This window comes from Dermacentor silvarum, chromosome 1 (genome assembly GCF_013339745.2).
Source record: "Dermacentor silvarum isolate Dsil-2018 chromosome 1, BIME_Dsil_1.4, whole genome shotgun sequence".
NCBI classification, from domain to species: Eukaryota; Metazoa; Arthropoda; class Arachnida; order Ixodida; family Ixodidae; genus Dermacentor; species Dermacentor silvarum.
In genome coordinates, this window is record NC_051154.1 from 53,506,651 (window position 1) to 53,577,369 (window position 70,719).

The following is a 70,719-nucleotide window of genomic DNA, read 5'->3' on the forward strand; positions in this document are numbered from 1 at the left end:
TGGCCGAAACATGTGCTGAGGAGAGGGTGATGGCTTTGGGGTGAGTGTGTTCTCACCGAGTAGACAACAGAATGGTCGCGAGGCCGACGTAGCAGGGGCTGAATTCGCAAAGCTTCTCTCGTAAATGTTCTTTAAACGCCATTGCCCGGCGACCTTGTATTGTAGTTAGTTGTAGTATAGTTCTTGGATTGTAGAGCTGAACCTAAACCAAAAAGGTTAAAAAAAAAAAAAAAAACTTGTGGAGTGAAGATGATGTCCTAAGGGGAAGTCGGCCGCCGCCATCTTACCAGGGGAATCGATTAACGCAGGCATTTGGCGCAGAGAAGGAAACGTTTTCTTCTCACTTCCAATGACTTAAAAAGGCCAATTTTGCCGTAGACATGTTTCTCGATGTCCCTGTCTGTGTGGATGGTTTTAGGATGAAGCTTGGACGTCTTTGCAACTTGTATTGGAGATAAGGGTGTCACTACTCAGCCTATGGCAATATTTTAGCCCGAAACAACACTGTAAAAAAAATTGCTTTGGTTTTACGGCAAATCTGCTGGTAATTTGTGACCGAACACTTTTCAAAGTAAGTAAAGAACGGTCATTTCCGTAGAACGGACAACCGTAAAAATAGAGACCGTATTACAAAATACGAGTGCTTACATATTCAGAAAACGGAAGACTCTGTATGCTGAATCGTATGGCTCGACCGTTAATGTACAGGTGCTTTCCGTATTCAGAAAACGGAAGGCGCTGTATGTTGAATCTGTAGTATACGGTCCAACCGTTAAAATACAGGTGTTTTCGTATCCAGAAAACGAAAGGCTCCGTATGCTGAATCTGTACTATACGGTCCAACCGTTAAAATACAGGCGTTTCCATATCCAGAAAACGAAAGACTCTGTATGCAAAATCTGTACTATACGGTCCAATCGTTAAAATACAGGTGTTTCCTGTATTACGTTTTACAGAGCATATTGATTGTTTAGAGAATGTACTATCGGGGACAGAAGTGCCCAAAATGTGCGAATGTCGACCGAATTTTATTGGTGCACTTTCTGCTGGGATCAGCCACGCTAACATTTGCATTCGGAAAGTGGTCTGCAACGCAGATGATAGCGGCCGATAGTGCAGAGATCAATTTGGTCGACACTCGCACGTCCTGGGCACTTTTGTCCCCGATAGTACATATCCTTTAATGCAAATGTCATGAATACAGCTCATCGCAGAAGCAGCAGGTCGCTATGGAGAAAACTGTCTGGCCAACACATTGAAATAGGTCAAAAGATCAAACACTTTGCCTTTTGTGATATGAATGAATTGCACAACATATATACAAATAAGTGCAAAATTTTATTCGTTTAGTACTTTAGATCACAGAAGCAATTTAATTTTCTTCGACCACTCGTCTTGCACTGTTTCCTGGTGAAAGCTGTTCCCACATGCCTTGCAAGGACAAACTTGCTGCTGTTAGGAGAAACAAATAATATTGGTGAATTTCCATCCTAAACGAAGTGGCAACAAAAGACAATCACAGAACACAACAAAGCGGTAACTGAAGTATGAAAAAACCATGAACTTGGTTCAACATTGTCAGAACAAGGGATGTTGCTGTAGCCAACATTTCGACAGATACGTGTCATCAGGGCAGCAACTGTTTTCCTTGGCAGCGGTTTTGGATGTGCATAGCTCACTCACCCCTACCCTCATCTGGTGCATATAGTAGGACAAGAGAAACCAAAGTGTTAAAATAAAGGTAGGAAGGGTGTGTTTCGCAGTGATTGTGATGGAGTGTGTAGGGTCACTGCTGTAAGTTGTTATGTTAGTAACAACTTACAGTAGTAGTTAGTTGTTACTTACATAAGTTATAAGTAGGGATGACCTAAACAGAAAACGATCTGTAGACCTAGTAGACCTATTCTTCCCAGAAATCAACAGAGGAATTAAAATAAACTGTTTGGACATTTGGCAAAAAAAAGCAATGATGAATTAGGCAAAATAAACTTTGTAACATGATGTGTCTGGTTAAGATCAGTGGAAATGGCAAATGAAGGTACGTTATCAATAAACATTTCATCAAGATCCCATAAAGAAAAAAAGATATTGGTCAAATATTAAATAAGCCAGGACACCAAATTAAACTGGGTATGACCATAAATAGTAAAGAACAGCCTGCGAAAAAAATGGGACGGGAAATGATAACAAGGTGCAAGATAGAGAAAAGTTTAGCGCTGTTTACTGTATGTTCATGCCACTACTGACGACTTGGAAGTTTCAGTCTTCCTGCTGAAGCTGTACTACTTGGATAAGGAAATGGGTCACTTTGCAGACAAGTCTACGTTCAGATTCTGTTCAAATCTTCAATGTAACTTTATGGAAGAAAATGGTATGGGACAGTCCTACTGGATGGGCATTCATTCTGCAGCACCATCCACAGGTATTAGCTTAAAATTTATTGGTCTCACTGGACCTTAGCTCTTGGGAAATCATTAGCTGTTTTTTTTTTTTATCACAGATGCCTTCAAGTTATATCGGTTGGCAGGAGTGCTAGCAAACATTATACTTGTAGCCGAAGTCAAAAGTGATATTTGGTAACAATGAGTAAAAGAAGCAAACAGCATTCTAAATACTGATTCAAGTCAACCGAAAAAGCTGCTAAAATGAATGTACCCTGGCCCCCAAAACACAATAATTACACATCACATTGATGCTCATCGTGTCGATCATGCTATTAGAACACTAGGCATCAAGTGAGGAGAATAAGGAGATCAAAAAAATTACATTATGTGGTTTTACGTGCCAAAACCACGATCTGATTATGAGGCACGCCATAGTGGGGGATTCCGGAAATTTGGAACACCTGGGATTCTTTAACGTGCACCTAAATCTAAGTACACGGGTGTTTTCGCATTTTGCCCCCATCGAAAATAAGAGAATGGGCACATCCTTTTTTTTTCGAACATTAAGTGTGCTTGCATTAATGTTGCCTTCCAACTCCGAAAGGAGCAGTTTGCGAGATGGTGACCGACACATAAGAAAACGCATGACATTCTGTGCAGCAGAACCTCACGTGCAAACACACTTTTTCCTGCAAAATGACATCCTGTAGTCAAACCTTGTGCACATGTGCCAACCTTAGAATTTGAAAAACACCACAGTGGAAGACACAAAGTGTTAACCTTGCTGACGAATACTAAAATTATTTGATTATTCATTCAAGATTCACAGACTTTGCTCTCTACGGGTGCTGTAAACAGGCACCCTGCTTTTGCAGTTGTACCAACAATGATCTGTAGAGCAGATGAGGAGAAATGGTTATGAAGTTTACGCAGGAGTATACGCCGCAAATGACAATCCACTTCACATTTTAATCTGGTGGAGGATGCGTACTCCAAAATAGAAGAAACTAGTGTACCCTAAAGATTGCTGTGGCCGATGCCTGTGCACTAGCAGGTACACATAACATGGCAGTTGCAATTATATTTCTACAAGCTATAATTACTGCAAGCTACTGCCAGTGTAATGGTCCACAGCTGTAATACATTTAGGGCAATTTAAAACACTCTAATGAATTTACCTCATATGACAGAATTGGAATGCAAATGAGTGATGCTCTATGTGTCGTCCCATACAATGAAACACCTTTGAAAAACCTGAATAGCCACCTGGGCCGTGACGAGAGGTGAAGTGTATTCCGTGTAAACTAGTACAGCTGCATAGTGTAAAGCTCTGGAGAGTGCATTTAGTAACAGCTGCGAGGCTTTTTTCTTTTTTTTAAACGGCACACAGTAAAAACCTCTAGCAGTTTTGAAAAACTCTTTTTATTAAAAAAAATTTCTGCGTGCAAACGAACAAGGACGAAGAACCATTTGCTTAATAACCCACAGATCTGCTCAATCCAATCAACAGGACACATCAATAGCACATATAACAACACGTGTGATAAAAATGCCACGGATCAGCGCGACCCCGTCAACATAAAAACAGCAATGCACATAAAACGAGCACTTAAGATGAAACTATGTTAAAGATAAGATGACAGGAGTGAATTCGCTTTATCTAGCAATGAAACATAAGGATGACTGATGCATTTTTACTTTAGTTTTGCAATTCAGTGCACTTCCACAATTTCTCTCGTGGTTTGATTTCGTTGCCTAAACAATGTGCCGGTGCTTCTAAGACAAGGTGAGCACGCATGTTCTTGACAATGCATGGCCAAATGCTTACTAGGGCCACCTTTCAGACTGGACAAGTGTTCCCTTAGTATCGTGTTAACGCATCTTGCAGTCCGCCCTACGTACACATGACCACATGTCATAGGAACCTGATATTCAACATTCTTCGCACAATCAAGAAATTGGTTCTTATGCGGATGTTTAATACAACATTCTTTCTTTGCATCACCCTTACTTTCGAACTTACTTTTTACCCTAGAACACACATTACCTCTTTTGTTTTTAGCCGAAAACACCACTTTTACTTCGTAACTCCCAGCCACCTTTTCAAGCCTGTGTGCAAGGCCATGCATATATGGAATCACTGAAACCTTGGAAGCTAATTCTTTCTGCCTTTGATTTTTTGTGCATAGTTCTTTATCCTGTAAGTTTTTTCATTAGTCTAGCGCATGACGCCAGCATCACAGCGAGCACGTACCCGGCCTCTCTTACCTGATCAACTTGCTCAAGAAAGGCAATGTTTACAGTGCGGCAACACGACTTCAACAATGCTGACCTGAAATGACTGTGCCATTCTTCACAAGCCTGGAATTGCTTGAGGCATAGTTCATGTAGCTTGTTAACAAGAAACTGTAGCTTCTTATCTACCAGTACTTGCAAAGTAAAATTTAAGCCTTTGCCTAGAGAGGCAAAGGCTTCTACTACTATTGAAGGCTTGACTTTTACTTCAGAAGTACCGGTACATAACAAGCTACCAGTTCCTTTATGTCAAGTTACAAATTCTACCAGAACATGTGTGTTGGTCATTCACGCCCCGAGCTGGAATACCACTAATGAACTATGCCTCAAACCATTCCAGGCTTGTGAAGAATGGCATAGTCATTTCATGTTGCTGGTCAGCATTGTTGAAGTCATGTTACCGCACAGTAAACATTGCCTTTCTTGAGCAAGTTGATCGGTTGAGAGAGGCCGGGTGCCTGCTCGCTGTGATGCTGGCGTCACGTGCTAGACTAATGAAAAACTTACACAGGATAAAGAACTATGCACAAAAAATCAAAGGAAGAAAGAATTAGCTTCCAAGGTTTCAGTGATTCCGTATGTGCATGGCCTTTCACACAGACTTAAAAAGGTGGCTGGGAGTTACGAAGTAAAAGTGGTGTTTTCGGCTAAAAACAAGAAATAATGTGTGTTCTAGGATAAAAAGTAAGTTCGAAAGTAAGGATGATGCATAGAAAGAATGCAGTATTAAAAATCCGCGTGAAAACCAATTTCTTCATTGCGCGAAGGAAGTTGTGTATCAGGTTCCTATGACATGTGGTCATGTGTACGTAGGGCAGACTGCAAGATGCATTAACACGAGACTAAGGGAACACTTGTCCAGTCTGAAAGGTGGCCCTAGTAAGCATTTGGCTATGCTTTGTCAAGAACATGCGTGCTCACCTTGACTTAGAAGCACCGGCATATTGTTTAGGCATCGAAATCAAACCGCGAGAGAAATTGTTGAAGCGCACTGGATTGCAAAACTAAAGGAAAAATGCATCAGTCATCCTTCTGTTTCACTGCTAGATTCGCTCCTTTCTTTTCATCTTAAGTGCTTGTTTTATGCGCATTGCTGTTTTTATGTTGACCGAGTCGCGCTTATCCGTGGCATTTTTATCACAAGTGTTGTTATATACGCTATTGATGTGTTCTGTTGACTGGATAGCACAGATCTGTGGGTTCTTAAGTAAATGGTTCTTCGAAAATAAAACCAGTTGTTAGAACACGATCGTGCTTGTGTTGCTCTTTTTCTGCATCCTTGTTTGTTTATGCACAAAATATTTTTTAAAAATGAATCTGTTCCACTTAGGCCGACTCGCAGTTTTGCTTCCTTTTTTTTAAAAGTAATGACACGTATGGCTATCCCATACATGTACAGTATGACCTTCATTCCCAAACAAAGTGCACAGCACTACCCTATGCGTCAGGTGCCTTGTTTCACACATTCTCCCAAACATTACTAGCGTGGGATGCTGAGGTTGGCAGGGAAACTGATTTATGGAGCAATATAAAGTATGAAGTACTCAGCTCTTAATGTTTTCTCTGCTGTTTAAGCATCGTTGGGTCTTATAGTAAGAAAATACGGAATACAACATGCATAATTCACGACGCAACCCCTTTTGAAGTATTTAGTAGTATGAATTATTATGGATTGCATATTTAGATTAGAAGAAGGATTTCATTCCACTGCAAGAATGGCATCATCCGAATAATTCTTGCGTTTGGTGCTATATTTACTTTTATTTCAGTTGGAATGTAGATGCATCGACAGCGATATCGCTTGACATGTCTTCAACTGACTGTTTCTCCAACTTAAGCAAACTCATATTCTGAAATGACCTTGTAGATGATACCAAGAACTTGCTCAGCAGGAGTATGTCTAACATTCACGAGATCCGAGGCTCTTGAACGCATATCTAAGAAAGCCTGGGGTGCATGCTGACCTCTCATTTAATCAGCAAGTTTCTGGAAATCTATAAGTTTTCTTGTGATGAATGTAAATTTGCTTGTACGGGAGAAACATGGAACTTGAACAGGTGAATTATGCAGCATAAGAATGACCTCAGCAAGAAGCAGGCATCAAGAAACATTGGCACTCAACACGCATAAACCGTCAAATAAAAGAATTATTGGGATGATTTAAAATTCTGGTAGTGGAATGAAATATGTTTTTTAATCTATATCTAAACTCCTTGATTATTCAGCGTACTACCACTACCTTTGCCAGAAACATTCATAGTCATTATCCTACCTATGCCAAATTATTCCGACCAATATTCAAGCCCCTTCATAAGCTTCTTTTTTTCACTGCCAATTCTCTGAGGGAGAAGAGGTGTCCTATTTCTCTCTACCTATTTCTCGTTCACTGTTCACTCTCAAACTGCATTAAGCTTGAGCAGGTTCTATGCTTAAAGCTGTGTTTCCCTTTCCATCTGCTATCTTTGACCCACCTGGTTAGCTAAGTAGGTAGAAAAACTGCAGAAGAGAGGTGGTGGCGCTGAGTTGGACTTGTGCCCCAAGGAACCTTTGCACGGTGGCTCGACGAGCAACTGCTTGTGGCATGGAGTGGCTCAAGCTGTGATGAGTTCACTTTGTAAAACCCAGCTGGTTACTGCTGGCCCGTCTTTGCCAGGACAGGAATGAACGTTGGCAGTCTGCAGTCTCGGTTTCTTCCTTGAGGGCCATGGCCATGTAAAGAAACCTTGTCTCGACAGGCTGCATATAAAAGGATAATTTTCTGAGCTAAGTCTTTTTTTCCTAAAAGAACACATTTAAGTTGTATTTGTAACTTTGCAACACTTTCCGGGTGATGCCAGCTGTACTTCATTGCACAATACCACAATCATGACTGAGCTGTGGCCATTCTGAATACAGCTTGCAACACCATATATACAAATGCAACCAAAATAGTAAACATTTGTTGTAGCTTCTGTATATGGCACTATTCAAATGAGACATTTGTAGCACTCTTCTCAGCTCAGTAAACTTATTTCTAGTTATTTTACTTTTCATGGGGAAATTGCCATGAGCTTGAAAAGTAAGTAAACATTCTTGCTTCAGTTTATTCTTCAAATTCTTGCATCACGAAATTCTTGCATCACGAATGGATATCAGGAACCCATTTACACCACAGGCAGAGCTCCATATGTTTAAAAACATTATAAATCAGAGTACAATATCACAATTCTCATAATAGTGTCATGCTAGTAATATTGGTGGCTATGGCTGCTTCAAGCAATTATTTTTCATAAAGGTGGAAACAGTTATCAAATTAAATTGTTTGCAGCAAGGATGTACAATCCACAAAATCAATCAAAAAGGCTACGTTGTGTTCACTATTCAAACGTTTAGGATAGGTTACATACAACAGCTAATAAAGAAAGCAAACTTGAAATTTCATCTCAACTGAAGAAGAAACCAGTTTTTGAATATGGAGCAAAATGCCACCAGCTCATGTGGAGTACACCCTTACTATGTACTCCAAGCGAAGAATGTTGTTACAGCAATGCTTGAACACTATATGAATGTAACAATCAACAACCTTAAGCAGAATCTTAACACCACTAAACAAATCATGCTTCGAAGATTCCTGATCCGAAATTCTCAACAAATTGTTCTGGTGTTGTATGTGTTAAGCTTGTTGTGCATTCTGAAATGCAAGCTCACATCTACAATTTCTCTAAAGGCAATATCAGCTTTCTCAAGATAGGTATGACGTGCAGATAAAGTGGATAATGCATGACATCATGAACACTCTGATGTGTTTACCAGTGGGCTCACTCTTGCAGCCATGAAATTATGAGATGCAGACACATTTTACATTGAAACCGGTTTTGTGGAGTACTGCATGCTTCCCAGGCTTCTCCAGTTGTGAGAGCCGCCTCCCCTACACAAATGAGTGATGAGGAATAAAAAAAGAATTTCAACATGCAACAATATGTTGGTAATTTGCTAGTATCCATCAGGCTTTTTGACTCCTAGCTTGCCTCATACAAATCTACCATGCACAGTATTTGCTTTGCCCAAGCATCAGCCACTTTACGATGCAATGTGTACAGAGCCCTTGCCCTTAGTTTTTCTGCTTTGGAAACAGTTACCGTGTGTTCAGCTGGCGTGGAGAAAGGGGACATAAAATACTATGTGCACCACTGATCTCTACTATGTTTTGCTGGATGCCGCTTTGCTGCCCACAGAGCCAGGCGTAGATGAAGCCAGCGGAAATGCAGTGTCGTGCAGCGGCTTGTCCCAAAAGTAGGGCATACGCTGCACTTACTAGTGTGTGCCGTCGCATAATATTGCTGCCGTAAAAATTTTTCTTCATGGTTTTACACATCTAGGCGATGTCTCCACATGTCTGGTGAGAGCTTTTACGACGTTCTGAACCCGTACGTGATAAGTTTTTCTTACAGAAAGCATTTTCTGATTCACAAGTGTTTTCAGAACGCGCCACTGATGTTAGCAATGCTGTCAGTGCTGTGATGGAAAATTCTGGACGTCTTCTCGAAATACTTCTCTGGACGGCTTTGGTAGCTTACGGCACAAAGGGCAAGCATTATAGCAGAAGAAATGCCGCACTCCCATGCAGGTGAAATGCCACAGCAAAGTCGTGAAGAACCAACTTCTGGGACAAGGTTGGCTTCAGTCGAAGGCGCTCAATGCGCTATCCAGCCCCCTAAGTAGAGCTCAGTGGTGTGCAACCTTTTATACTAGCTTTGCTTTCTAGTCGGAACATTGGAAACAGCTCCCACCTTACTTTTCTCAACCTGTGACATGCGAACCAAAAGTCGTATCACTGTATTGATTCTATGGCTTTAGTTTTCGAAGCGAACTGCCTGCATATTCTAGCATATTGTTAAAAAATATAGTTGGCGCATTTTTACTGCTACAAGACAGGTTAGTTGGCTGATAGAAATGTGAAACATGTTACCAGCGCTCTGATAGGATGCAAGAAGCAGAATTGAAATTTACTTGGCACAGGGGCTACAGCAGGCAAGTATGTTTACTGTATGCTCTAGTGCTGTTTCAAGTAAAAGTTAAGTTGTTATGCTGTATTTCTACTTATTCTGAACCATCAAACTGCACAATCAATGTTCCAAGTTTACACACTCTTGGCGTTTGATTGCCCATGTCATTTATTTCCTATGAACACAGGCAGTAATCCCTCTATAATAAGCAAAATGAGTTAGAAAAGGAAAAGCCGTGATATTAGTCCACAATTGCCGAGGGCAGAAGTAATGGCTGATAGCACTTAATTGAAGCTACATAAGTATTCAGTTTTCTCACAGCTTGTTCAGTAAGTAATAAAGAGGTATGCTGTACACCTTTACATGACCAATGCAATCTGGTGAGAGACTGTGCACTGAGTCTGCTTGGTTGTGTTCGGCAGTTTGACTTTGGTATTTTGCTATACATAATTCCTTGGGTACTCTTAGCTTACTTTGCGATAAAATGGAACTTGGAGCAGTGGTCATCTATACATAAATATTTGCACATAAATAACGCAACCACAATTATAGCATGGTGAGGGGGGGCAATATGAAACTCAGAAAATGAAAAAAAAAAAATATTACGATTATAATGTGACGTGATGCCACAAGAAAACAAAGCAATGCATAGAAGCAGATGGCGCTTCCGTGCCACCAAGATTATTTACTAAATAGGCAGTGCTTCAGAAGTACCCGCGACACAATTGAACAAGGCAAAGCTGCATTTGCTCGTGTGTGCTTGAACATGGCTCCACATGCAGCAGCGATCACAGCATTGTTGCCAAGTGGTTTAGATCGCCGCAGTTTAAAGTTCCAGAAAATGTACAGAAGAACAATCTGCTTTATAGCCTTACAGAATATAACGTGAAGTACACTACAAGGCCAGAAACATTCCTAGAAAAGTTGCCTTATATTTGCATAAACTGGCAAGCAGCATGGCTTGTTTTACATAGAATAAATTTTCATGATACCACAGTGTGCAGGGTTTCATAGACAAAGTGAAAAAAAATTGCCCGCCAATCTACCCTGTGAAGGTGGTTGGAAAGCGAAGCTTTTTGCGCCACCCTCACGGTGACTGCGGCGCACTTGATATTTCACACACTACAACGTAACTTTAACCATGGCCTTTATTATTATTTACTTCACAACAATGTTCACTACTGCTTTATGATCGGTGTGATATACATTACTAGACTACCCCATAGTGGGGTAGTCTAGAAAATGACCCGAAGCAGTTACTAGGCTGGAAGGGTTTCGAATGACGTCAACCCTCTTTCAACCAGCTGCATAAGCTTTGCAACAGCTGCAATCTAATCTTACGGACCGCGCCGAGCTTGTTTCCGTTGTTTGCCCGAGCTTGTTTCCGTTGTTTGCCCGCAGCCCTTATCATCCATCATGTTAGCTCATCACTTTGAAGCTTGTTTTTGTGGTTTTTCTTGCGAAAACGAGTGCTTAGTTGTACGCTGAATGCCTGAATTCAAGTAAGCTATACTGTTATACCTGCAATTGTTAGCGGTTCGTCAGGATCGTTTTTTGCTTACGACGGACACGACAGAACCATTGGCTGGTAGAGGTACAAAGCTTCGCTTTAAAACATTCAGCCCATATACCAGACTATGACGGTATGCAATAATTGTAATCTCATAACCTAAAAGGTGTAGTTGATTTTACAAAAGTTGACATTCTTCAATCTGAGCCCTGTAAATTTTAACACGCAAGGGCACCACTTGGCTAAGCAATAGGGATGTAATGTGTATGCATACAAGCATTACCCCATGCATTTGTACCACAACGCCCAAAAGAAATCAATTTTCCCGTCCAAGTCTGCCTCATGCAAGACTGGAATTACAGCAAAAGTTTATACAGTCATCCAAACAAGAACACCTCATTTTCACATATAAAATTCATATAAATATATCCCTCTTGATGCCAGCCTCCTGGAATGCTGAACCTTGCTGCATGCTTTAGAGAAATTATAGTAGTAGCACTTTAAAGTTATTTAGGGCTGCAGAACACACCTACAAATGCTGCATTTCATGTGTAACAACTTGGTTGATTTGCTTCAACAACCTACCAAGAGCAAATTAAAACTATTTCTTCCTGTTTAGCATTTTTGCCTGCTACACCACAATCGAATGTCATCGATATATTAACTAGGAGAAACAAATCATTAAGTGTAAACTATTTAATCAACTTCTCAAATTTTAATTACATGAAATACGTGCGACATGAAAGTTTTTCCGAGCGTGAAAGAAAGCCACGAATACACGCAAAGAGCCTCGAGCGGCCATTCATGCGGCAATTTTATGGGTATTCGCGAGCTTCTTTCCCGTTCGAAAGAACACTTATGTAGCACTTTTTGCACAACAGGATGCTGTATCGGGAGTTGTTCATGGTGTTCTACAATTTCCTCACTTACACTTTTCATCTAATTAGAGTAATTGAGAGGTTGATTAAGACTAATGATCTAATTAGGCAGAATGCAAAGAATATTCTCAGTATCTCCAAGCAATGGCAAACGTAATAACTTGGTTTTGTCCAGCTACGTGGCATCTGCATTTTTAAAAATATTTATGCATCATAGTTGGGACACCGTATATTAACACCTTCACATATTGCCACAGTTGCGTCTTGTAACATTCAAAGGGTGCTTGTCCACCAGCACTCCAATGTCACTAACAGTGATCACCTACACAGCTAAGTGGATCACCATGATGCAGGTTGGTAGTAAAATGCTGAGAGAAACAAATCCACTCACTTTGAAGGCAATAATATTGCGGTAACTTGAGAGACATGGCCTCATGGCAGGCAGCAGATTTCTTCTCAGCTCCAGCAGGACACCAGCAACTAGTCTTTCAGTAAAAGAAAATATTGAATCAGTAATGTTATGTTACCTTGTTCTTGCTAAGCATCAGCACAATCATCTGATTTTCATGCATATCTACTTTCTGCGTAAGCAGTTCAACTGATGTATTTATAAAATACAGTCTATGTTGATTGCATTTGCTTCTCTGGCATGTACAATTTTTTTGCAACTGATACATTTACAGCTAGCTACACGACACGAACGCTTGGACTGCCCAGACATCATTAGAAGCAAAACGTCTTATTGCACCACAAGCAGTTGCGCCAAGGAAAGACACAGCAGAGCAAAAAAAAATTTTTTTTTGTAACTTCAATGAAAATGCATGCAAGCAAGGAGGCAACTATCGCACGTATAGTGCCAGTACAAGCGTCAATACAAATTTTGTGCGCAACTGAATGCACTCTTATTCTAAGTTTTTAACGCGCATGAGCAATAGATTATACGCGCCACACAAAAAATTTCGATCGCGCTACCATGGAGATCGATGTGAAATTATATGTGATCCTTTTTCCTATTCACGCGCCATTTTCGCCCTATAACGCTGTTTACTGGCCTTTTGAAAAAATATATATATAGTTCTGTTCGCGACGCCAGCTTACCACACATCATCTAAACAGCTACGCTATGCAAACCGAACAAATAGAATTACAACGGGCTTACCTCATACGTACGCGTACGCGCAGCGTGCGTACACTGCTGAACATCCGTTGAGGGCAGGCTATCCCGTATCCAAGCGCATACGTGCACCCGTTCACAGGACTTCTTCGATGCCGCAGCGTGCAGAGTTTTGTAGACGAAGGGACACATTCCGTTCAAACATCCCCGCGCTAGGACGGCACTTGACGTGCACAGAAGCGTACACCACACCGCGACAAATTCGGAACTTTGCCAGTCCTAACATGCCGAGAGTCGTACAGCCGAGAGTCAAGCAGCCTAACCATCCATCGCGTCTGTTCTTCGCTCACGATGCGTCAATCTCTGTTCCCTAGGGCCTTGCTCCACTCTTGAGTACAAATCAAGACATATTTACGGTAAACTAACAAACTGTACAACGTAAAACGGTAAAAGCCGGCTGACTACACAATGCAGCTCCGTCAACCGCTCGTCTTGTTAAATCCTCCGAGATCGGAAGCGCCGCGCGTGGTTCCACCTGGTGCTGGGAGCGCGGAGAACAAAACAAAATCGGTTTCGTTTTCCCATTTATGCAGTAGTTGTTGGAAGAGTAAAATGTTTGCTTGACAAATAATTGAACTCTGGAAGAGGAGATCGCTTTCTCTGCCACAAGGTAGTACATTGTATACAAAGAGATAGAGAAAGCAAGGAGAGGAAAGGCAGAGAAGTCAACCAGACGAGAGTCCAGTGAGCGTTGCAATGCCGTGCTAGAGTGTAATGCGATGCGTCAATAAGCTCTAGTAGACTAGTATAGTGTTAATTTGTACTGGCTGGTGCAAGTAATGAACGGGAAAATAATGAGTTGTGCCATTACTTTTACCCATGGATAAAGCTCATGTAATAAATGGTGTTACATGTTGGGTTAAAAAAGAAATAAAGGTTGAATCATTATGCCAACTCGGGACAGGACGTTTTTTTTTCTTTTTCTTCCTCTCTTTCCTTTTGACAGTACACACAGTGCTTTATCACTCATCTTCGATCACCTTCCCGTAGTTTGCACACGTATTGGTGCCTTTTCGATGCCGCAGCGTGCAAAGTTTTGTAGCTGAGTGAAACACATTCCGCGCAAGTGTACCCGCGCTATGACGGCACATGACGAGCGCACAAACATACACCACACAGCGACAAATTCGGAACTTTGCCTATTCAAACATGCCGAGAGTCAAGCAGCCTAACCATCCATCGTTTCTGTTCTTCACTCACAATGCGTCCATCTGTTTTTGTACAGCAGAATTCCGTACAAGAAAGTGTACGTTCGCCGGTCTTGTTTCAAGATGAATCGCTAAATGATACATGATATATATTAATGACATAGCATTAAATATTAATTCAATAGTTCGCCTTTTTGCCGATGATTGTGTGATTTACAGAGAGATATATGGCTAGCCCTAACGACATTAAAACACTGCAATCTGCCTTAATAAGCTAACGGAATGGTGCTGCAAATGGCAGATGCAAATTAACACAGAAAAGACCAATCACCTGAACTTCACTTCCGTTCCAACGTCTCAAACTAATACTTATATATTAAACAATAGCATAGTACACTCGGTTACATCGGTTAAATACCTCGGTGTCTACATAAATTCTAGCTTTACATGGACTGGCCATATAAAATATATCACAACTAAAGCGCAAAAGAAACTTGGCTTTCTGAAGTGACGCTTGCATCTGGCTGACAGGGACACCAGGCTTCAAGCGTACACTTTCTTCGTGCGTCCCTCCCTGGAATATGCATCATTCATTTGGCATCCCTACCAGATCGCCCTTACCAATCTACTCGAAGCCGTCCAGAATAAAGCAGCGCGATTCGCATGTCATCCTACTCCCGATTTCAAAGCGTTTCATCTTTGAAACAAACACTCAACATGCCGCCACTCGCAATGCGCAGAAAATTCGCCAGATTATGCTTTTTTCACACACTTTATCACAGCAACACATCATTTGCCCGGTCACACATTTTACCGCCACCTCATACTTCACATCGCATCGATCATGCCTACAAAGTTAACCCTATATATACCTTCGCCCGGACGGAAAAGTACAAGAATTCGCCGTTAACCTCATAAATAAAAGAATGGAATGAGTTACCCTCCAGAATTGCCACGATAGCACACAGTCTTCTTTATTTCAGTCAGAATTACTATACGTATTGACAATCCTAGCACTTTTAGTAACATTTTTCTCTCCCAGAGCCCTTATTCGCTTTCGCTATTTCGTTCTTGCTTCGTTGAGTGTGATTTTTGTGAGAATATTTACCTTGTTAATATGTTTCACGACTTGCTGTACCCCAAAGTGATGTATTTACCACCTGCGATGCTCCTTCATTTGTGAAAATTGTGTTCTGCTCTATGTCCCCCCCCCCCCCCCCCCCCCCCTTATGTAAGGCCCCTGTGGGCCCTTAGGGTATCTAAATAAATAAACAAGAATAAATGCTTGCGATTACATCTTACCGCAAGAATTGAGAACACTGTCAACAATTGAACAGTGCAGATTATGCGTAATGGGGGTGTGTCAATGAATGGCAGTTGACGGAGATGAGATATTTTGCAAATACAATGGGGCGATTGAAACCAAATACTGTACAGTTCAGTCAAACCCTTCCACTCCTGAGTTAATTCTTTCTCTCAGTCTAAAATTTCATCTAGCCGCAGTACTTGGATTTATAGGCCGCCAGTTCTCTTCGAGGCCATTTCTTGTTAAGTGCAAACGCAATCATGGTCATTATACTGCGTTTCGGTACTGATTGAGAGTGCGCACAATTTTTGCACAGCGCACCAATGTAATTGCCAATGCACCAGCACCTGAACGGCGCAGGTTTGTTTACGTTGTCATGTATGGCCACCGCTCTTCGTTCACTAAAACTTATATGCCCGATATATATATATATATAGTGCTGACACCAAATAACCGTCAGTACAAACACAGGCGCCATTTACGTTGTAATAAAATATGCTTAGAGGAAACTTTGTGAGTACAAGCGCTCACGCAGACAGCGTGTATAGTTTTCCTTGCAAAAATACGGATGATCGCATAACAAAAATACGGAATTTTGTCTGTTTCGTACAGAACAGTGTAGTCACCGTATTATTACGGAAAAATGTCCGTAAAACTTAAAACGGGGAGCACTTTCCGTATTTTAACGGAAGTTTTGCTGTATTTCTGAAAATGGGACATTTTCCGTATTTTTACTGCAATTTTTCCGTATAATGACGGAAATCCTCCGTATATTGACGGAAATTTTTTACAGTGAACATTCCATTATTTTCCAATGAGTCTAAAATATATATTAAGATATCAAGGGCAGTTGAACTGCAACTGTTCTCCGTGTAGTACAGCACGCTTTCAAGGGTGAAGTAGGGGCGAGCGTTGACTTCATCTTTGCCGGTAAAAATCTGCGAGCGTTGCCACTCCAAAATTGCTTTTTACAACCGCTACACTATATCTATCAATTAAGCACTAAAAAACACGGGGACGAAAAGCAAAGACACGAGCCAAGCGTTACAGTCACATAAAAAAAGACAAAAGAAAGAAATTGATCGTGTTTTGAGTATTTTCTGTTTTCTGCATCCTTGAGCTTTGGTATTTAATCAAAAGCGAGATTGCGAATGAGAGCTTCCTCAAGCAACAATTCTGATGGTGCGCGAGTCGTTTTCAGCGAACCGCTAGCCGAGTCACGCGCCGGCGCGTGACAGAAGGCCACCGGCTCCAACGTTTGCCGCATGGGCAGAGAGACTTGGACACCATCACAAGTTTGGTTTGAGGAAATGCTCATATGGAGCGCCGGGCGCAGAGGTGGACAACTTTTGCAAACACTCCTTGTCGTTGATCATTTTAGTTCTCAACACAAGATCGTTATACGAGATAAATGACGTGCCGCTAAGAGCACAAAAATAACAATCAAAAGAAAGATTTTGCCAGTTACTTTCGCATTCGAGAGTGGATAAACCAAATAAATGAATTTCATGAGGTAGGTTAGCGCCCAATGGCTGCCTCTTATTGCGCTATAGTACAGTGTACTAGAAGGGGGCAGTGGGCTTACTCAGCCGCTCCTCTGACGCAGTCAGCGTCGCATCCAAGAGGTGGCGCCACTGGCAACTTCAATGGAACCTTGCTTGCAGAAGCTTTGATTTTCCTTGCGTTTCTGGCGGTTCAGTTCGAAGCAGTTCACACTCTTATTTGTTTTTAGTTTTGGCGTACTTGACAGTCTTTACATATCTTGAGCAAGCACTATATTTGTTTAGGCCACATGATATTTGCCATATTAGAACCTTGTGGAAAAGGAAGACGGCAACTCTTGGGCAATTCTCTGCCTATCCTAACTCTTAGACGTTTTGTGCAAAGAGCTCGTCGCTGACGGATGTTGCTTATGCGGAAGGGGCCTTCGAATTTTTCGAATTATCGGGCAATCATAAAAAAAAATTGAAAGCGGTTTCATGCCGTGTCGACCTAATGTAAAATTTTGTCAGACAGAAAACAGTGCGTGCATACTTCCCAGCTGGGCTCAAAAAAAAAAAAAAAAAAATCAGGCACGCTAATTAGGTTTGTGCCTTTGCTTAGCCAAAATGAATATGTATATATGGCTTAAATATTTCATTGTCCCACTTTAGTTGTTCCATGCTTCACAGTAGCCTTCTGCGTTTATTATTAACCATCATTACGCCGGCACACATTTGTTAAATCAAATCAGGTTTGTTTTTTCCATAAAGAAATGGAGGGAGGCCTGAACAAAAAGTGAAAACTAGTTCACGTGACAAAGGCTCCGGCCTATGCTCATGTACAGTTATATAAGGGTAAGCAAAATGAAGTTAACAGGGCTGTTGCTGACACAAAACTTTTATTTGCAAGAAGTACAGCAAGCCATTGTTTCATGCACTTCAACTCATGTGCAATGGTTCAACTTCAGTTGCTTGGCCCTCTGCCGCTTTCCTGCCTTGTCACAGTTAATTCCTTTCACATAAGAATGCAGACGTGTGACAATGTAAAAACTAATTATTTTAGCTGTGAGGCTAAGAGCGTGCACATTGCAGCCAACTTCGAGGGAAAGCTTACTCTTAACAACTTCCAGCATATCCATAACGCTGTCAGAGTGTAGCTCACTCTGAGAGAAGCCTTCTGTGAAAAGATCCTCTAGAATTTTCACAAAGCCGTACAGCTGACTGGAGGGATAAAGGAGAGGCCTCCTTGGTCACAGAAGTTTGTTAGCCGGGCAAGTTGAAAACTTTCGCCTGGTGGCGTCATAGTGAGCAGCTTTCTGCATTCTTGGCATTTTGTGCTGGAAAGGACAATACACTTCCGCGCAACATAGCCCGCAATGTGGTAAGTGAGCCTCGAGTCGCTTCTGGCCACGTGCTGGTTATGGTCCTTTGAAACCCGCAGGCCTGTGCAATGCTGGGATACCACGTTTGTGTGGCCTCTGTGGCAGTAGCGCTAGCAGCAGTTTGACTGCACTCATTTCTGTGACCTGATGCTTCGAGAGAGTCAACTTCCAGTAAGGAGGCCAGTGTACCTTCTTCGCAGTTTCCTTCACTAACTGACCTAACTAGACCATAAAAAGAAAAACAATTCACAGTGATCAGGAACTACGTTGGAGTTGAGCACAAAACGTGGCTCGTAATGGAGCTCGCATACTGCGCTCGTGTCGTCCAGGGGAGGTTCTATGGAGATTCTTTTCCCGCTCTTTCCGCCTATTTTTATTCTTCGGGACGCCAAACAAGGACAACTTCGGCCCATCCTTCACATAAACATAGCCTGTTTGGCACCCAGGCGCGTAACAGTGGTTTTGTCGATGCCACGGCATGGCTCAGTTACTGCAAGGCATACTAATCTCGTGCAGGTTATGTGCGAAAAAAACACTGAAGGAAAAAAAAAAAACCCACGCGACACGTCCACAGGAAAAAACAACGCAGCTCAGCAACTCCAACTAATATGATCGGGCACTGGGCGGGCACTAGGCAGCTGCGCCGTCGCACCCACGTTCCATTGAAACCGACGCCAGCGCCGCCGCTCGGGCTATTGGAGAAGCTCATATTTGTGACATTCGTGGAGCCGCCGCATCGCATAGCCTCCGCCAGAGAGTAAGCCCACTGCCCCCTTCTAGTACACTGTAGCTATAGCTTCTTTGCCACTTCAGCCACTTTCTGCGTGCTTGCTGAGTGGGAATGGCGTTTCTAACATAAAACGAGGTGAATGGCCGAAACATGTGCTGAGGAGAGGGTGATGGCTTTGGGGTGAGTGTGTTCTCACCGAGTAGACAACAGAATGGTCGCGAGGCCGACGTAGCAGGGGCTGAATTCGCAAAGCTTCTCTTGTAAATGTTCTTTAAACGCCATTGCCCGGCGACCTTGTATTGTAGTTAGTTAGTTAGTTGTAGTATAGTAGTATAGTTCTTGGATTGTAGAGCTGAACCTAAACCAAAAAGGTTAAAAAAAAAAAAAAACTTGTGGAGTGAAGATGATGTCCTTAGGGGAAGTCGGCCGCCGCCATCTTACCAGGGGAATCGATTAACGCAGGCATTTGGCGCCGAGAAGGAAACGTTTTCTTCTCACTTCCGATGACTTAAAAAGGCCAATTTTGCCGTAGACATGTTTCTCGATGTCCCTGTCTGTGTGGATGGTTTTAGGATGAAGCTTGGACGTCTTTGCAACTTGTATTGGAGATAAAGGTGTCACTACTCAGCCTATGGCAATATTTTAGCCCGAAACAACATTCCATTATTTTCCAATGAGTCTAAAATATATATTAAGATATCAAGGGCAGTTGAACTGCAACTGTTCTCCGTGTAGTACAGCACGCTTTCAAGGGTGAAGTAGGGGCGAGCGTTGACTTCATCTTTGCCGGTAAAAATCTGCGAGCGTTGCCACTCCAAAATTTCTTTTTACAACCGCTACACTATATCTATCAATTAAGCACTAAAAAACACGGGGACGAAAAGCAAAGACACGAGCCAAGCGTTACAGTCACATAAAAAAAGACAAAGGAAAGAAATTGATCGTGTTTTGAGTATTTTCTGTTTTCTGCATCCTTTAGCTTTCGTATTTAATCAAAGGCGAGATTGCGAGTGAGCGCTTTCTCAAGCAACAATTCTGATGGTGCGCGAGTCGTTTTCAGCGAACCGCTAGCCGAGTCACGCGCCGGCGCGTGACAGAAGGCCACCGGCTCCAACGTTAGCCGCAGGGGCATAGCGACTTGCACACCATCACAACTTTGGTTTGAGAAAATGCTCATATGGAGCGTCGGGTGTAGAGGTGGACAACTTTTGTAAACACTTGTGGTCCTTGATCATTGTCTTTAGTTCTCAAGACAAGATCGTTATAAGAGATAAATGATGTGCCGCTAAGAGCACAAAAATAACAATCAAAAGAAAGATTTTGCCAGTTACTTTCGCATTCGAGAGTGGATAAACCAAATAAATGAATTCCATGAGGTAGGTTAGCGCCCAATGGCTGCTTCGTATTGCGCTATAGCTTCTTTGCCACTTCAGCCACTTTCTGCGTGCTTGCTGAGTGGGTATGGCGTTTCTAACATAAAACGAGGTGAATGGCCGAAACATGTGCTGAGGAGAGGATGATGGCTTTGGCGTGAGTGTGTTCTCACCGAGTAGACGACAGAATGGTCGCGAGGTCGACGTAGCAGGTGCTGAATTCGCAAAGCTTCTCTCGTAAATGTTCTTTAAACGCCATTGCCCGGCGACCTTGTATTGTAGTTAGTTAGTTAGTTAGTTGTAGTATAGTAGTATAGTTCTTGTATTGTAGAGCTGAAGCTAAACCAAAAAGGTTAAAAAAAAAAACTTGTGGAGTGGAGATTATGTACTTAGGGGAAGTCGGCCGCCGCCATCTTACCAGGGGAATCGATTAACGCAGGCACTTGGCGCAGAGAAGGAAACGTTTTCTTCTCACTTCCAATGACTTAAAAAGGCCAATTTTGCCGTAGACATGTTTCTCGGTGTCCCTGTCTGTGTGGCTGGTTTTAGGATGAAGCTTGGACGTCTTTGCATTTTGTATTGGAGATAAGGGTGTCACTACTCAGCCTATGGCAATATTTTAGCCCGAAACAACATTCCATTATTTTCCAATGAGTCTAAAATATATATTAAGAAATCAAGGGCAGTTGAACTGCAACTGTTCTCCGTGTAGTACAGCACGCTTTCAAGGGTGAAGTAGGGGCGAGCGTTGACTTCATCTTTGCCGGTAAAAATCTGCGAGCGTTGCCACTCCAAAATTTTTTTTTACAACCGCTACACTATATCTATCAGTTAAGCACTAAAAAACACGGGGACGAAAATCAAAGACACGAGCCAAGCGTTACAGTCACATAAAAAAAGACAAAAGAAAGAAATTGATCGTGTTTTGAGTATTTTCTGTTTTCTGCATCCTTTAGCTTTCGTATTTAATCAAAGGCGAGATTGCGAGTGAGCGCTTTCTCAAGCAACAATTCTGATGGTGCGCGAGTCGTTTTCAGCGAACCGCTAACCGAGTCACGCGCCGGCGCGTGACAGAAGGCCACCGGCTCCAACGTTAGCCGCAGGGGCAGAGCGACTTGCACACCATCACAACTTTGGTTTGAGAAAATGCTCATATGGAGCGTCGGGTGCAGAGGTGGACAACTTTTTTAAACACTTGTGGTCCTTGATCATTGTCTTTAGTTCTCAAGACAAGATCGTTTTAAGAGATAAATGATGTGCCGCTAAGAGCACAAAAATAACAATCAAAAGAAAGATTTTGCCAGTTACTTTCGCATTCGAGAGTGGATAAACCAAATAAATGAATTCCATGAGGTAGGTTAGCGCCCAATGGCTGCCTCTTATTGCGCTATAGCTTCTTTGCCACTTCAGCCACTTTCTGCGTGCTTGCTGAGTGGGAATGGCGTTTCTAACATAAAACGAGGTGAATGGCCGAAACATGTGCTGAGGAGAGGGTGATGGCTTTGGGGTGAGTGTGTTCTCACCGAGTAGACGACAGAATGGTCGCGAGGTCGACGTAGCAGGGGCTGAATTCGCAAAGCTTCTCTCGTAAATGTTCTTTAAACGCCATTGCCCGGCGACGCGCGAGACTAAATACCGACCGCAACATTGCCCAAGGTTAGCGGTACAGAAAACATCATGCTGGCAACTCTGGGCTGCTCACCAAATTTGGCTCTTTCATGTACCCAGAATGAAGGCCGAAATTCCCTAGTCAAGTCGACCAGTTGAACAGGCGAAGTGAAACTCGCTGTGCATATTTTTTCGCTGCTGCCCATATGATTAATGATGGACCCGCCTATGCGCATTGTTCTGTTTATAATATTTTCTGTGTTTGTTTTAGGCAGGACTGCGTTATCTCGCGAGCGCTCACATGAATTAATGGGTAGATTGTTAAGACTGTCAACAACTTCATCTTCGGCGATGCCTTATGTCTTGTGTGGCATGCGCGATCATTTGGATGAATCGTCTTGGTGGCGACGATTGTTGACCCGTTTTGTGTATGTAAGTGGTCGATTGTGCGTGATAAGGAATCGGTTAGTCGCATTAACCTGTGTGTGTGTGTGTGTGTGTGTGTGTGTGTGTGTGTGTGTGTGTGTGTGTGTGTGTGTGTGTGTGTGTGTGTGTGTGTGTGTGTGTGTGTGTTTATTTGACCAGAAATTTAGTTCGCTCCACGGTAAAGCTTCAGACTCTTTCTATGTTCTCAAATTGCGCAATATATTGCGCATAGCCTGCTAGCTGGAACCATGCAGTGCTGATGACATGCTGATTGCAAAATAAACTGCACCACCATAAGCTTAGCAACTGCCTTGCGGAATAGATAGCATTACATTTCCTAAATGTGTTGAGCATCGACAAGATCGAACGACCTACAGAACGCTGATTTACGCACGGCAAGATATGTCAAGGACGGGTGGGCTGGGCCAGGGAGGCCAAGAAACCGCCACAACAAACAGGTGGGAGGGCAGGTAGGTGAATGGCTTTGAAGTCTACGCTGAAACAAATATAGGAATGCTAGGCGCCTCCACGCCGTTAAAAAGTCAGGTGAATGTTGAAGAGTGCGACAGTGACTAACGTAACAGAAAATAGTTTTAAGAATGGGAGGGGGGGACCGCATAAAAGGCGTCAAGAACGAGTCGTGAGAGCATCTCGTCACTGCCCGATCGCTCAACACCAGACGGCAGTGACCAGTCGCCTAGCTGAGGCTCACCTACCCCGTCGTAACACGTGCTAACTTAGATTTCTCATAAATAAATGCAACATAGTTTCATTTCTCTTCAGAATAAGCTGCAAGTGTAAACCATGCGCCCACGTTCGTCTCCGGCGTGCACACACGTTGAAATCTGGCGCACGCACGTACGAGGAGGGGGAGGCGATAAGAAGGGGAGCGCGGCACGCAGTCGCGTAACTTCACTAGGGACATCTACGCCTCGCAAATCTAGGGAACCGCACAAGACGAGATCTGGCAACACTGGCGTGTTCTAGTGGGGATTTAGACGCTCCCCCCGGCCCCCGGCGACCTTCGCTAATGATATGTCCAGCATCAGAATTGGCTCGAATTTTGTCTAAAGAACAATTTAAGAGCATTTAACAGCGAAGCTGTTCTAGCTAACTGTAAAAAGTGGCGCCTGCTGTCGCAAAACCTCGCCGAGCTATGGTGTCACTGCGTTGCCTAGCAACCACCTCGCGGAGCGGCGTGTACCTCACCACCTCTCCGTGCCGTACACATGTTGCCTTGACATGGGACCACGGTGTAAGAATAAAAATTGGAGGACGCTTAAGCTTCGCCTTTAAGAGTGGAACGCGACAGCGTTATCGGGACCCGTTCGCATCGCATTTTTCTTTGAGTAGGCTTCACTACAACACAGAACGTAGTAAAGCCAGCTTACAAAGACCAAGCTTACACCGATCCTCTTAAAGTCGGCTGCACTTTTAAACAGAAATGCATTGCTGGGAAGAGGTTTTCCAGGGGCAATATAACGTCGTCTTATAATCTTAAAAAATGGAGGCCCTAGCACATTTTTTTATTATTTTATTAATTGATTGCTATTACCCCGACGCGCGCGCGTGTCCAAAGCGCAGTAGGCCGGCGAAGTCCCCTCCTCCTAACCTGCCGAACATGCGAGCGCCATCTGGATATGAATTTCGCAGCCAACCTATCCGAGCGCGCCGCTGTTGGTATGGTAGAAATGCTGGAAAAGGGGTTTGTGTTTGAGTTTCCTCGTAACAGAATTATGTTTTCTCCTACGTTCAAATTACAATCCGACGCCGCCATGTGTTTAGTTTGTGGTTAAGTAGTACTTTATCATTTTGTAGCGTTAGCTACACTGGCCTAGCCAAGCCCGTTTCGCGCGGCACATCAAGAGCCGTGCTGCGCATGCGCAAGGATGAGTGATATGTCACACGGCTTGCGCACCGGAGCCACCGGAGCCGGCACCTCTCGCGCACTCCGCCGCCGCCGCCCGCGACTCACAGCCGCCGGTCTGCGCATTCCAGAGGAGTGACGTCGTAGCCGTGGTAGACGCACTGGCGCTGGCGCGCGCTCGCTGTGCAGTCGCCGTCTGACACTGCGCTGGAGCCGCTGCGCTTCTGACTGGCGTTTGTGTGTGTCATTGGAGCAGCAGTAAGCATGACAATCAAGCTAATCCTTGACAATCTAGACAACCAGGAAAGCTAAGAATAATCAGCTGAACCTTTGCTAACGCTACGTATATCCTGGCATAGCCGAGCTAAGCCACTGCAACATTTTTTTTTGTGACGGATTTCACTGTGAGAAATTCAATTTTTGTTCACTAATGCCTTGCGCCACGCGGAGGGCCTGCGCAGTCATGGGTCGGGGTGGTTGGGGATGATTTTTTCCGCCACGGTCGCCGACATCCACGCCGACGCCGGATTTTATGCGACACGGGGCCCTTAACGCTGTCGCGTTAAAACGGCCGTGTACCGTGCGTTGGGTGCTCGTTAAAGAACCCCAGGTGGTCAACATTAACCCGGGCTCCCCCACTACGGCGGGCCTCATAATCAGATGGTGGTTTTGACACGTAAGACCCCAGAATTTAATTTCATTTTAATTGGGTGGGGCTTCATAGCTCTCGTAGAAGTTGTAGCAGGGGTATCTAGACTAGATGCTTTTATACATAGGTTGTTCAATAAAGACTGACGCTGGTTCTCTGAAATCTTTATTCCTGAAAATTTTTATTCGGCTCTTTTATCCTTTTCTATGTGCTTCACAGTAAGCATATTGCACGCGTCCCATCGTTTATACCACGTCTGGATAACATGAATCAAAACATCTTTTCACAACTACTGAAAAATCGCCTCCAATGCATTTCTACGCCTGATTCCATGTCCTGTTTCATGTCAAAGCAATGTCATATTTTTACCGTTTCCCGAAGAATCGCAACAATCCACTTTCGCGTTTTTCAGTCCAGATGCGGTACTCTTGGACTTATTTATGTACCTCACTGTAAGAAGAAGCATTGCTTTGACATAAAACAAGGTATAGTTAAGACATTGGAGGCGATTCTGAAGAACGTGTCAAAAGATGTCTTGACTGACGTTATCTAAGCTTGGTAGAAAAGGCGAGATGCGTGCATTTTACTTTCGGTGGAGCATATATACAGATGGATAAAAGTGCCGATGAATAATTTTCAGAAATAAAGATTTCAGAGCATCAGATTCGGCCTTTATTGAACAGTCCACACGTAAACACAGCAAGCGTGTTTATGTGCGGATTGTTCAATAAAGGCCGAGTGTGATGCTCTGAAATCCAGCGTTATTCATTAGCCGCGCCACGAATAAGGCATTTATCAAGTTTCTTTAGTAATATATTGGGATCCACAAGGAAAACTGAAAAAAAAAAAAAGAGTTTGCGACAATACCAATCTATTGCATTCTCATTGAGTGAATGCAAGCATGAAAGGGCGAATGTTAGTTTTGTAACAGATAAATGACTGTTATGATATTGGATATATCGGTTATTTGTTACACTACTCTGCTGCAGTATATGAAAAGGAAAATGGGCCATAATTAGTGCGGCCCTTTGGCACAACTAGCGTATTCGGGGTCGTTGATCGTATTGAATATGCATGCAATATTCCGATAAGTAATTTTTACTGAACGACATAAATAATTTTGTGCATTACTATGTAAAGCAATACAAGAAAATGGTAATGGATGCAATATTTTACGGTTAGTGTGTACCACGAATTTATCCGAGAACATTCTTTAAACAAAAAAAGAAAAAAAATCTGGGGCCAAAAGCCCGATATGATTATGAGGCACGCCGTAGTGGGGGACTCCGGATTAAGTTTGACCACATATTCTGCGACGATCACTTTCGGCGATAGTATCGCTTTGGCTGTCAGGCGTGCGCTGATTGGCTGGTTGAGCGAAATCGGATGAACTGATTGACTGGTTGAGCACTGCGTCACGCGAAGGCGACAGTATCGCCGAAGTGATTGTCACAGAATACATCCCCTTGGGTTCTTTACCGTGCACGCAACACGGAACACAGGCGTTTTTGCGGCTGGGATTTGGTCCTGCGCCCTGGAGCTTTGCAAGGGTCAATTATTAAATTTCAAGGATTTAGTGTTCGTTAATAGGGTGTTTATTGCGGCGAAGATTATGTAGTTGGTTTTAGTTATGTTTGCTCGAAGGCGATTAGAACCAAGCCAGTTCGACAGCTTTCGTACAAAATTATTAGCTCTTTTGTAAAGTTCAAGTTCCGTTTCGGCTGTTAAGAATATATTAGTATCGTCTGCGTATAAGTTGCAATATTCGGAGTGGTAGCCGGGCAAATCGTTGATATATGCTAGAAAAAGAAAAGGGACCAACAGGGATAGATCCCTGGGGTATTCCAGCGTTAGTAATTAGCCGCGCCGCGAATAAGGCATTTATCAAGTTTCTTTAGTAATATATGGTGATTCTCAAGATCAAACGCCATAGTCAGGTCCATGAAAACTATCATAGTTAGTAATTTTTGTTCAGTGTTTGCTTTTGTTTTTTTCTACAACGTTGAGTAGTCCTGTCTCCGTCGATTTTTCTTTTATACATCTTATTGCTATTTTGCATAAATGTTGTGTATTGGAAATAACTTATGGCCTAAACGAGTTAGCAGTTTCTTTTAAAAAAATTGGAGAATGGAGACGATGTGGATATTGGATGGTATAATTAGTCATATTCATCTTATCTCCTTCTTTAAACACTGGTGCAACTTTAGAAATAAAGTTGGTTAATAATATGTGTCAATGTGCCACACATGCAAATCGAGCAATGCTTTAGCAACACCACAGAAAGGGAGTCTAGACTAGTTAATGAGTAGTCTTTAAAGAGAGAATAACGTGACCTCTTGTAGGTGTAAGAAAAAAATAAATAGGTCTACTTGTTATTAATGAGGAGTCTGATTGTGGAATAATTATCAAATCAAATAAAATCAAATCGGGTTTATTTTTCCATAAAGAAATGGAGGGAGACCTGAACAAAAAGTGAAAACTAGTTTATTTGACAATATGCATTGACAATATGCATTGACTGTGGTCATACTAAAATGCATTGCCGCAAAGTAATTATTGAAAGTTTAAGTAATTAGACAAGGGCAACTTGCTTTTGCGCCTTTCACAGAGATACCACATGGTCTATCTCTAATCCGTCCGTTAAGTGGAGTATTTATGATTTTCCGTGTTGCTTGGACGTCAGCCTGGCCCTTGCTTGACTTTTGTGTCAAAATAATTTTGCTGAGAAATTTCCACTCTTTCCTTATATGCCCTATACTTGTTTTTTCTAAATTAACGTTGTGTGGTTTTCACTTTAGTTTCTTTAACGTGTCTTGTTATTTATCGGCTTCAGGATGCCGGTGGTTAGCCACGGTTTACGCGTAACGATTCTCTTAGTAACTTTTAAAGTAATTTTACCGAATTTAATACATCTACTAAATATTTTAATGAACTGTTCATATTTATTATCGGGTCACTGCTGACAACCCGGGATGCCAATTTTCTTTTATTGCGGCAGCCAAAATAATTTAGTTCTTGTATATGTATCATAGAAGTCTGCGAAGGCATTGCGTTACTACTGGAGGGCATTGCTGCGAGAACAGGAAGATGGTCTGTGATATCAGATGATAAAATTCCACTTGGAAGCATGGTGTCGGGTATGCTTGTGATTTTGTGATCTAGTGCTCTTTGTCTTGAGTTGGTAATGCGTCTGGGTGATGTAATATAATTGTTGTAACCAGTAATTGGTTAGTAAATATCTGTATATGTAGTTATCAATTCCGCTTTGATTAATGTCAATGTTAAGGTCCCCCAAGATAAAGATCTGGGTGGTGCTGTCACGATGTCTTTTTTCAAGCAACTTGTCTGATGACAACAGAAACTCATTTTTATTGTTTCGTGGTGACCTGTAGGTCACGCCTGCTGATGTGCACTTTTTTTTTTTTTTTTGAGTCACGAAGATTTTGGATGCATTATCAGGTGATACCTCGATACTTTGCACCACGCAGACTCAAAAACAATGCCATTGTCTAATTTTGCAGTAAATGCAGCCTCAGAGACACGCGTGCATGTACTCGTTTCTGCATGCTGTAACATATGCAGTTATGCAGTAATTGCAGCAACATATGCATGAACTCTCGTGCTCTAAAAACTCTCTTAACAGTGTTCTACGCGTTAACGGCAGGAGCTATAACGCGTTTCCATATGCTCTAGGGCGTCCCGAATGGTGCGCGCTGGTTACCTTTCTCCAAACATGTTATGGGGCCGTATTCTGAAACGTTCCGCTTCGGCGAAATTTCTTTTTCCGCTTTCAGGCGCTCGCTGATTGGCTGGTTGAGCAAAATTGAATGACGTCGGGCTCAACCAGCCAATCAGCTCATCTAATTTTGCTAAAACAGCCAATCATCGCGCGCCTGAAAGCGAAAAAGAAATTTCGCTGAAGTGGAACGTTTCAGAATACGGCCCATGGTTGCACCGCGCGTACAGCGGTGTTCAAACGGAACCCCGCTCAGACACGATGGAGCGCGTGGCTTTTGCCCCCCACCCCCGCCCACACACACACAAAAACACACGAACACACGCACACCGCATGACTGCTGCGCGCGGAGCGGGGACCACATTGGTTCCAGGAGTCCAGGACCCATATCCGTAAAATGATGTTCGGTTTCACTCACGACACCAAGGAACGTGACATGTGACACAAGTGCGCGGCCTCTGCCACATATTTCGCAACAGCCAGTGACATAGTATGCATGATGCAGCCAAGCGATGCGATATACAGAACGGTTTCTTTTTTTTTTTCTTTCTTTTTTTTTCTTTTCTTTTTCTGGTATAAGTTCTAACATGGTGTAACGGTCGCAAGCCTCTGCCGGCCGACTTTCGCTTGTTTCCTCGGGTCGCGTGAAAAAAAAAAAAAAAAAGAAAGAAAAGTGGGTGGCTTATCCGCTCATCAATTGCTCAATGGTCTCATCACGCTTTCGCAACGGCGGGGAAAAAAATCGGCGCCGCTTCGTTGCAGCCGAGACGATTCCACTGGCCCATCCCCGTAGGCCGCGCGCTGCTACCACTACCGGCAGCACCCGCTGACTCCAGGCGCTGGGGCCTTCCTTGAAAACCGGTTTGCCGTCACGGTTGCCAGCAGTGGCTGTCCCACTTCTTCGCAGCGGCATCGCGCGGGAGGTGCGGCGGAGCTTTCGACACACACTCGGCCAGCGCGGAGTCCGCAGCGGCCCACGGACTTGGAAGCTCGGGCCCGGCCCGCGAACAGACGGCGTACGCGCTGCGAGGTGGGCAGCATGGCTTGACTTTGGAGCGGTGGACTGTCAGCGAGTGGCAAACCCGTGCTTGACTCTTTGCCCCAGGACGCCAGCCGCTCGGAAGCGCTCCCGTCACGCAACCGCCGCGTAAGTGTCGCTCCGGAAGCGGCCCTTTCCACTGTTTCGGCGCGCGAGGATGCACTGCTGCATCGCATAGGTGTGAGCTGCCGGAGTGTTGCCTCTATGCAGGCGCCCTCGGCATATATCGTGACGGTGTTCGACGACTCAAATACGTCCCACGGATGCGATGCGACTAATATAGTAACAAAAAAAAAAAGAAAAAAAAAGAGCACTAAATAACTTATTATATAAGTCGTAAGAATGCGCAGGTCTCTTTTCTTCGAGGAACACACTATTGGAGAGTTTAGACAAGCGGGGACACGCTGACACGATCGTAGTTAAGAGCCTCGACCTTGTCGGCGTGTTGTCCGCGCTCGAATTATTTCCAGGCTCATGTAAATATTACTGTATAATTGCGTGTAAATACTATAAAAGGAGAAGTCACCATGCGGGAAAACCATACTATCTGTGCGATCAGCTTGTGGAAACCTCAGGCAATACGAACGTCACAAATCAATTATCTAAACGGTCGTCTGGAAATGGACAATTGTATATAACGAGAAACTTAGACGGTACTTTTATGGACGTTAACGGCTTTCTGATCACTGCAGCGTGAATGTTTTAGAGTTAAGGAAATGTCGAAATATGCAAATACTGAGGCTGTGCCAATGGCGTTTCGAACTGGTTCGAAATTTTTTTGCTATAGAGAGCACGAAAAGGTAAGAAATATCTCGTTTCTACAGGAAGTTTGTTTCCCCTTTTGCTGAACATACAAAAAATATGTTTTATATCTATGGCCCTGCCGTTTCTGAAACTAGGCTACGTCGCTCTAGTAATCAGCAAAAAGAAGCAATGATAGTTTGGCTAATTACCTAAAACATGCTGATTACCTTATTTAACTATTCACTTCAGAATACATGTCGGAACTGCGAAACTGCGCATCAGTGTTCCAAGTCATGTCCGCTTAGCGAAAATCGCAAGACTAGCACTATTTTCGAGATATCCGTCCCCCAAATGTGCTAAAAGATGCACATTGGCGTCCCACTTAAGATTCCAGTCAATTCTAGGAAGAGTTACGAATTGATGCTTCGGATCTTACTATAGGCGAAAAAGTACTGGCAAAGCGGTGAAAACGTGTGACAAGCGGCCGGTGCTGCTTCGAAGTGGCGAGAAATTACGCTGCAAGGACCTGCAACAACTGCTAAAGGAACGATTTTGGGTAACTGGTAATTCGAACGCCAATGTAGATCATAGCACATGTTAAGGACAGATATCTCGAAAATGGCGCTATAGTCACCGGATTTCTGCTAAACATAGATCACTTAATTCACCACTGCTCGCTCGGCTTCAATATCGGAATTGCAACATCTAGCCTAAACAGGTACCCTGCTGTATATATATATATATATATATATATATATATATATATATATTCACATCGTCCGGCGTGCCCCATGTTACCTTTTCCTCGTGTTTGGGATATTCTGTACAGTGTACACCACGTGCACCGATGTTACGAACGATATGCAACATGTGCATTCAACTTTCGATGCAATGCATCATACAATCTTCTCGCATGTGTCCTCTGCCGCATGTGTCCTCAGATTTGTGCCCTGAGGGCACAAATCTTGCAACAGCTATAGAGGGGACCAAGGCGACTGGCGAGAGTCGGCCTTTGAATTGTTGCTCGCTTCCCTTCTGCGTAGGTCCCACCTTGAGCCCACTTGAATTTCTGGCCATGCAACCATCGTTCCTCGTGGCTTTCCTACACTCTGTCTGCAAGCATCACATCTGCAATATTTGTAAACATATCTATAACATCTGTACATATTACTCGCTTCAGCGCTCATCCGTTGAGTCTTGCCGGCTACACGCGAATAGTATGCTCTGGGCCGATTCCCAGAGAATGTAGCCATCCCGCTGGTCTTCCTCCATGTGAAGTGCATGGATCATGCGGTCACATATATCTCACGACCTGGTGCGCAATCTGCCGCTTTTATGGAAACTTATCCGAAGTTTCGCGAGAGAAATATTCTAGGGGAATTGCGTATAGACGTCCGCGGCTGCTCTTTGGTACAGCTGTTGCCTCAGCTTTACGACCATGGACCGCAGTACATTTACCATCAGCTTACTTCAGCCCAGACCAGACACAACAATTAAGTACTCTCAAAATGATGCCGAAAAGCTGCGCCTTAATCCGATTTACATATATCCTGCTTATTCTCGCTCGCTCTGCGTTTGTGGTCCTTCAACACGGAGTCCGTGAACTCACGTGCAAGCCATCTTTGCTCAACTTCGAAATCATCATCGTCATCATCATCAGCCTGTTTTTATGTCCATTGCAGTATGAAGGCCTGCGATCTCTAATTACCCCTGTCTTGCGCTAGCTCATTCCAAATTGCGCCTGCAAATTTCATAATTTCATCGCCCCACCTAGTTTTCTGCCGTCTTCGACTACGGTTCCCTTCCCTTGACACCCATTCTGTAACTCTAATGGTCCACCAGTTATCTACCCTACGCATTACATGGGCTGCCAGCTCCGTTTTTAAAAATCTTAATGTCGACTAGAATATCGGCTATCTCCGTTTGCTCTCTGATCCACACCGCTCTCTTCCTGTTTCTTAACGTTACGCCTAACATTTTTTCGTTCCATCGCTCTTTGCGCGGCCCTTAACTTGTTCTCGAGCTTTCTTGTTAACCTCCAAGTTCCTGCCCCGTATGTGAGCACCGGTCGAATGCAACCTCGAAATATGTCCCAGTAAATTATCAAATGCGTTTTAAAAAGTAGATTGTGACTTCTGACATACTTTCTAGTTACAATTTTTCCTGTACAAACAAAAGCAAATGATAAGCTGTTTAGGTGTTCTATATTTGCTGTAAACAAATCTGCTTTTCATGGTTCGTATCTAAGAGCTTGCTCTTGCTTCTGAATATACATCAACTCTAAAAAGAAATCTCGCATGCAAGTTTACGAAATCCTATAGGCAATAACCCTTCGAAGGGCACCTGGAATAAAGTTTTTTGAAACGCTTTTTCGGCTTTTCGAAAATTAAGGCGTATCCGCTGGCCCATGCGCAGTTTTTATGAATTGAGTAGTCCAAATTACGAAAGTCAAATGAGCTGTTCATTATCATGCGCAATTTCATCAAGATGTCTGTGTGCTTTAGATATGTATAAATGTATGACGCAACTTTATATATATCCACAGGTTTTATGTCGTGATTATTGTTTGATTACGCAGAACAGAGGTGCACTCGCTCGCACTACTTTGACGATCAACATGCAGTTGCAATGGAAATAGGCGCTTATATATATATATATATATATATATATATATATATATATATATATATAAATCGAGGCACCTTGCGTGTATTCGCAGGCTCCTTTCACGCTCGGAAAGACCCTTTTATGTAGTACGTATTGAGCAACAGAAAGCTGTATCGAGAGTTTCTCATGTTGCTCTACAATTGTCTCATTCACACTTTTCATCTACTTATACTATTTGAGAAGTTGATTAATTAATTAAGACTAGTTATGTAATTAGTTGGAATGTAAAAATAATGAGTAACTCTAAGCGACGGCAAACAACATTACGTTGGTTCTGTCCAGCTAAGTGGCATGTGCATGTTCTTAATGCTTGGCTCAAGTTACGTGGGACACCCTATATATCCTAGAGTAAGCCATAGCAGTTTGTTACGCTACCTGAACCGCGTGCACGCCCTGCCGTCCTTTCATCATCGTTCCAAAAATCGCGCGAACAGTGCAACTTACCACCCACACTTTTGCTGGCGCGTTTCAACACTGACCGTCCGTACATGTCTGAGTCCGACGACGTGTAAGCGGTCATCCCTAGAGTAGGCGTTGAAACTGGGCCGACTGGTTTCGAAGCGTAACCATGCGAGCGTAATTGCTTGGGGTCTGTGATACGGCGCTACGGAGTCTCGGATAGAAAACGCGGTTACGCCGTCTATGTGCTGGGATAAAAGTTGTGCAATAAGCAAACCTAATTCCCACGTTGAAACCGAGCGATTAAAAAAAATTGGAATTCCGCAACACTTGTCGAAAAAAACCATAGTTATCAAAACTTTAAAAAAAAAAAAAAAAAAAAAAAACTAATACTAAAACGACCGGCTCTCACCTCCCGAGAGAAACGTGCACGTAAGAACGCGCTACAATACTTGCCAAATACAACCTTTTCAGCTTCCGAACGTTGCAGTCGATTATACACAAGACGGGCGCCTGAGCGATTTGAGAGAGAGAGTCACCAATGGGTGTTCCCCGCGCTACGGAGAAACGTGCGCGCCGGGGAACGCCTTGAAAGGCGCTGCTCCAGAGCGCGCCGAGACACCCCCTTTGGCGACGTCGCCGTCTGACGCGACCGACTCCCACACGAACCGCACCAGTCCTCCGCCTTTGAGTCAGCTGGTGGACGTGGCTCCTCCTTGCCTGTAGCGTTCTTGCGAACGCTTGGAAGGTACACTTGTCCACTCATGTACCCTGACACCGCGATCTCATGTTGTGAAGAAGAAAACAGCGATTCGTAATTAAGTGCTTTCTTTTTTTCACCCACGCAGAGGAGTACGGAGAGAAGTGTAAGTTTTCAGAGCAGTCAATTATGACACAGCTTGGCAGTGATCTGATACATATGAGCTATAAACCCATGGAGACTAAGATATAGGTGCGGCCATTGAAGAAAGACGGATACGTGACTCCGACCAGAGGAGTATGTGCTGCTCCCTATGAATGAGCGAAAGATGGAGCGACACACATGCACACACACGCACACTACGAGCGCAGGCACACACGCAACGTCAGCAGCACTTATGTTGCTAACAGGTGGGGCTCCCCTACGGGCAGGGAACGCTCTGCGGCTCGATCCATGGGTCGTGGCTCAAATGCATGCATTGCAGCTGATAGTGACAGTCCAAAAGACGAGTGGTGGCTGGAGAAATAAGTCACACGATAGAAGTCCTCTGGAACATCTAGGATTGCACAATGGTGCTCGTGGTCACGAGTATTTTTGATTTATTGAATAGGAAGTCACCAGGGTTTCCAGGATAAGCAACATTGAGTTTGATTCCACAAAGGCATGCGCGCCTGCCGAGGCAGCGTGGCACGCGGAAGTCATAAGCGTGGTTATATTTCATAGGAAGGGGTACGAATTGATGTTTCGCATCTTACTAGTTCCAAAGGTGTCGACAAAGCGGTGACAAAGTGTGACAAGTGGCGCTGCTCCGAAGTGACGATAAATTACGCGGCAAGGATCTTGGATGGACGCACAGACAACCACCGTAGTACCTGCGATGACATTCACCCATACCGAACACGAGGTTGCGAAATGGAATTTAAGCCGCACAGAACGCAACAACGCCCTTCTATTTACATTCTGCCATAGTTCAGTGAAAACTGTGGTGATTTAATGTTCCGCACTCTCAGCGCCAGCGCAGGGAAGCCATGGAAAGAGTGCAAACAGCAGTAAAAAGAACATAAGTCTTTTGAGTGAAGGAACCGCCTTTGGCTGTGCTGAGAATAATTTTACTTCAACGATTGATTAAAAAAAAGTGTTCCACATAAAAAGAGACGCTTAGCATATAATGCGTAAGTGCTTCGCACTTGCACAGATGCAAAACAGACAGACCTCGATGCATGGCTTTTAACAAAATTGAGACTTTAACTTCGCTAAATGAACATTATGTGCAGTTTCTCAGCACAAAAAACTTGATTTGACAAATGCAGTTGAACAACGCTGTGTCTACGCGAAACAGGTAAGTGCGTCCACAGGGCAATCTTTGTTCCCGGTATGAGGCCCTCCTTCTACGTGTGTCGTGGAGTGACCGTCGTGCTCAACTGTTTGCTTCATTCTTGCTGGTTGTCACGTGTTCCGTGTTAATTGGTTCAATATTGTGTTAATATCATTATGACGCAGTGAAAATTTTCGAGCTGTGGTGAGTGCGCGCCCACTTTCTGTAATGAAAACATTTCTGTGCAACAAGAGCTCGGAAAGATGAGCAAAACGATAACAAGGTGAAACCAGGAGCCAACGTTTCGACAAGTGATTTTGTCTTTTTCAAGGCCTTGAAAAAGACAAGTCCATTTGTCGAAACGTTGGCTCTTGCTTTCACCTTGTTATCGTTTCGCTCATCGTCTTGAATTTCCATCTCCCGCATTCCCCGTGTTTTCTCAAGAGCGCGGGAAGAAATGTTGTCAAAATGTAACCAAGCAAGAGATGCGACAATATTTCTTAATTTCTTTTTTTTTTTTCTTATAGCAAGCGCTACCAACCATATACTGTGTGTGCGCGCTCGCGAAAAGGGGGATTACTCTTTTTATGAGAGCAAGTTGTGACGCACAGATATGCCTCAGAATTACCTTTGATGGCTGGATTCACAGCTTATTTACGGTAAACTCCTTCATGTCATATTACCGCTAAGAGAAGCAGTGAAACTATTCTTTGCGACAGAAGGCAAATGCTGACACAAACTCGGAACTTTCAGGGGAGCATGCAAAATATCTCGTATACATACTACTTCTTCTTTTCTTCCTTTCTTACCTTTTTTTTTTAATGGTCAGTTTCCTTAAAACGACAGGAAATTCCAGCGGGAGACTTCGCAACATTTCACAACAAAATAGTGGAAATCGAGAGAGGAAAAAAAAAAAACAGAAGCAAATTATGTAAGCCATATGCACATAGATTTGCGGCACTCCCCGCTCATGAGCGACTTTCGGAATCTTAGAATGTTAAGCCTGGTTGCGCGTACAATTGGCGACCGTCACCTTGAGTACGTGATGAAAAAGAAAATCGCAAAGTTCAAACATGTAAATTTGAGTGACGTAAAACTGCTTATTTAAGAGAAACACTGTGTATGTATGCTGCAAGTTGTCAACTATTGCTAAGCTTTTACGTCTAACATTTGGAAACAGTAGACGCAGGGTGACTTAAGAAGTAACGCAAGCAGTTATGCAATACTTAGTGTTGTACTTCACATCTATATATTCATTGCAGTGTGTAGGCTGCACCCGACCAGCAGCACGAAATTTGCAACGCCGCTCCAAGCCGCGCTAAAGATCCGAGCCGAAAATTGAGCGTCAGTAATGATTACTGCAGAATACACTGCCCAAGAGGCGCGTCGGATGGATGGATGGATGGATGGATGCTATGAGCTCTTGTTTTTACTTTGCCTAATGCCCTACCTATATTTTATCAGCAACAATCAGCGCCTTTCGCGGAAGGTTTAGTCAACACTGGCGCAGGCGAACACCCGCGTTGTGCTTGCAACGTGTGACCGCGTGTGCGCTCATGCTTACACAACAGGAATGACGCAGAATGTTGCTTTGTGACTTTAAGACACTAGCGAAGTTAATAGCTTCCACCTTGCCTTCATCTTAAAGGAGAAATGTGCGCCACTGGACACGTTCACGGCGTGAAAGTCACGGTCATCTCTGTGCTGCAGGGAGAAGGGAGATCCCCAATGAAGAGAGCACACCTATACAGTGTTTCATCGGACGTCACCACGCCCTAGATTTTTATACTACGCTTTCACGTAGCAGTTCAATCGAGTCTGCGGTCACGGCACGACTCGGTGCAGTATTCGAGTACCTCGGTCTTTCATGGCACTCCTTATACGCACTTGCGAGCCCTCATTATCTGGCTCATTAACTGATCGGTCGTTTCTAGAGCTAATGCGCGAAGGTATGGATAAAGTTCTTAAAGCATTCAGACCAGTAAAATGTCAATGCATTTCGCCGGATCACTGCTACGGCGGCCACACTTTGATAAAAGCGAAATGCAAAGCAGATTTCGGAACGCGTTAGGGATTAATCAGGATTTTCGCAGCCTTACAGCCCACTAGTTGACTTCGTGTGCATTATTATTATTATTATTATTATTATTATTATTATTATTATTATTATTATTATTATTATTATTATTATTATTATTATTATGACTACACCGCAGTTGCATGTTGCAGTTGCACGCTCCGACCATCAAAATTAAAAATGTGTATGGAACTCACCATGGAGTAGCGAATCGCAGTCAAAATAGCGCCACGCAAAAAAAAAAAGAAAAAAAAAGTGTTGCACTCTTTTTGTTTATTGCAGATTATGTTTACAAATGTCTACTCGCCTACCCGGTAATGAAAAACAATGCGTAATCTTCATACCAATTACTTTTTGTTCGAGTCAGTGGCCATGTGCAGTGACCACGTGTCATTTTTGCAGCTGAATAAGGTTGACTGCGTCTTATAGAAGGTGGAAACTGGGGTAGCGGATATGGAGCATCAGGAACCTGAGCTGCGCAGAAGTTTCCATCTGCGTTAATTAAACCGAAGACGAGTAATCCATATCGCGAAAACAATGAGAGCTTTCGCCAAAAACAAGCATCATTCATCAATGACTATTAATTTCTTGCTGCGCTCTTGTCGACGGTCTGGCAAAATACCTGTGCAGTCGGTGACCTGGCATGCTCCATCGCCAACGTGCCAGTGAGTGCGACAGTATTGCGATCTCTGCGCATTTTCTGGCGGCATTGTTTTCGACGTCTGTCACATTTGACACCGCAAAAACGCGACCCGAGAAGGTTCAGCCGCACGACGTCAACCCACTTGTTAAAAAACATTCGTGCTGTAATTGCGCACGGCTATTGCATGGCGTGCGCTGACCGGTTTCAATACCGCCGACTGCGCCGACTCAAAGGATGCCGTTTTGTCGTCTGCGCCCGAGTTGCGCTTCCGCTGCAACACATTTCAGTACACGTGCAATATTTTCCTAACCCGAGCGTTCGCAATAGGCCGAGAAACAAAAATGATTTGTTTTGAATGGACGATCCTCTCTTTACGGGAGCCACGAGACAGGCACAGCTTCTGCATGAGATTCCGCGAATTCAGTGCAAGCGTAAATATTTTAGTGTATACGCCCCTGAGCAAAAGTATGCGGACCAGGGATTCCGCGATAAAGCCTTTTTTCTTCTCCACATACGTGAATGTAACTTGAAATTGGGGACCGCAGTCCAAGCTTAGCATTACGAACTTTCTACCGCTGCTGAGCACGAGATCGCGGGATCGAATCCCGGCCGCGGCGGCCGCATTTCGATGGAGGCGAAATGCAAAAACGTCCGTGTGCTTGCGTTGTAGTGCACGTTAAAGAACCCCAGGTGGTCAAAATTAATCCGGAGCCCTCCACTACGGCGTGCCTCATAATCAGAACTGGTTTTGGCACGTAAAACCCCAGAAAGATGAAGAAGAAGAAGACGAACTTTCTAGTGCAACCGTCAATTTCTTTTTGTGCATCTGAATTACGAGGAAATGCAAATTTTTCGACGAGCCCGCGGGTGGTCCGTATACTTTTGCTCACGGGTTACATCGTCCGAGGGGGTTTCCCACATTGGTGGTGTCGCTCTCCTTTTTGAACTCAGGCTGTACTCTCAGCCCCGTCGCATAGAAGACACTCATAACTGCCAAATTGGACCATAGCTAAACGTCAGCAACCATGAACATTATCCGACGTAGGTCTCTTGGTGGGGAGCTGTTAAAGTTCTTGAAGTGTAGATTGCTTGGCTTGGCACGTTTTCTTCAATACGCAACGAAAATCTATACGGCTCAGTGAATGTAGCCTCGGGCCAACCTTGAAGGCGGGCGACTTGGTCAAAAGCCGTATATAGCTGTTGGTAGCTGCCGGTCCTTCGATGGCATGTGGTTTTGCAACTCCCACTTCAACTTTTCCTGAGTGGTCAGACTACAGAGAAGCGCAACCTCAATTACGCGCTTCGCTTCTCTCTCGCTGCTGAAATTTGGAGTGCTCAAAGCGCGCTAAATGGCGAATGCTGCAAGGGGGCGTTGATACGCCGTATACGTGAATAGAGACCGTGAATTGGATGCAAAGAATGGAAACGAAAAGGACAATGGAGATTTACAAGAATGAGAAGAAAGAAATTAGAAGGGAAAATCTGTACGATAACACAAAGGGCAGTGCCTTGCTATTTGAGGCTCGAGCCGGTTGCCTAAGGCCGAAAACATATCGGAACAAATATTCGGAACTAGATGAGACATGTGTATGCTGCAGTAAAGATCCAGAGACCACTCAGCACATCCTAATGGAATGCGACGGGATCCACCCAGCGAAAACCGTAGGTAACGTGCAACTGCCAGAAGCGCTTGGGTTTAAAGTGGAAGGAAACATAAACAGATCAGCCGTAGAGATAAGCAAGAGACGATTAGAGTACTGGTGGAAAAAAAGCAGAGAAAAGATGGATGCGACCTGATCTCTTAAAATCATAGGCAGCGGTACAAGGTAAATTTTTGAAAAAGAAAAATAATGAGAGGTATACATAAATGCTAGATAAAGCACATGTGTAGTATACCTGATTAAATCAAGCAGGCTAGGTGACTATTTGTCGCCGCCCCGTTTCAAAGGGGATGCTAATAAATCATCATCATCATCATCATCGTGCCTTCTATATAGATACCTTGTAGATGCGAGGCACCGCCAGCAATGGTTCGCTATACTGTTTGCTTCGCTTGTTTCAAGCGACGAAGAAAACGCGGCGTCCTTCCTTGTAGTGCACCTGCGGTGTCATTTTGGAGGACTTGCGTGTGTGTTCGAAGCAGCGGCTCGCCCCACTTTGCAGGCAGTCACAGTTCGATTGCACAACTGCATGCCGTGAGGCGGCCACAAGTACTCGGCGTTTGCATTTCCAACGAGCAAGGCCGCGCTGCGCGCGTGTCCACACGGCGATGACACGCTCGCTGCCTCGTATACGGCATCGTCTCCGCGGTGTTCCTCCACCCCGCCCACGGCGAGGTGCCTTTTTCGCCGCCGGCGCAAACAAGGAGAGGGTGTGGGCGTGTTTCTCACCACCGGCTACGTACGGAGAAGATGCGCGCGCCTGTGGCTGTTAGCCGGACGAATCTATCGAGGAGGAGGAGGAGGAGGAAAAAGAAGAAAGAAAAGGCAGGGAGGTTAACCAGACGCACGTCAGGTTTGCTACCCTACACGGGGGAAGGGGTTTAAAGGGATGAAAAGAAAGGAGAGAGAGGGAAGAAGTACTCGCAGCATGAACACGTGCGGTTGTCCAACACTTCACAATCGGTCACTGAGGCCAGTCGACTTCATGAATTGTAACAATGCGGCGTCGCTTTGTAAGCCTGCGACGTTTGGGGCCACGGTCCAAGAATCTTTGTCTCTGAAAACGGTCTCCAGTCTAATCGGTTTAACACACTCCGGGGAATGTCGCGTTCGGTCTCATAAAGATGACAAAAACACAGCACGTGTTTCACCGTCTCCTCCCCGTTGCAAGAGTCACAGATTGGTGTGTCGGACATGCCCAGAAGGAATGCGTACGCTTTCGTAAAAGCCTATCGAAGCATCTGCAATTCTAGTAGTGGTAGTAGACCTTTGTTGTGATAGTGGCGCATACTCACTGGATAGTCTCTATCTCTCTCTCTCTCTCTCTCTCTCTCTCTCTATATATATATATATATATATATATATATATATATATATATATATATATATATATATAGTCTCTCTTTCTCTATATTGCAACAAGCGTATTCTGCAGATAGACTTGGCGAGGCGGTTAAACAAGCTGGCTCGTTGGAAACCGACCTAGCGTGAACCACACGATTGTCAACGTCTTCTTCCACACTGGCACAGAGCTGGAGCCGATGTGCTCCGGTACAATATCTGTAGTCAAATCATAAGAACCCGACAAACAATGACACGAAGGACAGCATACGGGAAATCATTTATAGTTGCATAATTGAAGTAAAGAAATGATAAAGAAATGAAAATGAAGTAGATGAAAAAAACAACTGGCCGCAGGTGGGATACGAACCTAGATCTTCGCATTACGCGTCCGAGGCTCTTACCAAGTGAGCTACCGCGGCGCCGTTTTCCCATCCACTTTCTGGAGCATTTATTCTTGTCTGCTATAACTAACCGTGGCAGTGTTAGCCAGCGCCACCGCTCACGGCCATGGAAGTGGATGTGGAAAATCCGATCTATAACTGGCGTCACGTAGTACGTGAACTTTTTGGTTTACGGCAACTGGTCAATAAACCACCACCTGCTACCTGAAAGCATCAAATCAGCCGGATTCGAGACCCTCGCTATATATATATATATATATATATATATATATATATATATATATATATATATATATATATATATATATATATATGTAAAATTGTGCCCCTCGGTTCCCTTTCTTCTCGTTCGTTACATAACGAGGGTCTCGAATTTATCATTTCTGGAATTCAATTAGTAAGTACAAGTAATTTCCCCTATGTTGTCCTTGGTGTCATTGTTTGTTGGCTTTTTATATGACTAATAAAAATCGGGCCCCTCGGTTCCCTTTCTTCTCGTTCATTACATAACGAGGGCCCGAATCCGGCAACATTGATGCCTTCAGGTAGCATATGTGAGTTTATTGACCAGTTGCCTTCACGCCAAAGAGATCACGTGCTCGTGACGCCGGCAGAAAGAATGTTCCACATCCGCCATCAAGATTTGTGAGTGGTGGCGCTGGCTAACACTCCCAGGGTTAGTTCCAGTAGTAAAAAGATAAATACCGCAGGAAGTGGATGGGAAAACGGCGCCGCGGTAGCTCAATGGTAAGAGCATCGCGCGCGTAATTTGAAGACGTGGGATCGTTCCCCACCTGCGGCAAGTTGCCTTTTCATCCACTTTAATTTCCATTAATTTATCATTTCTTTAATTCACTTCGTAAGTACAAGTAACTTTCCCTATGTTGTCCTTGGTATCGTTGTTTGTTGGCTTCTTATGATATGTTTATATATATAGTATAGTGACTGGACTTTTCAATCGGTCAAGCGTATTCAGAAGGATGAGAAGCACAACTTCGCGGTTATCTTGGGTTTATTTGCCCAACAGTTTCAGTTTGTGGACCGACCTTTTTCAAGGGAAACAGTCTCCAATAGTTCCGGTCGGTGAACCAACCTTTTTTCAAGGGCAACAACTGGTCCTTGCAAAAGAACCATCTGTAGTAACAGCCTTAATTGAACTGTTGGGCAAATAAACCTAAGATAACCGAGAAGTTGTGCTTCTGATATATATATATATATATATATATATATATATATATATATATATATATATATATATATATATATATATATACAGTTTCTCCTGAACTTTGCGGAGAAATGCATTGGCGTTCCAGTTAAGTTCTTAACAAAACGTCGCTTTATGCATTGAAGAACAAAATTAACTGGAACGCCAATGCATTTCTCCGCAAAGTTCGGGAATTAATATCTCGAAACTGGCGTCATCCCGAGAATTCGTTCCAAATGGATCCGCCTTGTGAACTCCACGGCTACAATTTGTAAATTGCAATATGGGTCATCAGGTAATTATTAGTGAATTTCTGTTAATTACTCTTTATGCATTTCAATTTTTGTGCAAGTAATGTCCGCCTCTTCGAGTTGACCAGCGCATTATCTAGAATCGGCCTATCTGCCGCAGGCAACCTTAAATAAATTTTGAAATTTTTCGCTGAAACACCCTGTATATATACATTACTACAGTAAGTTGAAAGAATAAATATACATATGGTCGAGAAGAATAAAATATGCTGTCGGCAAGATACACGAGTGCTAGCAGCACAGAGATTGTCTCATTTACACACGTCGTGTCAGCTTTGTGCTAGGACGAGATGCATGTATAATTAAAGAAAGAAAACTGTCTTTCTACAATGAAGGTTACAAGATGTGCGCGTACAGAGGGGCCATACTGTACCTGCGACGAGGCAGCGCCAAATGAACACGCAGAAGTTCGTGCGATGACTTTCGTGCCGCCCGAAGCGACGCTACCACAGCAAACGCGCTTCTCTGTGCGCCCTCGTTCGCAGGAGGCGCTCGTCCGGCGGTCGCCATGTCCAGCTCAACGTACGCCTACTACCAGGAGGAGCCGCGGACGCCCAAGCGCTACTTCAACCTGGGCGTGCTGTCCTGCTGCCTCGGGGGACTGCTGTTCAGCGCGGGCATAATCCTGGTTGTGCTCGGTTCGTCGCCACAGGAGCCCGAGGCCCTGTGGATCGCCGGCATCGTCCTGCTGCTCGCCGGAGGACTGCTCTTCTTCCTCGGCATCGGCTCCGTGGGCCTCTACCTGGCCAGAGAGGACCGGCGCAAGCGCGAGGCGGCCCGGGCGCGCACGCGCAACTACACCTCCAGCTTGCGCTCCAGCGACATGGTGCTCGTCGAGTGATGAGCGACTCGAACTGCAGCGGCTGCTTCGGAAGGCCGCGGTTTGCATGTGTGCTCAACCAAGGGTGATGCCAGTCTTGGGAACAGTGGCAGTCTGTTAACACGCCAGTGTAGTTGCCGGCTTGATTGCGTCGCGTTTGGCCTATATGTCCCGCTGTCAGGTCTACGTCCTGTTACAGAAGAAAGAGACCCTGGCATAAATGCCGCCAGTTGGCGGGGAAAGTGGCCTATAGGCACTTTAAAAATGACAAAGAATCATAAAAGAAAGGACGACGTCGAGGCTGACGAGATGTTATCAGCTCCATTAGGCTGTCCGTGCCGGGCACGTCTTTTTCTTTTTTTATGACTACGAGGAACGCTAACGTCGGTTATTTGTGCAGTAACACGTAGAGCCGACACCTGTCTTACGATTCGATTAATTGAGGAATAGATACCGGAAGGGAAACGATTACGATTTTTAAACACTTGGACTCCAGGTCCAAATCGATTTTATTCGCACGTAATTGTTCCTGCCAGTTTTCTAGCAAAAGGTAAAAAAATTAAGAAATAAAAATGAAGAAATAGCTCTTAACACTGCCGAAAACAGACTGCAAAACACTTCCCTTAATAAGTCGTCATTTTTCTCTGGCAACGTAAAACCCTTTCTGGCTTCCATTGAGCACGCGGTGCAATTTGCAAGAAAAAAAAAAAAAAAAAAAACACCTACGTATTGTATATGGGCATGACGCACTCAGTGCCGTTTATGGCCTCTGTGTAACTGATTGTGGTGCACACATGTGTAGCGCATGTGTAGCACAGGGGAAGTTTTTAGTTTAATGACATTCACTAAGACTTCTCGATGACCGTATATGAACTATTGGTTTCTTCTATGACAAAGCGCAGCTAAAAGGTAAATAGACAGTTAGAGTGTAAGCCCCTAGGTTGTAACTTTAATGACGAGAAACGAGTATGACAGGAGCAGGGAGACTTTAATCTCACTGCCAGAGCGTCTATCACTGCGATCTCTACGGAACAGTCTTTCTGTTTTATATTGATAGTGTAAATATCCAGATCAGCGCATAAATGTTATCTGTAATTGAAATTTTTAGACGAAATACGGATAACAATAAAGCTAGTCGCTAGTGCTAAACCTTGTTGACACCGTAAATATAACATACGTCCTTAGCAGACACAAGCAGTTAAAAATCGCATGGCTGCTTTATTCTTGTGTCAGTTAGGCTGCAGAATGCGTAACAAGGATCAGCACTTCTGTTATAATGCTATCAACCGCGGAGAGACACGGCGCTATAGCTTTTCTTCCACGCATCGAGATGTGTACAATTGCTTACTGTTTCATGTGCGAGAATTGTCGGGTAAGGATAAATGTTACGTAAATTACAGTGACTTGCACTTCAAGCAGCCATGAATGCGACAGTAACATTTGGCTTCGCAAATTCCCACTGTTCGCGAAGTGCATGTGATGCACTAAGTATATTCGTATTCCTATACAAAACAACGAAGACGTTAAAGTAAATGAGATAATAATCAAATTATCTAATTTCACTGCGAGAAACATTCTAGAGTACAGTCTGCACTTGTTCGAAGTCAGATTATGCAAACTCTGTAAGTGGATCCATCCATTACGTCGAGCAGATTTGTGCACCCATACTTATATTCGTTGATGTTCGTTTTGAGCATCGTCTCGTTTTCACGTATTTGCCGCATCGTATGCTCACAGGGGAGCATTAATGTGTGATGTCGTTATTCTATGGAAGATATTAGAATAGAAAGAATCATTTCATATTTAGAAGGCCTGAAAAGCGAGTGATGGAGTGGAAATGTCTCTGTGCCATATAATTAGCGGGGCCTCAAACAGCAAGTTGCCAGTGCTGATAAGCTCCAGCGATTGTCATTTCATGTGCGCGTGCGTGTGTCAGGGTGGATGAGGGAAGTATGCGAGAAAACTGTTGCGCTTTACAAATGCGCAAGCGTCTTGTTATTGATACGGTCTCAGGATGGCGTGAACTGTATTGTTATACAGCTGCGAGTATGTGCTGTGTTTTTTGTTGTTTTAGTGATCCCTATACGAGCCGAAAAGGAAGCTTTTAGTGACACAACATTAAAAAAAGACGTTTGGCACTGTGTTTTTTGTTAAAGTGTCGTCTTCTAAGTTTACACGTGTTGCAAGTTGAGAGAGCAAACTTTGGTTGTCGCCGGAAAAGCGAAAAAAAAAAAAAAAAAGTGCCACAGCAACGGATGCGTGCGTCTATAGGCGTCGACGTCGCAGCTAATGTCTAATACGAAGCTTCGGCTTACGACTAAAGTAGGTCACTTTTTGTATGATGCTAAATAAACGTGCGTTGACTAATAATAGTGCCTCTTTTGCGTATGTCTTTGTTCGGCGTGGTGCCAGTCGGTCGCGAAACATTACATTACAGGGTCGTGATTTTTACTCTCTGTCAGTATATACCATTTTAGTGGAATGTGTTGAGCGCGTGGACGAATCAGCACGAAGAAGGCAGACAACGACGGAGCGATTTGTCTCTCTTTTATACGCGCTGTTTCGTTCGAGCTCAACATAGTATTTAATTAGGATGACCCCCATGTGTCCAAATGCCATGCCGTATTGAATAATTAGCACTGAAGAGATACGTCGTTCTTTGTACGTTTCTTTATCTTTATTTTTAATTTTCAACCTTGTAGCGTCGTCTGTACGCCACGTTTTATTAGTGCAGCCCGGAAAAAAAAATAAAGTTGGAAGGTGATTGAACCTCTAGTTGACGTCGATCAAGGACAACGTCTTCTTGAGCGAGTTGCGGATGAGAATGGGGCGGAGTCACTGCGCACGGCACTCTACCGTGTAATCCCTCGCGTGAAGGGAGTAGGAGGGGCATTGGACTGCTTGCATTCTTTTTCACTGCGCCATCGTCGCGATCGGCTCAAATTTTTGAACTGCACTACCATCGGGATCGACCCATGATCGAAAGAGGCTAGAAAAACACATACCCGATAGGGAAGAGGGGGGGGGGGGGGGTAACTCGTTAAGAAAGACATTGTAAAATGAAAAAAAAAAAGTGAAAAAAAGAAAGAAATAAAGCGTGCGTAGTAAATCGAGGCATACCAGTTTAAAGAACTCGATGTGCTGGATACTAATCAGGACACGACAGACGTCTTGGAGCAATTTGCTATTATCGAATTCCAATCTTATCTCTTAATTTTCTTATCACGCCAACGACCTAGCTTCACCTAATAAGAAAGAAATAATGAATGAATGAATGAATGAATGAATGAACGAACGAACGAACGAACGAACGCGACCGTTAGCTCATAAAGAGGTGCTAATTAACCATAAGAGAGAACTAAGATGGAAATATATTCATCAATGAAGGAAATTCTCGCGAAGTTCTTCCTTGGATCCCATTTTTATTGAATAAACTTTTATTAACAAAAGTTCGTACATAATGAGCCCATATTACATATATCACAAAAATTACCAGGCTAAAAAAGTTCGAGAAATGAGTCGTCGTACACTCTTAATCTCGTTCCACTAAGTAGATGGAACACGTTTGCCAGTATGTTCCGCTTAACTGGTAGAATATATGTAGAACGAGATTATGCAGTGGCAAGAAGATCGACAGAAGCTGACACTCAAGGATATTAGTTCCACATCAATTAGTAGCTCAGTTAAGTGGAACATTTTTGTAACTAAGTTCCACTTACTTAACGAAACCTGTGTGTAACGAGATTTAGTGTGCACAGATTGCAGGCGACTGACGTCTCAACCTTTGCGCCGTTGCTGCTGCAAACAATACTGCGCCTTGTCAATAATGTGTCTGTCCTCTTGAAAGCTCGTTAAATGACTGGCTGACGTCGCGTTCTGTAGCTTAACCATAAACGGGCACCGACGTATAAGAATTAAAATAAATACAGTTGCAAGAAGCGAAAGACAAGATAAGATATGAAGGAGGAGGAAGCGTCGCGTCTCTCCGCTCTTCACAAGGCTTTGTAAAGGTAGCCATGTGCAGTAACTCTACTCTTCACCACTGGGCAGGGGCACCTATGTAAACGAAGAGGACTCGAACTAGAAGCATCACTGTGGTTATGCGCCACGACCATTCAGGTCAACAACGAGAACACTCGACGACGACGACGACGACGATGACGACGACGACGACGACGATGATGATGATGATGATGATGATGATGATGATGATGATCTTATCATCTTTGGCGCATACCCACTCACGGGGATCGGCCAAGAGTCGGGCAGATTTTATATACGTGCTAAGTGAATAAATTTAGCAAATGCTTAATTTTGGTAAATATACTAAAGCGAATAAATTCTAATACGATTCAGTGAACAATAAATATATAAAAAGTAGGCATACCAGTACAAGAGGCAATAAGCTAATGATAAATGGAATAATATGATTAACAATGGAACCGGTTTGATTCAACGATGAATTTCTCTATGGCGATGCATACATTCCTGTGTGAGTGTCCAAGCACAGAAGCTCCGAAAGACAGCAGTTCCGGAGTGTTCAATGGCAGGCCGAGTTGTCGCATTGCAATTTGCAATGTTCTTTTTCTTAGGGAGGAGAAACGCCGGCAGTCCAGTAAGTAATGGTCGATCGTTTCGAATGCGTTACAGAAATGGCACAAACGGGAAATTGCCAGACCAGATCGGTGCATGTAGAAATTAGGCGGGGGACTCGACATCGCAGTCTTGTTAATGCCACTTCTGTTTGTCTGGATTTGCAACAGCTCCTGCTCCAAGGGAATTGTAAGTGGTGCATGCAGTTCGGTGGATGATGCTAGATCTGATTTTGATGCCATAAGGGTGTATCTTCTAAACCTGGCAGACGTTACGAAACCCGTCGTTGGAAGAAGGGAACACACAGGGCCAGGCTATCTGCCGCTTCATTCATAAATATGCCTTTGTGACCAGGTACCCATAGTAATCGCAAATGACTTGGAATCAATGAGTGCAAATTTTTTACTATATGCGACTCGCCAGGAGCAGTAAGTGAGGTGCACAAGGATAGAGAGTCTGTTAATACTACCGCGGTTGTTGTGGGAGGCTGTAGCTTACGCAAAGCTAAGACAACAGCTAGGAATGCCGCTAGGAATATTGGAGTGTAGTCGGGGAGCCGAACAGAACACTCACTAAACAATTCTTCGTCTTCTCGAAAGATGGCCCGCGCGCATTTGCGAATATTTACTACAACCGTTAAAGCACAACACTGTACAACACTTACCGCGCATAATATTGAACCAGCTATCGCTCCACTGCTTCGCTTGAGCGGACGAGACTAAATTCTTTATTTTCTCCTTCGTATTCTACCGTTATCGGAACGCAGCCGCTGCTGTTTTCTTTAAAATAATTAAATTATCGGGTTTTACGTGCCAAAACCACGATCTGATTATGAGGCACGCCGTGGTGGGGGACTCCGGAAATTTGGACCACCTGGGTTTCTTTAACGTGCACCTAAATCTAAGTACACGGGTGTTTTCGCATTTCGCCCCATCGAAATGCGGCCGTGGCCAGGATTTGATCCCACGACCTCGTGCTCAGCAGCCCAACACCATGGCCACTGAGCAACCACGGCGGATGCTGTTTTCTTTACGTGGTCGTCTAAAACATTAGTGACGCAAGGGGGTCTGGTGGTGCTACGGAGATGTGTCGCTGCGACAAAATATTATCAACACGATGAGGCATGTATTTGCTGCAGCCGGAGGCGATTCAGCTCATTCTAATAGCATGCCAAAATATTCCCCCAGCCACTGGGATTCAAAGCTGATATGGGACCGTTAAATGTTCATCGGACGAGATAAGCGACTGACGTTTAGAGTATTCGCGGGAAAAAAAGAAAACAGGGAAGAGATGAAACTGGGTTCACTATACAGGCACAGGTAAATTAATTAATTACATTATGGGGTTTTACGTGCCAAAACCAGTTCTGATTATGAGGCACGCCGTGGTGGGGGACTCCGGAAATTTGGACCACCTGGGGTTCTTTAACGTGCACCTAAATCTAAGTACGCGGGTGTTTTCGCATTTCGCCCCCATCGAAATGCGGCCGTGGCCGGGATTTGATCCCGCGACCTCGTGCTCAGCAGCCCAACACCATGGCCACTGAGCAACCACGGCGGATGCTGTTTTCTTTACGTGGTCGTCTAAAACATTAGTGACGCAAGGGGGTCTGGTGGTGCTACGGAGATGTGTCGCTGCGACAAAATATTATCAACACGATGAGGCATGTATTTGCTGCAGCCGGAGGCGATTCAGCTCATTCTAATAGCATGCCAAAATATTCCCCCAGCCACTGGGATTCAAAGCTGATATGGGACCGTTAAATGTTCATCGGACGAGATAAGCGACTGACGTTTAGAGTATTCGCGGGAAAAAAGAAAACAGGGAAGAGATGAAACTGGGTTCACTATACAGGCACAGGTAAATTAATTAATTAAATTATGGGGTTTTACGTGCCAAAACCAGTTCTGATTATGAGGCACGCCGTAGTGGGGGACTCCGGAAATTTGGACCACCTGGGGTTCTTTAACGTGCACCTAAATCTAAGTACACGGGTGTTTTCGCATTTCGCCCCCATCGAACAGGCACAGGTAAGTGAACAACATATAAAGATATATTTTAATAGAAGAAATAATGTAAAGCAGAGAAGTGCAAGAATACCAGACGACAATAGGCCTTTACATGCCGGTTGCCGGTTCAAAGCACTTCTGATGACGCTCTAGGGCCGTTATTCTTGACGTTACCTTGCAGAGTGCCGGCGCCTTCGTTTTGCAGCGCACCCTCATCGCGCCAACTGCCCGCGCGCCTGCCACGTTGGCCCGGTGTCGTCCGCAGTTGGGCTTTCTGAAGTCACTCTCTTGGTATTTCGAAGACGTGGCGGCGGGTGCCTGTGGTGTGGCGCGCACCTTGCGAAGGTCCACCGATCTAGCGGACCTGGACAACCGAACTTCCAGGCGCGCCGTCTTGGGCTTCGGTGGCTCTTCATTGCTGCCGACGTCGTTGGTGGACGAGTCGCCTGTTGCCACGCTGCTCCTCTTGCGATTCTCTCCTTTAGCCGCCGCGTCGTGAGGATTTTTGACAGCGGAGATCGTCTTTCTCTTCTTGGAAGGTGGCCGCCGGTCAACCTCCTCTTTCGGGCTCACAGCGGAACCGTCGCAGGTTCGTCGTCCGTCTTTCGTGGCGACGCGACGTCTTTCTGCCCAAGCTTGTCTTCCTGGCAGCGGGTTGGGCCGTCGTGCTCGAGACCCATTGCGGCCCCGGTGCGCAGGCGCGCCCTTCGAAGCAGTTACGGTGGTGGTTTGCAGCTGCAGCTGCTGCCGACGCCGTGATGACTTAATGGTTAATCCGCGTGGCGTCGTAGAATCGCTTGTGTTCTTCAACGAATGGGCCGTAATCGCCATAAGGCGGGAGAGCATCGAGGCTGCAACGGTTGGTCGTTCGGAAGCGCGGTCTGCCCATCGTAGAACTCGCTTCTTCCCGATAGTTCTGTGTGTCCACCACCTTAGCAACGAATTGTTGTCCGATCAGTCTTTCGTTGCTTCCTTGCGAGAAGATTCGAAGCCATGTGGTGTTGCAATACACTCGTTCGTTGCAGGCACAGCGCGCCCCAGATGCATGTACAGCCGGTCGGTTCCTTTCTTTCTTTTGTCCTGAACAATCTAAAGATATGGCTCATACCCTCCTATAGGATTGGCCAAGGAGAAATGGAAATCGTCTGATATAAATCTGGGGAGAGGAAAATTAAATTTGACCAGAATCAAAGTTGAAAGAACTATTGATTCCATAACCTATCAGATTCAATAAAACAGCTGTAGCCAGCACTAGATCTCACCGTGGCTTTTAATGCGATTAGCATTCTTCAGATACGCCACGCAATTTCCGGTATCTATCTGTGGCGATATCTAACCGTTTTCCTTTTACGCCAACTTGAGTCACTGGGTGTCTGTCACTAGGTATGCGTCGCTGTTCAATGCAACACTTTGACGCAAGTGTGGGTCACTGAGAACGTGCCGTGCTTGAATGAAACTCGTTGACGCACGTTTGGGTAACTGCATGTGTGCCACATGGTATGTGCTGCTGTTCATTGACTACAAAAAGATACTCCAAAATTTCCCTGATGGCTATTTGTCACCGCCGCGTTTCAAAGGGGATGCCAATAAATCATCATCATCGAAGCGCAGCAGAAGAGCGCTGCTGCAGTACGTACGCCTGGTACATGACATGCATCGGCGGTGGAAAAACGCTGTGTCGCTACATTGCTTCAATGCTAATAGCATTAATATCGACAGTTGTTGTTGTTGCCTCAAAACAGTCATCCTGAGATGGTTTCTGTAGGGCTTTGTTCTTCCTCTTCTTTTAAAATCTTCCTGCAACACTTTTGTGCACAACGTAGGGTTTTAAGGCGAAGGCTTCTTTGTCTCGAGCTCGAGGTTTGACCTTCGTCGTTATTTCCTCGCCGAATATGTGAGGCAATATAAGCTTCGCTTGAATAACGACAAACAGAGAGCCTCTCCACCGTTCCGTCTTCTACTCGGTGAGAAACGCACTCCCTCACGCCAAATCCATCGCCCTCTGCTCAGCACATGTTTCGACCAAAACTTCGTTTTAGGTTAGAGACGCCATCCCCTACAAACATCTTCTTTCTGGGGTTTCACGTGCCAAAACCAGTCCTGATTATGGGGCACGCCGTAGTGGAGGGCTCCGGATTAATTTTGACCACCTGGGGTTCTTTAACGTGCACCAGAACGCAAGCACACGGGCGTTTTTGCATTTCGCCTACATCGAAATGCGGCCGCTGCGGCCGGGATTTGATCCCGCGACTTCGTGCTCAGCAGTGCAACGCCTTAGCTAACTGAGCCACCACGGCGGGTCCCAACGAATAACCACGGAGAAAGTGGATGAAGTGGCAAAGAAGCTACCGCGCAATAAAAGGCAGCCATTGGGCGCTAACCAACCTCACGGAAATCATTTATTGTGTTTAGCCACTCTCGATCGAATGCGTCAGTAACTGGCAAAATCTTTCTTTTGATTGTTATTTCTGTGCTCTTAGCGGCACATCATTTATCTCTTATAACAATCTTGTGTTGAGAACTAAAGAAATGATGAACGACTTCAAGTGGTTACAAAAGTTGTCCCCCTTTGCGCCGGTGCTCGAGCATTTCCTCAAACCAAAGTTGTGATGGTGTCCAAGTCTCTCTGTGCCTGCGGCTAACGTTGGAACCGGTTGGAGCCGGTGGTTGGAGCCGGCGCGTGACTCGGCTAGCGGTTCGCTGAAAACGACTCGCGCACCATCACAACTGTTGCTTGACAAAGCGCTCACTCGCAATCTCGCTTTTGATTAAATACCAAAGCTAAAAGATGCACAGAACATAAAGACAATACACCAAACATGATCAGTTCCTTTTCTTTCTTTTGTCCTTTTACGTCACTGAAACGCTTGTCTCGTGCCCTTTCTTTTCGTACCCGTCCTTTTTAGCGCCTAATAGATAGCTATAGTATATAGCTTATCTATTAGCAAACGCAAGTATTTAGCGTTAGCGTTAGCAGTGCGCCGTCTCGCGAGCGACGTCACGTGCAGGACGCCACTCGCTCGCGCCTGCCGGGCAAGCTCGTTCGCATCGTGCATGCCCGAGGTTTACATCGCCCCAGCCGTACTTACTGAAGGATATTAACGCGACGACGTTAAGGGTCCCGTGTCGCAGAAAATACGGTGTCGGCGTCGTAGCCGGCGTAGGCGTCGTGAGGGCGCAAAATATTCTATACGGCACTAAAGTTGTTCTCCTGTCACTAATGTTCCTCATACCTTGTCTTACTTTCTTTCTTCAAAACGTTATTCCTCGGAATTTTGAGAATGACAGCCCACAAACAGTGTGCGCATGTGACGTGATGGAAAGGTCAAAACGAGTTTCTCGCGTCACCTTTCCTGTCTGTCACGCCCCTTCCATGTATATACACGCTCTGAACCACCCCCCGACGCGACGTACAAGACAGCAGCAGCAGCAGTGGAAAAGTCGAATTATAAGAAGCAAAGAAAGCTTCGCTTTAAAAGAAAAGGCAGTGTTCTTGTAGTTCTCTGCTAAGCAACAGTCCTAGCAAACAGTACAGCACCACTTGATTTTGGTTGGGTATGAGCTCAGCTTTTGCCTTACTTTCTCAGTGCCGTCCCCAGTGCTGAGCTCATTGCTTCAAAGCAAATGCGGCGAGTGTTGGCTGAAGCAGGGTGAAATGCCTTTGAATTTACAGGCATTTGATGCTATATAATAAGGCACAGGTTGCGAGAACAGATACCTAGTAGAATTACTCAATTTTTCAAGTTAACAAGCGCCAAGTACACAATCTTTTAGTATAACGACTTATAAGTCTAATTTCTTATACCGCTGACAATGTAATTGCGATTTTTCCAACATGTTAAATTTACCGTTCTTGGTAACAAATGTATGTGCATATCATTATTAGATGTTAGGTGCGTTATTCTAAGCTAGTAACAACTTTATTTATCCTTTTTACAAGGAAAGGGGCAGCGGGGTAGAGGGGGGAAGGGGTCTACTCGAGGTAGTCCTCCGCTACCCTCTCAGCCCACCCCAGGATGGCCTCCTGAACGTCGGGCCTGGAGCTGCGCATGGCAGCCCCCCACTGCTCCTCACTAGTAATTAAATTATTAAGGGGAGGTGGTAATAAGTGTTGAGGGCATCCCCACATTATGTGGTCGAGATTGGCCTTGGCCGCTGAGCAGAAGCGGCAGGCCGGGGAAGGTTAGAGAGAAGGGTGAATGACGTGTAGAAAGTGAGGGGAGGGAAAGGTGCGAGTCTGTAGCTGCCGCCAGAGGATCTCGCGTTTACGTGGAGAATTACGTGCCAAGGGAGGAAATGTCAGACGATCGAGTGTATAATGTGCACAGATGTCGTGGAATGTGAGAAGGCGATCTCGCGCGGAAAACGGCCTCTCGAAAGCAACGATTTGCGACTGACCTCATGCCCGCGCCCGGTCCGTTAATCCTCGGGCGCTGGCGTGAGCCACCTCGTTGCCGGCGAGACCCGCGTGTGCTGGGTCCAAATCAGGCCTACGTCTTGTGTGGGAGGGCGAGAGAGGGTTAGGGAAAGGGCTTGCCTTGACACCCTGCCCGCTCCAAAATTGCTGATGGCTGTTTTTGAGTCGCTGACAATGACGGAGGAATTTGGAATAGTGAAAGCCAGGGCTATGGCCGCCTCCTCCGCCTCCTCCGGAGAAGAAGCATAGACAGAGGCGGCCGTAGCTAACTGGCCGTGCGAATTTATTACTGAGAGGGCATATTTGGAGCCAGTGCAATATTCGGCGGCGTCGACATAGAGCACGTCGGTTGAATTGGAGAATTTTCTGTGTAGGGCCTTGGCCCTTTGCCTCCTGCATGGGATGTGATGTATAGGGTGCATGTTTTTAGGGAGTGGTGGAATGTGTAAATTCGCGTGTATGTGGTGTGGAATGGTGTGTTTGGGGTGAGTGAGAGATGGTGGAGAAATGCCTAAGGAGTTGAGAATGTGTCGTCCGGTTTTCGATTTGGAAAGGCGGATGCGTTGGGAGGTGAGATGGGCTTCGACGAGCTCGTCGAGTGTGTTGAAGGTACCGGTCTGCATGAGCCGTTCTGTGGACGTGCGTAGTGGGAGGCTAGGGCGAATTTATAGATTTTGCGAAGGAGGGTGTTAACCTTGTCAGTCTCCTTTCTGAGAAGGTGTAAGTTTGGGAGTGTGTAAGTTACCTTTGTGATGACAAAGGCGTGTATTAGTCGGAGAAGATCATTTTCCCGCAGACCGCCGTGTCGGTTGGACACGCGGCCGAGCAGTCTGAGAGTGTTGAAGACGGTGGATTGGAGTGTCTGGAGGGTGTGCGTGTTGCGTCGATTGCTCTGAATATGCAGACTGAGACCCCTGAGCTTGTCTACCCTGGGGACATGTTTGTTGCCGAGGAGGATGTGGATGTCGGGAGTATGTCTACGGTTGCCGGTGTGGGCAGGAAGGAGAAGGATTTCAGATTTCTCGGGGGAACAGACGAGACCATGCATGCGTCCCGCAATGGCCTCCACCTTATCGGCGGCGGCCTGCAGTACGTCTTGAATCTCACCGTCTGAGCCACCTGTGACCCAGAGGGTGATGTCGTCCGCGTATAGGGAGAAGTTCAGCCCTGGGATGGTCTTAAGGGAGCGTGCAAGGTGGAGCATGGCGAAATTGAAGAGCAGGGGAGATAGCACGGACCCCTGGGGCGTGCCAAAGCTCCCAAGGTGATAGGTAGGGGATTGCTCCGCGCCAATAAATATTGTCGCGGTGCGGTTGGAGAGGAATGCGGCAATGTAATTGTGGATCCTTTCGCCTACCCCAAGAAGGTTTAGCTCCGGAAGTATGACGCAATGATCCACATTATTAAAAGCGCCATGAAGGTCAAGACCCAGAATAGCGTGTGTGTCGTGAGTAGGGTTGGGTGTCAAGATGTCGTGCTTCAAGCGAAGCATAACGTCCTGGCACGACAGGGAGCGGCGGAATCCCACCATCTCTGGTGGAAAGAGGTTGTTGTCCTCAATATATTTATTGAGGCGGTTGAGGATAATGTGTTCGAAAGTTTTGCCAATGCATGAGGTGAGTGAGATTGGTCTGAGGTTTGACGTGTTTACGGGTTTGTGGGGTTTGGGAATAAAGATGATTTTGGCATCCTTCCACGAGGATGGAAGGGTGCCAGTGTCGAAGCAGTGGTTGAAGTATGTTGTGAGTGCCTTGACAGAATTGTCGTCCAGGTTTCGGAGAATTTTGTTATTTATCTGGTCGGGGCCAGGAGCGGAGGTCTTGCGGAGGTTAGCCAACGCGTGGCGCACCTCGGCTTCTGTGATCGGTGTAGCAAGGTCCGGATTAGGTATGCCGATGTAGTGGGGAATGGAGAAACGACGTGCGGGGGGAAGGTGTTTTTCTCAAAGCTCAGCAAAGATTCCCTTTAAGTTGTCTTTGTGAGCGTGTAAGAGTTTGCTTATATGATGGTTGTGTTGTGTGCGTGAGGTGGTGGGATCTATGAGGTGTCGTAATAGTTGCCACGTCCGCTTACTACCAAGCTGACCGTGCATGCTATCGCATATTTGGCCCCACTTTTGATTAGTCAGCTGGGTGGCATATGTTTGAATTTGGAGATCGAGCTGAGCAATTCTAAGTCTCAACCTTCGATTGTGGCGGCGCTTTTTCCAGCGTTTCAGGAGAGATGCCTTGGCTTCCCACATGTGTAGGAGCCTGGCATCGACTGTGGGGAGCGGTGTGTCAAGAGGGAGGGTTGTGGTGTGTGCCTGTGTATCGGCGTGGAGTTGTTGGATCCATTCCGTGATGTTGGCAATGTCGGCAGGGGCGGACATTTGCTTTGCATTGCGGAACTGGTCCCATTTAGTGAGATTGAGGGGCTTTGGTGCGAGGAGTTTGTGGCGGAAGCGTAAGGTTGTTTGGATGATGTAATTATCGCTGCCGAGGTTGATTTGTAAGTTAGTCCAATTGGCGTGCTGAATTCTGTGTGTAAGTGTTAGGTCGGGGGAAGTATCCCTGGAAACGCTGTTACCAAGTCGTGTGGGTATGTCAGTGTCGTTATGGAGTGTAAGGCGGTGATTTTGTATGTGTGCCCAGAGGGCTCTGCCCTTGGGTGTACTGCCGGAATGACCCCATAATTGGTTAGGGGCATTAAAGTCTCCTAAAATTAGGAGGGGGTGTTTACCGGCAGCGGAGAGGGCATGAGCGAATAGTCTGTCGAATTTCTGATGTTTGTCTTTAGCGCGACTGTAAACGTTCAGAATGTATAACGCCGGAGTGCGAATTTTGCGAGGAAGAATTTCGATAAAGTCGTGCTCTATGTCAATGTCTTCGAATTTAGAGTGGGTGGCGGTCAGATGTTTAAGTATGAGTACGGCTGTATTAGGTTTGGTGTTGCATTTTGCTTGCATGATATTGTAACTAGGGAACTGCACGGTTCCATGGGTTTCCTGTAAGGCGATGACGGCAAGCGGATGGTTGCAGCTGGCAATGTACTGCTGAACCCTCTGCAGTTCCATTGCCAGACTACGAGTTCGGAGCGGGCAGGACTACTCGCCATCACTCGGGAGTGCGGGTGGGGAGTTAGTTGGGGGTGGAGTGATGGCTTGGGTGAGAGTGGCTAGTTGTGCCATGACGGACTCAAGAAAGCGGTCGAGTTTGTCATTAAGGGCGACAAATTGCGCGGTGCAGCTTTGTTGGAAGGCCATGAAGTCTTGTTGCAGTTGGTGGACTTTGGATTCAAGAGCGGTTATTCTATCGTTAAACCCAAGGAGGGTATCGTCTAGGCGATCTTCCGTGCGCGGCGTATCGGGGGTTTCGCGTTTGTTGGGGGGAGAGGGTGTCGTAGGTGGCTGAGATTCAGGAGCAACATCTATGGGAGAGGGCGGTTCGTTGGACGTAGGGGTAGGTGATGGGAGTGATGGTGTGAGAGGTTGCGATGATGGGAGAGTATAAGGTTGTGAGGGGGAGGGTGGCTGGGTGGACTGAAGCGACAGGTTTAGCTGGCGAATCTCCTCCGTGAGAGTGGTGTTCTCTCGAAGGAGAGATGTTTCGAGATTGGAGGGCTGAGATGGCGAGGAGCAGGTGGAGGCTACCCTAGCCCAGCTTACCTGGGGTGAGGGTGTTGCTTGCTTTGAGGGAGGCGGCGGTGGTGGTGGTAGGGCGGGCCAGGCTTCGCCCTGGGAGGTAGAGTGTGGCCCTGGGGTCTTGCTGCTGCTCCTGGCGCGGGCTTGGGCTGGATCTATGGCCGGGAATGAGGGTGCTTGTTGGCTCCTTGCCTTGGAGGAGTCTGTTGGGGCTTGTAGCGCTGCTTGCACAGCTGGGAGCCCGTAGGGTGTGCACCGTTACAGACGATGCACACCGGTTTGCAGTCGTGGTCCATGGAGGGGTCGAGGGTTCCACAATTCGGGCAGCGTGTGTCTGTGGAGAACGGGCACACGTCCTGGCGATGGCCGACTTTGCGGCAGCGAGTGCAAGCCTCGATCTTCTGCCGGTAAGGGATACAGAGGAGGGCACAACCCTCGTAGTTGATGTAGTAGGGGACGCGCTTCCCTTGGAAGGTAATGAGGATGGACTCGGTGTTGCCCAATCGCCTGGCGGATCCTACTGTGAGGTCAGGATTGTAGCTGATGAGGGTGGGGAGGATGGCTTGCTCGGGTGAGTCGATGGGTAGGAGGATGACGCCGCAACAGGTGTCCGAGGGGTCAGCTACGTGGGTGGCCACCTCGTAGGTGGTTCCGTTGAAGTTGAGGGTGCGGATGGTATTGTAGGAGTCGGCCCGGTCCATATTCGGAGTGCTCACTAGGATAGTATTGCTGATTTCGTTGACGCGATGTTGTTCTTGAGCAGTGTGCTCGTTGATTGGTAGGCCGGCCGCCTTGAGGATGATCTGGCGTAGGACGCAGGAGTAAATTTTGCTGCAGTCGAGACCGCTCCGGATCCTGACAATGATTTTGTAGTCGTAATTGGCAGGCAGTGGTGGAGGTTTCGGTGATTTCTTGGATAGATGCGGCGGTGATGCTGCTAATATGGTAAGTGGCGAGAGTTGTTGATGACGACGGGCGATGTTGGTGTGCAGCTCACGCCAGCTATGCGCGCCGCCGACGCCAGCTGCGTCTCGCTCCGATCCTCCGTTCATGCCGGAGAGCTAGGCTAGCGTGGAGGGGTGAACGTCTCGTAAAAACGGCGACGAACTCGGAGTCATTGGCCGGCCGCCAGGTCGAGGAAAAAAGGGAGCCGAGACGGACGCTGCTTTCCCTGCTCCTGGCCTTGGTGGTGGGTCGGTGTTGAGGAGCTCGCTCGAAACACGTCCGGCCTGTTCGAGGAGCGAAGGACGAGTCCATTCTAAGCTAAGTCTTCGTATTCGATACGTATTCGAAAATTTTGGTATCCGCACGCCGCTAATTTTGTCCTTTGCGTATGTGGCAATGCCTTCTGCTCGTGAGTCCATGTGCTGTTCACAAACGATTTCAGTGTACCCATCAACTGAGACAATGCATGTTGATTTATTTATTTCATGTATTATTATTATTATTATTATTATTATTATTATTATTATTATTATTATTATTATTATTATTATTATTATTATTATTATTATTACTGGCATTAATGAATCTTCTCGCTTTGCTTTCAAGCGGGGTGATTATGTTGGCTTGTATGATTTCTTGTCCACCAGAGATTGGTCCCTGATCAGAGATAAAACCAATGTTGATGACCAAATATATCAGTTTACGGAGCTTGTTTTGATCGGTATGCGCAAATACATTCCTCAGTACAGTCCTAGGCGCTCTAAATATCTCCACTGGTTCTCATCTGAACTTATAACTGCCCTAAAGCATAAAGATCGCGCGCACCGTAAATCCAGAATTCCTGTGCCTAATGAGTGGAGAGAAGAATTCCGCTTTTTTCGAACTCTCTGCAAACGCCTCTATAAGTGGGATCATGACTCATATATTGCATTCTTGGAGAAGAGCGCCTCCGACCGGCCGGCGGAACTTTGTAAGTATATCCGCAAGCGTACTAGTAATCGCGGAAAGTTTTCGCCTGCTCGACTCTAGTGGAGTAGAAGTCCAAGCAGTTGCGGATTGTTTTGCTGCCCATTTCTCTTCCTTATATAAACCTTCAGGTTTCAACGCTGGTGTCAGTCAGCAGCACACAACGGCTCCTACATCTAGCCCTGTGGTGTTTGATGAAAAGCTGATCAGCGAATGCCTTAACCGCTTGAAGCCCTCCCTATCCTGCGGTCCGGATGGCATCCCTTCCGCAATCTTAAAAGCGTGTACGCATGCGGCCGTATATTTGCCCCAGTATTGACATCTATATTTAATAGCTCCTTGAATACTTCCACTTTCCCTCGCATGTGGAAAACTGCTCGTGTTTTTCCTGTATTTAAGTCTGGCTGTAAAACCGATGTCTCAAATTATCGCCCCGATTTCTCTTCTCTGTGCCACGTCTAAGGTTTTTGAGCTTGCTCTTCACAACGTATTGTCTTGTACTGTGAAGAACACATTGATTCCGAATCAGCATGGATTCCTCACCAGCCGCTCGCTCCACTATCACAAATCTCGCAAGCTTCATGACACATATCTCCGCGCCGGTACTTCAATGGGGGCAAGTAGACATATATTGCGACTTCAGTAAATCTTCTGATGTGGTAAGCCTCTCACTGCTTCTCATCAAGCTTACGCACTTTGGTGCTGACTCGTCAATTGTAAATCTGTTGCGGAGTTATCTTATTGATAGATCACGTTTTGTTAACGTCAACGGCCAAACGTCTTCTTCGTGCATGGTTAACCAGCGGCGTTCCTGAAGGATCAGTTTTAGGACCACTCCTTTTTTAAATTTTCATTAATGACGTTCTTTCCGCCATTCGGCATTCTTCATTCCTTCTATATGCTGATGCCATAAAGATTTTTAAGGCAATTCACACTGTTGATGACTGTCGCATCATGCAGTCTGACCTGCTTTCTTTTTCTAAATGGTGCACAGATAATAACCTCACCTTGAATGCTGCTAAGACCAAAGTCATGACTTTCACCCGCAAAACAGCAAGCATTTCTTTTTCTTATTCAGTAGATTCTGTACCCTTGTGTAAGGTCCGTGAGATCAATGATCTCGGTGTACTTTTTGATACAGCCTTACACTTTTCAGCTCACACTAAACGCGTTGCAATGCGGGGCATGCACACTCTTGGCTCTGTTTGCAGACTGTCGAGAGAATTCGATTCTCCTACACCGTTCCGTAAGTTGTACACAACAATCTGTCTTCTTCAATTCTAATAAGCGTCGGTCGTCTGGAACGGCATTTCTAGATCCAACAGTGACATTATAGATCGGGTCCAGGAAAAGTTTCTAAGCATATATCATCACCGCTTTGCTAACACGGACTCTAGGCCCTGCTCTAGCACTGTTGGATTATTGCCATTGCCCTTACTTCGCTGCCGTATAGAATAGATTCACGACAGACAGAGGTAATGAGTGGCCTCGCTGAATTAAAAGAAAAACAAGCTGAATTAACTAAACAAGTGTTCGATTTAACCGGACATTTGAATCGCTTGTTGAATCACTTGAGCTTAACCGGTCGACAGCTGACATACCTGCAGCTGTATCTCACGCCGTTAAAAATGAAAATGCCTCTCTCCTGACGCGTCTCGATGATCTAGAAGACCGCTCCCGCCGTGATAACTTAATATTTTATGGTATTTCCGACAATCTGTCAGAAACATGGGCGCAGTCCGAAAAATTGGTATGTGAACTTTTATCTCATCATCTTCAGTTTGAGGTCCCCGAGAATATGGTATGTAGAGCCCAACGACTTGGCTAGTACACTGCTAATAAGACTCGATCGCCCGATTATTATTAAATTCTCTTGCTCAAAACTAAAGGATAAAATTCTGGCCCTAAAATAGAATCTGAAATCCACCGGGGTATCTGTGGGCGAAGATTTTTGCCGAGCAACGTGCCAGTCTAGGAAAAAGTTACTAGATTTTGCTAAGGCATCAGGCCAACCATATTCATTACGGCTAAACAAGCTATTTTTGAACAAGAAGTGTTACGTTTACTGTTCTACCACTGACAATGTATGCGAAGTCGACATGCCACGTGCAGCACGCTCTTCAGTTCGGTCGCGTCAAACTGTCGAAGGTAATAGTCCGACATAACTAGCACATGCGCAATGGAATAACAGCATATCAGTTTTTTTTCACTAACGTGCGAAGCTTACTAAATAAACGTGCTGCAATGTCCTCACTGATTGATTCATGCGCTGCTGACATCGTATGTCTCACGGAAACATGGCTCTCTGCTAAGATAAGAACTAGCGAAATTTGGTTGTGAGAAACTGTATTCATGTTATCGCTGCGATCGTGGTGTGCGAACAGGTGGAGGTGTCCTTGATTGCAGTTACTGAAACTTCTAACTCCGTTTCCATAGAAACACCGCTAGAACTTGTTTGCGTGCGCGTTGTACTCGACAACAGAGATGTCATTTTTTGCACATGCTACCGCCCTCCAATTGCTTCGACGTCATTTTGCGATGACCTTCATGACGCATTAAACAAATTAGTTGTCAGATACCCTAACTCACCGCTTTTTCTTCTCGGTGACTTCAACTTTCCCGATATCATTTCGCATAACGACACGGCAAAGTCCCAGTCTTCTCAGAGTACCCAGTCTTTAAACACTTGTTTGGACTTCCACTTCACTCAGCTTGTACTGAAACCTACACGCGTGTCTGCCTCTTCATCTAACATACTAGACCTGATTCTCACTACGAACCCTGATGTAGTTCCTCCAATTCATTACTTAAAACGCTTAAGTTATCACCTTGCACTCACTTTTCAAATCAACACACGGGCTACTGCTAAGAAAACTGCGAAGGTCATCCGCAATTACAGCAAAGCCGACTTGGCTTCCGTTACCGCTGAAATGGAAACTTTCGCAGCTTCTTACATCGCTAATTGCGATCAGCGCTGTGTTGAGGAAGACTGGTGCATTTTCAAAAATAAATTGTTGTCACTTATCGAACGCTTCGTGCCGCAGAGAACAGTCGTTTGCAAGCCACGGTCCCCTTGGTTCAACCCCTTTTTGAATAGACTTCGTAACAAAAAAATAAAAATAAAAATAAAAATAAAGCGGTTGTTTCGTCGCGCAAAAGCTTCACGCAGTGAAGTTACTTGGTCCGCTTACTACCGCACTGAAAGTAACCACAACGCAGCTGCCGCTAGTGCGAAACAGCATTTTTATTCTGTCACACTTCCGTCCCTTTTGCAAGCCAATCCTCGTAAATTCTTGACCATAGTTACTCCAACGGTACTCCAAGTAAACTAATCCAATTAATATACCCCAATGATGAACCTGTTGCTCCTGAAGAGTGCTGTAATGTATTTAATGATGTATTTTCTTCCCATGTTACCGCGATGCCACATAGATTACCGCTTGTATCTAATTCAGGTTTTTTGACCATGGATTCAATTTCTATTGACTGGGTTGGTGTTGGCTGCTTAATTAACAATCAAAAAAGTGTCTTCCTCTGCCGGTCCAGACTGCCTAAATCCAAAAATTTTGAAGTGCACCAATGTATTTTCTGCTGCTATTTTGTCGCACATTTTCACTCAGTCATTGCAGCAGTCTGTTCTTCCATACGACTGGTGCGTGGGAAAGGTGATTCCAGTTCACAAATCAGGTAACACACACTTACCCAGCGATTACAGGCCTATCTCACTAACAAGAAATTTCACGTAAAATTCTCGAGCATATAATTTATTCGCATGTGGCTGAGTTTTTAAAATCCAACTCCTTTTTCAACCCCTGTCAACATGGTTTCCGTAAGTTCTTTTCGTGTGAAACACAGCTCTTATCATTTACTAACGATCTTTTTGCAATTCCTGATCTAGGTACCAACATCGATTGCACATTTCTTGATTTTGCGGAGTCATTTGATTCTGTGTCGCATGATTTACTTCTGCTTAAGCTGACTGAACTTAACCTGGACGTAAAGGTACTCGAGTGGATAAAAAAAAATTTCTTTCTAACCGGACGCAGTTTGTAAACGCTAATAACTGTACTTCTCGGTTTTCTAATGTACCAGAAGGTGTTCCTCAAGGCTGAGTCCTGGGTCCACTTCTCTTTTTAGTCTATATTAACGATCTTCCGAACTGTGTTCTTTCTTTTTCCATAAAGCTATTCGCGGATGACTGTGTTCTTTACCGTAAAATTACTAATCCTTCCGATTCCCAAGAACTGCAGGACGATCTTAACTGGGTAACTGAGTGGTGTTCTAATTGGTGTATGCAACTAAATTCAAATAAATGCAAGGCCATGCGAATATCTCGTAACACTGCCATTCACACCTACTTTATTAAGCAGCAGGCAGGAACGCGTGACCGCGTTCCTGCCTGCCGATTTGCTTCGCTCCTGCCATGGTGACATTTACACCTTTCCTCTCCTGTATCCTTTTTCTCCCACTCTCCCCTCCACGTTGGCGCTGAGAAACATCCCATAGACTAGAGAAGGCCGCAACGCTCGCTCTGTGACGTTACGAGGTGGAGGCGGGTGTATGTCGGCGGAACGCGCGCAGAAGACGACAGCGCGCACAAATTTATACCCATACTCGCGGACAATTTTCTGTGGCAATGAAGGGAAAGCTACGGGCGCCTGGATGCTGCACATATGTTACCACGCCAGTAGACCGGCAGCGTTTGACAGTGCTTTTGGCTGCTCGGAACAGACGCTGAATCGACGCAGCTTCCACTGCGACGGTTTCGCGTTTGCCCAGACACCGAGGATAAAAGCCGCAAAATAAGTGAACTTTTACACTCAGTGGTGTGTTATGCCTTATTTAACTGTTGCTAATAAGCAGTTTATGTTTTCTCTTCCCCAGCCTAAACCAGCGTGGACTAAAACGCGAGACTTTTCAGAAGCGCTCTTACTTGTGCGCGCTTTGCCTCAGTAGCTTTCCATTCATTGCCACAGAAAGTTGTCCGCGAGTATAGTTACGCAAGAAATACTAGCATATTATGGGCTTCTAACACATGTACTGCTTATTAAGCTGAAGGGTTGAAGATTGAGCCTGTTGGCACGTTGTACCGTTCATTAAGAGAGGCGCTAGGCGACTAGACGGGACTGCGCCTACGTTTTGTGTTTTCTTGTCCCGTCGCCCAGCGCCTCTCTAAATTAAGAGTGCTTATTAAGTTTGATCTGCCTGATGGGAAGCTGGTCTACTTTTTTATTTGATCGCCGATGCTTACATGCTGATGCTAATATATGACGCAAAATACACATGTAGAGCAATCAAAACATAAAACTTTATTCGTTTGTAATCAAAAAAGGCTTTAATGTAGATTTCATCCACCATCAGTGTGACAGTACGCTGGTAGTCATCCAAGTCGGAAATCATTGTAGCCATGTATTTCAGGAACGCCGAATTTTCATGCTCTATCTGAGGGTTCATGCCGTATGATGAGCATATAGATCTAATCGTCATGAGGTGTGGCAAGATGACATTCCCGTACGTACTTGTATATATAGGCATGGGGCGAAATTGTGAAGAAAAGGTAACGGAACACCATAAATTCAGCTGAATAACGCCTCCGAACCTTGCTCATTGGCAGCAACTTCAACTGCTCACGAATGAATTGGAGGGTGCAAATTCTTTCCTCTGTTGTGTCGCTCAGCTTATCGAGCAGGACAGAAATGGCTTTGAGCATTTCTTCCGATTTCTCAGTAGTTGATTCAAGCTGGCTGTCCCCTTTTGGACGCCATCGCGAAATTCGTCTAGTTCCCTCTTGCTCTTTGCGGTAGGTGGAACGTGTAAGATAGACGCAAGCTTCGTGGTCAAGCTCTTCATGAAGTGAAACGTAACAACCAAGTCCGGTTTGACAGTCACAGAATACTTAATCCACGGAGCCTCGTCTTCAACGATGTGTAGGATCTGCTCATTGCTCTGAATAGTGTGCCAGAAGGTGGATTTCTCATGTGAGCAGCTATGTCCTCAGTTCGCACAATTTTATCGGCTTCTTCCTCTTGACGAAATGTCCCGGCGGATTCCGCAAGAGCTCTTTGCATAGCTAAAGCGTCTAGACGGATCCACTTGGTATCAGGGCTGTCCCATGTGGTGCTCTCAGTCGACAATACGACGGACAGTCTGGAAATCTCGATGGCACTGTGTTTTTTTCGAAGGCAAGGATAGGGCAAAGGAGCCGTGACTGTTCTCCCTGAAGCATCATCCAAGTATGACGCTTCACTCAGGATCTCCTCTGGGAGGGACGGGGGGGGGGGGGGGGGGGGGGGGATGTGCTTCGCATACCTGAGGAAAATATCACCCAGGCCTGAGCAATTCCCTCTCTCTAATACACCATAAACGCGAATTCATCAAGTGAAGTGTTTTTTAAAACCACAATTTTCTTTACTCTTTCCTCATCGCAGGCAAGAAGTTGTTTTGGGGCCATAGGCTAAATACAATACAACGATATAACTATAAAACGTAAAGATAAGTGAACGTAAAATTTTCGTTATTCGCGGCACATAAAAAAGCAAACCCTTCCTCTGTGTACTGTTGCGCAAGCCGAGGTCCGAGCGGCCACGAAGGTTCCATGGATGGTGCCGTGCCAGGTGCCGAGAGGAGGAGATATACAGGGAGATTAGAAAACTGTTTTATATACAAATGTACATACAGTATTTTACAAGAAGGGCTCCATGATATTGGAGCCGTTTAAATCCTAACATCTTTGCATGTAGTAGCGTTTCCATCTCCGAGCGTTCTACATGGTCGAGCCTCCTCACAACAATCAAGTACCGCTGTTTTATCCCTTTCGTTTTCCTCTTTCACTCGACGAGGGAATACACTTTAGTTCTTTTAGCCAATCACCATCTTGGACCAGGTCGCCATATCCCGAACATGATGTGCCATCGTTTCCCGTCGGGCTCCACCTCTAATCTTGCCTGGTCGCCCCCGAACACAGGCAGTGGTTGACACCTTGGGAACCGAACGTTGATGTGGCTCCCACGGGATTGCTAGACGCTGGCCCTTTTCAAGAGTCGTCTCTCCGTAGCGGTCAGTTCGCGGAAGCCAACCATTTCCAGGGAGGGCGGTGGCTGTTGTCTCGAAAGGGGCTCCAGGTTTGGCGCGTCGCAGTCGGCGCCGGGCTTCGTCGTAGTTCGGGCGGCGCTGGTAATTCACGGAAACGCACCAAAGGCGACGTTGCCGTTTCAGCTACGCACGAGGCCGAGGACCCATTGAAATCTGGGGACTAATTGCTCATCCATTAGTCCCAGGTGACTGACGGTGACACTTCCCGGCCGCGAGAAACGACAAGCGTGAAGTGCACTTGATCTGTTCACGCCTGTCAATAAGGCCTCCTTTGTCCCGAAGGACCGCCAGACACAACAGTACAAAGGAAGGATACCAGGACGTCGCTTAATGGATATAGTTCTAATGCCTATCTAATCAATGTGATTAAAGACATCTGTGTACGAACCGGAATTACGAGATAAGCGCGGCTTTTTAAAGTGGGGCCCCCGCGGAACAAATAACCCCATGCTAAGCACGATCACACCAGGAAGCGATTTTGCGGAGATTTACAACGAAAGCCTGCTCCACGCTCACAGAAGTACGTCTATTTCAGTTAGCACGACAACGAAGGAGCTTATTACTCATTATTCCACAAAATTAAATAGTAATCAGGACTGGACTGGACTACCTGGCGGCCGCTTCGTGGGCCTGCTGGACGGCCCACTGCTGGTCGGCGAGAAGCAAGCTTCTGAGGGACTTCTCCCACTTGTCCGAGGTAGAGTCGGGAGGAGCGTTTTCTAACACTTCCAGAGCATGTCTGCGAGTGTCGCCGTGTAATCCGCACGAGGGGCACATGGTCGCTGGGATACGCGTCAGGATAGAGAACGTGGAGTTTGCGGGGTTTGTGTACGTGTCTGTTTGTAATAACCGTAGGGTTAGCGCCTGCGGTCTGTTAAGTTTGGGGTGTGGGGGCGGAAAGATGCGGCGTCCAAGGTAGAAGTGTTTTGTGATTTCATTGTACGTAATGGGTGCATTCCGGTTGGTCTCTATCGCGGCGAGGTGGGGTTTGCCCTGGGACGGCGCGGTCATAAGCGCACGCGCTGCGTCGTGGGCGATCTCATTGAGTTTGGCGGGGCCCGGCACCCGGCCGAGATGGGCGGGGAACCAGATGACGGTGTGGTGCTTGAGGGTACTCTGATCCGCGCTGCGGAGGATGCGTAACGCCTGGTCCGAGACGACGCCGCGTTCGAAGGCTTTGATGGCCGGTCTGGAGTCGCTGTAGATGACTGCCCGTTGCTGTCGAGCACAGCTAGGGCTATGGCTACTTGCTCCGCTACTTCTGGCTCTCGAGTGAGGATCGTGGCGGAGTTGAGGATCCGCTGCGATGAGACCGCGACCGCGGCGAAGGCTCGGTTTTGCGATAGGCAGCGGCGTCCACGAACGAGGCATCGTCCGTTTTCATGTCTATTAGCCTGAGAAGGGTGGTCGCTCGCGCAAGGCGCCTGCCTCTGTTTAGGTCAGGATGCATATTTCGCGGAATGGGAGCGATCGTGATAAGGTATCGGATCTCGCGGGGACCGGCGTCAAATCTGGGGATCCCTGGTCATCGAGGAGAAAAAGCCGAGCTCGTGCAGAATGTGGCGGCCCGCCTTGGTGGTCGTGAGTCGGATCATCTGCGTTCGCTCCTGAGCCTCGCGATCTCTTCCAGCGTGTTGTGCACGCCGAGCTCGAGGAGTTTATACGTGGAAGTGGTGATAGGGCAGAAGTCCTGTCGTGCTATTGCACGAATACTTTTCTTGAGCTCCTTATCTCGTGGGAACCTGAACACGTGTGTTTTGCACTTTCCCGTGTAGTTTCCGCGGCAGCGGGTACATTCGGCATCGTGCTGGCACAGTACCATCGCTGCAGCTACCCGTCGTCGGCACTTAAAGTCACGTTAGGCACAGAAATCCAGCAACAGACAAAAAATAGCACAACCCACGGAGCCCTACGGAGCGACGCCTACGGCATCCTGACACAACGAGAAACATTCAAGACTGACCAATAAAAAGTTCGGCGAACGCTGCTTCACAACAACGCGCAGAACTGTTGTCGACGCCATCGACGTTGTGCCCGCGTTCGCACGCACGGCCGCCTCCGTATGATGACGCGCATCACGTCACCAGAGGCAGCGCTTCGGCCTTCTCTGGTATAGGGGGTGTTGCGCTGAGCCGTGCTCCCTCAAGGGCTGCAGAAGATAGCGCCAACCTTTCCTTTCTCATAACGAACCACTTAGTATTGTAGACCAGACGCGTTCGAGAGGAGAAGCGAGCAGCATGAAACAGCGAGCGAGAGAGAGAGAGAGCAAGCTCGCTCGGTTTATTCGGAGTGTGGCTTGCATCGCATACGAATCGAATGGTAAAGAATTTAGGCGAGTCTAATCGAATACTTCTCGAATAGTTTCATGTATTGAACGTCCGTTCTCGAGCATCGATCTTCACACCCGAGTACATTCACAACCGTCAGCAAGTTTCTGTCATACAGGATACGTTATGAAGCGTTGCTTATTAAAGCCACAAATGGAGCATTCGATCAAGCAAGCAATGTGTTCTCATAGTCGGGACTCGTTGGCGAGTGCTTATGATAGCGGTTTAGCGGGAAAGCAGCGTGCTCTATCACGTAACTATTCGGATTTTATGTCTGTTATGGCTGCCGGGATGAAATTTATCCCACCGTTGGCGATTTGACGGAATTGAAAACTATTCGAAAAATGGCGGTATTTACGAATAGCGACTATTCGATCCTGTTACCGAATCGATGAAGACAATATTCGATCCATTATTCGAAAGTTTTGAATATTCGCTGACCCGTATACAAAAAAAGTTGTCGCAGTTTCACTGAAAGGCGAAGCATC

General features: G+C 45.4%; 1 protein-coding gene and 1 long non-coding RNA gene across 2 annotated transcripts; one reads left to right on the plus strand and one right to left on the minus strand.

Annotated features, from left to right (window-relative positions):
- Window positions 1-1,334: 1,334 nt before the first annotated feature.
- On the minus strand, window positions 1,335-13,935 carry LOC125945846 (uncharacterized). Its single transcript, XR_007467158.1, has 4 exons — window positions 13,212-13,935; window positions 12,444-12,537; window positions 7,151-7,415; window positions 1,335-1,452 (listed from the first exon to the last, which is right to left on the minus strand). It is a non-coding gene; the product is annotated as an uncharacterized LOC125945846 (long non-coding RNA).
- A 15,891-nt stretch (window positions 13,936-29,826) lies between these two features.
- Window positions 29,827-46,630, plus strand: LOC119463395 (uncharacterized). The gene is made up of 2 exons (XM_037724242.2): window positions 29,827-30,079; window positions 43,926-46,630. Exon 2 carries the CDS (start codon window positions 43,949-43,951, stop codon window positions 44,279-44,281), a length of 333 nt encoding a protein of 110 aa, XP_037580170.1. The 5' UTR covers window positions 29,827-30,079; window positions 43,926-43,948; the 3' UTR covers window positions 44,282-46,630.
- The last annotated feature ends 24,089 nt before the right edge of the window (window positions 46,631-70,719 follow it).

What these genes read in the sequence shown, in the direction of transcription:
- LOC119463395 (XM_037724242.2), top strand. Translation starts at nt 43,949, where the DNA reads ATGTCCAGCTCAACGTACGCCTACTACCAGGAGGAGCCGCGGACGCCC.